Below are 71,716 nucleotides of genomic sequence, written 5' to 3'. Positions count from 1 at the left end.
CTATGCAGTCGCTCCCTTGTTCGGCTGTGCTAGCCTCAGTGTTAACGCGTTGGCAAGAAAGGAACACTACGACTTTGCATGTTCCCTGCATCAGTGAACAAACCGGGCCCTCCGTGACACGAGAAATCTGATTCGTTCTTGCGAGACGCGAAGTTTTCGTGAAATACGTGGCAACTCGCGCTTTCAATGCTAGCCCACAGTGTACACATACTATCAGCTTCGCGAGGGCTTTCTGTAGCCACGTAGATAAGTTAAATGTTATCGTCTGACATATTCAGTTGAAGCTCACCTGTTTTACTTGCATATATAATTGGTCAGTGTTTCTTATAGTGCATGAGTCCCATAAACACTGTACGCGGGAGGGAGGTCGCGCGGCTCGCGATGTGCTCATGTATAACTGAGCGATCTTAAGTTGGCGATACATTAAAATAGGGCCTCTGCCTTTGTCAGCAAAGCGCTGTTACGAATCGTGCGAGCGACGTTTCAATCATTCGAGGACGCGTCTGCTCGACGCCTTTCGTGGAGCGAACGCTTTCCATGCACGCCGTCCTTCGCCAGTGTGTTGGGTTCATAGCCACCGCTGCGCCGCTTGTTTTTGTACGTTTGTTGATAGGTGGCAGCACACTGCAAGCGATTTGCTTGTTGACCGGTTGACCGGTCTGAGAGCAAAACGTTCTCCGCGCCCAGACGTCTCTCTAATTGTAAACGTGGTGACGCGGAGTGGCCGTAGTCGTTCGGCGGAGGAAATTCGTCAGATTGCTTTCAGCAGTGGCGTTGAAGAAACCATCTTGACGACGAGGATTTTTCACTGGCGTAGAAGACTGTGAAAGCACCGAGAGTGACAGCGACGATGAACCACCAGCTGCTAACTCAGGAGGAGCGAGTTGCACTTCACGTCCCCTCATGCGTTAATGTTCTTTCACGCTCGTAAGTCACTTTGATTGTATTTAATGTATAATATCCTTGAGCGAGATCAAAATAAAAGCATAGTTCCTCTTGTGCACTGCATGTATCACAATATTGTTGATATATGGAGCGCCGCATGCCGCCAACACGCTCGAGCTCGACCAGCGAAGCGAAATGGTTAGAGCGATGGAACGTGCAGCCACGGCTACAATCCACCTCTCGGCGAACTTCTTCGATGTTGCGAAAGCATACGTGTGCATTCTTTTCGATATTCATGTTTCGATCGTGCTGATCGAACCTGCAACATGCGAGTGAAGTACACACGACGCTAGAGTCTCAGCATGGCTGTGACACAAGCGCTACTGAACGGCATGTTGAATGCTTGTGTTCCGTTGAAGACGTAACTCCGCGTTTCCGACTGCGCAAGTAATGACGACGGGGTATTATCACAGAACACTTTTATGTTTGCAAGCCATCATCAAGCGCAGCAGCGGTGACGCTACTCGCTGGCGGCCTACTACTGCGGCAAATCCGTCAGGCAGGCTCGGTACGTACTACCTCGGAGTGCCGCCCAGCTGATACGTCAATTCTAGTTCATACAGGTTTATGTTGCACGCACAGGATTTCGCAAAGCATCGTTATGCACGGTAACGGAGCTGAAATATTACCTTTCACTTCGCAGCAAATAATTAGGTGGCGAGTACTAAGCACTTTCCATGGTTTGGGAAAGTATTTTAGTCTCATATTCATTTCAGCGCAGCTCATGACTTCATCCGGTGAAAGTGGCACGGTCCGTACGTCCGCACGTCCTATCTGTTCCTATATGCTAACAAACGGGTTGACCCTCCTCCTGGCGCCATCTTGAAAAGCACGGCGCGCCACCTATAGTTCGTGGGCACTGCGAATACGAGCCGCCCACTTTGATGGCTTTCGAGATAGCGCGCGCGCCAGCGATCGCCACCGCGCCCTTAGATTCAAAGTTCAAAGTAGTGGCTGATCGCGTGTAAACCTACTCCCGCCCCCCCCCCCCGCTCCCCACATCGCGTCTTTTTTCATGGTCGTTAAAGACGGGCGCCGCGTTTCCTGTCTGCCTCGAAGGCAGGCCTCCCGAGCGGGGTGATGTTATCGCATGCACCCTCCGAGCGACGAAAATGGGCCGGCTCGTTTATTTCTGCTTCGGCCGCGTTCTTCGCCCCCGCTCGCACGCTTTTACCCGCGGTAGAAGAATGCGCGGCGGGGTCTTATCAATTTGGGCTCCATACCGCAAGGACATGACGGCGACGGCAAAAACCCTTCGAGACTGTCCATATAATTGGTATCGCAATAAAAGGAAATATCATTCATATCTGAGGCGCAATATCCCTAAGTAAGTATTGATGTTGCTGGTGATGGTGGTGCGTTCCCTTACTAGAAAATACATGGATACGTAATTCTAAAGACCCTAGTGTTTCTTAGGCTGCGCTTAAATGTGGCGCTATGCACAAAAAAGCCCTCTGCCGACGATATGATGCTGCCACCTGGCAGTGGCCCTGGGTTCTGCACAAGCTAATGTTTCCCGACACCACTGCCAGATGGCGTCCATATCTCACGCAGCGCCTCCTCTATTTTATCAATGCCAGGCAGATGCGGCCGATTCAAATTAGGGGATGCGCTGTCTGAGGCAAGGCAAAACATCAATGGCCGCTTGATCAAATGCAACCCACTGTACGAGACATGCCCAGAAACGCAGGAAAAAGACCGACGACCAAATTGCAGCGGAGAAGCGCCTGCGTGCCGACGCCCGTCGCCTCAAGCGTGCCCAGGAAACGTGCGAGCAACGAGCCCAGCGGCTAGCGAAAGATCGTGAGTCGAGGCGCACCCGGAGGCAACAAGAGACAGACTAGGTACGCGACGCGCGAACCGTCAGCGACCGAGAAGCTAAGCTAGCGTACAGGGTGGCAGAAGAGACGCCCGAAGCTCGTGCAGAACGGGTAACCAAGGACCGCCAGGCACAACGGAAACGCCGGGAAACAGAAACTCAAGAGGCGCCCAAATGCGTGCAAAAGACTGTGAAGCCAAGCGAGCCCAGCGTGAGACGCCAGAAGCGCATGCCGCGAGAACAACCAAAGACCGCGAAGCCAAGCAAGCCTACCGGGCTACACGAGAGGGCCGCGTGCATCACCAGCAAACCTCCCTCCTTGCGTACTAGCGAAAACAGAGGATCCACACGCTTAATGTTGACTTCGCTACGCGCCAGTTTGACCGCCAGTTCCCAAACGACCCGTTCGGTGCTGCGTGCGGCGTTTGCGATCGCCTCTGGTTTCGGAGCAACTTGTCAGCCGTTCGCGATTCCTTCAAGCCGCTCCTAAGCAACGTCTCCCCTGGACAAGACGTGGACTCCTTTCTACTGTGTTCTACGTGCCGTGCTAGCCTTAACAGCAATCGCGTGCCCCGTCTCTCCCGTAGCCATGGATTCCGCTACCATGACTGACTGGGGATCAGTCACCTGCAGCCGTTGAACCAAATTAGTGAGCGCATGGTGCCGCCACGACTGCCGTTCATGGGAGTGAGGCATCTTCAGTATGCCGGGTGACAGTTTGGAATCTTGGGCCATGGTAAACATGCCCGTCAGCGTGCCGGATATGGTTTATGCTCTGCCACGTACGGTTCACGATGACCACGCGATCACGGTACCCTCAAGCGGCGCCTCGCCAGCGCTGGACATGCACGGCACAGCACCCCGCTCCCAAATCCGTGGGTGGCTGCGGGGTGCTGTGTGACAGTACCCTGTACCGCCACTACGGCATAACAGTGGACGAGTAGCTCTTAGAACAGTGCACTCTGAAGTAGAGGTGGCGCCGCCCGCGCCGCGCCGCCGCCGCCGCCGAAAGTCCCCAGAGGGGCACGCCGCCGCCCGCCGGCGCGCCGAAATCCGTCTATTTGTTTTCACGATGCCACGGCGTATGCGCCTTTTCTCCTGACGGAGAAAGTCGCGAAGCGCCGTACGACCTTGGAGGCTCTGGACCTGTGGAAGAACCATACCATAGGCATTAGCTAGCTGAACGCAATCCATCCGTAGCCGGGCTTCCCATCATTCCCCTAGGCACTGTACCATATGATGATATGTGGAGTTTAATGGCGCAAGGACCATGCTTGGCCAAAGAGCGCCATGAACAGTGATGAAAGTAGTACCATTGATTCTTGAGTTCCGATTTCTAAAGGACGTGAACAATGATTTTGTTGAATGGCTATATAGGGGCCTTAAATTCCTCGCGCTAAAGGCGGGTAAACATAGAGGTATTAAATATCATGACAGTGACATGGAATATGTGCAGTCCAGATCAATGTCAAGAGGTCGTGACAATAAACTATGTACAGATGGCATCAGCACGAATACCTCGGTCGCGGCGCTTGTGTCCAAGGGCCGCGAGGTAGGTGCTTTCCTAGTGTAGCTGCCGCAAGCACTACCTCTATTCAGAGTTGTGCTACGGGTGCCTGGATAGATCACGTGAATACTATGTATATCTTTTAAAAACGCGAATAATGAGTCATGTTTAAAAACAGGTTTCCCTACCGATGAACATAGTTGGGTGCAATGGTAATTGTTGTCGGTAGGGTAATGTAAAATGTTTTCTTCGTAGTGTGTCTAATTCTGTACATTGAATTAAAATGTGAAGTACGGTGAGTGGTTCACCACATTTTTCGCACATGGGTGGTTCACCACCGGATAGAAGGTGTGAGTGTTTACTGTGTGTGTGTCCTGTTCTTAGCCTTGTAAGTATTACTTCTGTGTGGCGTAATTCCGATACTGGCGGCCAATTACCCAGATGTGGCTTGATAGCATGTAGTTTGTTTTGTGTGTGTGTGTCCCATGTGTTCTGCCAATAAGCCCTCAGCTTGCTTTTAATGAAAGGTTTTAAGTCCAGTGGAGGAACGGAAATGAGTGTATTGGCGGCAGCATTTTCATGGGCGGAGCTGGTCCGCCAACACGTTGCCTTGGATCTCGCGGTGCCCTGGTACCCAGCACACTACGACGCGCTAGTTGAGTGCGCAGACTGTGCATAGCAGTGAGTATAGGGAGACGAGGACAGGGTTTTTATGTTTTTTCGGAGTTTTGAGGGCTGTTACCACGCTTAGGGAATCGGTGAATATACTGCGCTTTGACGTTTTAATTGTTTTATGTGTTGACGGCCGCCAGTATGGCATATGCTTCTGCTGTGAAGAGCTCGTATTCGGTGCAGAACGCCGGCATCGAAAAGATGGACAACAGCTGCGTAAGAGAGAGAAGTATTGGACTTGGGGCATCGGTAAGAATTCTGGGCCACTGTATTGTGCTGTAGTTCGAGAAGTATGTACGGATATGTGCTATAGGGGCGTGTTCGTAAACTTCCACGAAGGATACATCACATTCTATGAGCTGCCACTGCCACGGCGGGAGATGAGCGGCAGGAGCCATCAGTGTTCAAGAGCGGCACACACGTTTTCCTCAGCTAGGCTCCTCACGAGAAGTGAGTAGGGCTGTCTCACCGAAGGACGGTTGTAAAACAGGGCAGAACTGGACAAATCATTTATTGGGAGTGTGACGGGTGTTCTTTGTCTGCGTTCACTTTGAGGAATATGCAAAGGATAGGTAAGATCTCTTGGAGGTTTAGCGACCACTCGTTCGACACGACGTACAGGCTTTCTACGGGGCTGGTGAGAAAAGCACCCGTAGAAAGACGAATGCCCAAGTGGTGGGACCGGTCGAGCATTTTCAAGCGCTTGGTGTCGCAGTGATAGATTATCGCCCCATAATCTAGGCGCGAACGTATTAGGCTTGTATACGATTCATCAGACATTTTGTTCACTGCCCCATGATGTTCGCGACAAACCCTTGAGCATATTCATAGCTTTCAGACACTTCTATTTCAGGTTTTTGATGTGAGGTACAAAGGTTAATTTCACGTCTAAAATGTATGCCTAGAAATTTGTGTTCAGTTTTTACAGGTAGCCGCTGGCCGTGCAGGTGAATGACCGGATCGGGATGGAGGCCTCTCCTTCTTGAAAATAGGACACAAGTGCTTTTTTGCGGGTTAAGGCTGAAGCCGTTATCGTCTGCCCATTGGGTTCACTTTTTCAAACCAAGTTGAAACCTGCCGCTCGCACGTTATAAGATTGCAAGATTTAAAAGCGATTTGAACGTCATCGACATATATGCAATAAAACATGTTACGCGGGATGCACAAACGCAAAAATTCATTTTGATAATAAAAAGTGTACAACTCAGCACGCCAACCTTGCGGCACTCCTGTTCTTGGGCAAATGTTCGGGACAGGACATTGCCTACTCGAACACGAATGTTCGATTGGACAAGTAGCTTTCTATTATATTTAGCATTCCCCGCGTATACCTAGGTGGGGACAGGTCTCTTAATATTCCAAAGGCGCCATGTAGTGTCGTAAGCCTTTCCATATCGAGGAACACCGGAAAGAAAGAATTTGCTTGTGGACAAAAGCGTCGCGAATTTGTGCCTCGGTACGGATAACGTGGTCAGCGGTAGATCTACCCTCTCGAAAACCGCACTGGTATGGGTCAAGTGATTTGTTCGTTTCGAGGAAATGTATAAATCGGCGGTTTATCATCTTTTCAACGAGTTTACAGAGGCAGCTTGTTAGAGCAATGGGCCTGTAGCTCGCGACGGAGGATGGGTCCTTGCCCTGTTTTAGAATAGGAATAATGATGGCTTCTTTCCAGGCAGAGGGGATCTTGCCGGAAAACCAGACAGCATTATACAGCGAAAGGAGGGCTTTTTGGGTTTCGGATGACAAGTGTTTCAACATTTCATATACAACACGGTCGGAGCCTGGGGCGGAATTATTGCAGCAGTTAAGCGATGCTTGTAGCTCAGCCAGAAAGGTTTATTGTATGCTTCGTGTTTTGTGGCTTTGCGCTCCAGTTTCTGTTTTTCGATTCGTGTTTTGTATCGTTGGAAAGCTTCACTATAGTGCGACGAGCTCGAATACCTGTTCAAAGTGTGCGCCTAGGAAGTTCGCCTGATCTTCCAAGCTGTCGCCTTGTGTGTTTACTAGAGGAAGTGAATGTGCTTGTCTGCCTGCTACCCTGCTAACCATGTTCCAGACTTTGGCCTCCTGTGTATATGAATTAATGCCCGATAAAAACTTCTGCCAACTTTCCCTTCTGGCTTGTCGGCGCGTTGCTCCTACCTTGGGACTTTATGTTCTTGAAACTGTCAAGATTCTCGGCTGTCGGAGAGTCCCTAAGCAAGCTCCATGCTTTGTTTTGTTTTTTTCCGTGCATTTCGACATTCAGTGTTCCCCCACCGGGACACGTCGTTTCTCGTGGTGGAACAGTCCAGTTGTTGTGGGATGCACTTAGTTGCAGCATCCGTGAGAAAAGCTGTAAAGTACTCTACGGCTGCATCTATGCTTAAACCACACATATCAGTCCAACTTAAGCGAGTAACTTTACGAAACTCTTCCCAATCTGCCAGTCACTGTACCATAGTGGTTGCACGATCGCAGCACCAGATTCCCCTCTAGTTTATAGTACGAAATTCTAGGAGTTTTAGCATGCGACACGAGCTGCTGCTCCTAGAAAACGTCGCAGTGGCGCCCTCTCTTGGAGGCAATGAAAAAATAGCGTGCCGACGCCTCGCCCTTCGCGGCACTAGAGACTACTCTACTCAACTATAGCCACAGAGAAAGGCAGCAAGCAACTACACGCGGCGCACAAGTCGCGGAGAAAAAATAACGGCACTAGAGCAGGAACGAAGCGAACAAACGGGGCGACCTTTTCGTCTGCAATCGCAGCGTGTGGAGTCCTAATGGATTCGTCTGATATTCTTATGGAGCCAGTGAGCTTGTTTAAGATATCATGTAATCGGAAAGAACCAGCGATGTGTGGAATTACTTTGGCGACCTCGTCCGCGTGAAAGACGGTAAACAAAGAACTATAGGAGACCAGCACTTTTGCGCCCTTTGTCTGGAGGATGCGAGGCACAAGGATGAGAAGACACCATTCTTGGAGTGAGTAGCCTTTTTCCACAGTTTTCGCATTTCAATGCTTCTCAACCTGTGGATTGGTGGCGTTTGATTGTGAATGCTAGATTCCAGAAGATCCCATTTATTCTAGATTTTTGCATCCGTACCAGACACTGCCATTAGAGTATCGCGCATAAGCCATTTCCATTACGATACAGTGATTCTGGTAAAAACATTTTACGTGTGAGGAAAAAAATGCCCATTTGACCTTTAGGCTGCGTTGCGCTTTGATGTGAATTTAATTCCATATTCAATTCAATTTTCGCTCGGAAGTTGCGGCGTAAAACATTACGCTGCTGGGGTGAGCACCACCAATCTCCAGAGACATCTAACCGATGCCCACAAGGTTCAAACCCAGAAGAAGAAGCCGACGGGAACAGACTTGAAGAAGTTTTTCACAGCGGTACCAAGACCCCGTGGCTCAAGCAACAGGAAAAATCTACTAGCCAGAGACTTCGTTCTTTGGCTTGCGAGAGACCTATTGCCATTCAGTCTTGTGGACGGAGCTGGATTACAGGTGATGGGAACAATTACAATGAAGCTAATGTTTAAACTCTTGTGTCTCACGTATCGGGTGCATGTTCCAACTCAGAAACTCCCGCACGTAGGAAAAATTGCATTGCGCAGGATAATTCAAACAGACTTATCATTCTGTAATGGCTTGCACTTTTGCATGACATTCACTTAATTGTGTGCTGTATTTTCATTTTCACCATGGCCACATGTATCTCCTCTCTCGCTCATTTATTTTGTCTTGCTAACATTTCCCTTTGAATTGTTGATATTGTGACATAAATTACATACGAGAAGTTGTAACTTGACGTTATGGCTTTATGTGTAATCGACGTGGTAGTAAATCAGTGGCGTATGTTTCCATGGTTCAATTGCGCCGTATAACTAGGTAGGAAAAATGACAAAGGAAGGGAAAGAAAGCGAGAAAAATTTGTTAAATAAATTTTCCTGTACTGAACAACCTGTACTCTTTAAGGCCAGGAAAAACTCATAAATTAGCTAGTTATATCTAAGCGACACGTGGTCCGCTTAAATTAGGTATACTAACACATTTCGGACATTCTGAATTTATATAGACGCTAAGGTTACCTGTAAGCTAAACAATTTTTAACCTTTTTTTAATTAACTGTCAGGATTTTCTGGTGAAGCACAACGTAGTCAACTCGAAAGAAGACCTGCCCAGTCGGACGAACCCTTGCCCGAGGGGCGCTCTCTGACATTTATGAGTGCATGAAGGCAACAATCAAGGACGTAATCAAGAAAGGACCACGCTTCTGCACGCTGACGTATGACCTCTGGACAGACAGCTACAAGCGAAGGAGCTACATCACATTCACATGTCACTTCATGACAGGTATGTAAGTTTTCCCAAATCCTTCCGCGTGATAGTTGGAGATACATGCCGGGATCTTTAAAGGTGTAGCTACGTTATAGAAATGAACGGGAAAACATTGTTCGCCAGTCATACCATCGCAATAAAGAAGAGCACTGAAGTACTTTTTGAAGATGATGTTTACGTGTAATATTATAGCGTTTTGTGCGGCGAGCTAGAAAACCACGTCGAAATATTGCATAACATAGCACGAGTAATTGTATTTAGGCGAGAACGCGCAGCACGTGCCTAGGGCGCGGCACCACGAATTTCTCCATTGCATGATTGGTCGAAGCTTCGTGACGTCATCGCGGGTGTCACCAAGGTTGCTGACTGTGCATAGCAGCGGGCGATAGCGTGTAGTCAGTGTTGTTGTTTTTTTATTGAAATACGTGCATAGTTGTTATGGCGATCTGTGACTGTCACATATTGTACCGTTGGGTTTTTACGTTCCAAAACCACGATATGATTATGAGGGACGGCGCAGTGGATAGCTGCGGAAAGTTCAACTACGTGGGGTTCTTAAAGGGCTCCTGAATTTATATACGCGGGCCTCTAGAATTTTGCCTCCATCTTAGTGCGCCCGCTGCGGACTGGATTCGATCCCGCAAACTTCGAGTCAGCAGTCGACCACCGTAAACACTAGACCACCCTGGTGGGTCTGTGGCTATCAAAGTGAGCTCGTTGTACATGCTTACGACTACGCGTATCCTTCATTGCATGATAGAGTCATTTCAGGTGTGGGGTGGTGGAGCTGAACTGGAAGCCGTGGAGCTAACCCCAATGTTAAAGTGAAGCCTGCCCAAACGCAACTTTCGAATACACCGCGCAAGCCCCACTGCTGCGCCTGCGTCCACTACGTTGTGGACCTCTCTTTGCTGCACCCGCGTCCACTCATTGTGGACCTCTCTTCCCCGCCATCCGCGCAACCTTGTGTCAAAAGGCTCATATTTGTATGTAGCTGCCGGCGGCGTGCACGAGCTATATCTGTCTTGAAGAGACCATCGAACAAGCCCTTAAAGTCCACGCAACGCGGAAGACACTCCCAGGAAAGGGGGGCAAAACTACACAGTCGGCAAGCGCGCGAACAGAAACGGCGAAGCGTATACGCTGCACGCGGCTAGCCGCTACCCAGCCAAGAGTCCACCCAAACTGTAACCTAGGTTGCCATCGTTACGTTGAGGCCTATAAAGAAGCCCATTCATGCCTAACGATAGGCCATCGCGCGAAGTTTCGGTGTTTCACTCGCTTTCTGCCTTTGCGAGGGTTGTGCGCCAGATTCGATCTCCTATGTCTGGCGTTCGAAGACTTCGCGGAACCACGCGCAGGCTCCTCGGCTCCTGTAGTGCGGGTCGGCCACCCCTAACCCCTTTTTCCAATCTCGACAAGGTCATTCTGGTTAACCTCCCTGTCTTTCCTTTCTCCCTCCTCTCTCTCTCTCTCTCGACAAGGTCACGAGGACAAGCTGCAGAAACACCCAAATATGCAGTAAGAAAGGAAAGAAAAAAAGAAACAAACTGCCCAGATGGCCGAGCAAAAGATGTCAGCTGGTAAAATAAAAGGCGAGCTCTTTCCTATAGCGGCGGCCTTAAAACGGGGTTCGATGATTCTCAATACTCAGGTTAATGATCCTCGACATGGTAGTCCCATTTGATACAAAAATATTTAGACCGAGCTTTTGTGTTCGGCGATCTGAGATGTACTAATTACCCATAATTTGGCGTTACCATTCCTTGCGCTCCTTTCTTTCTTTTTGCTCACAGAAAGGTTCTCGATGTGCAACCTGACTCTGTGTACCCAGAACATGACGGAGCGCCATAGGGGGAGAGCTATATTTGAAGAATACTGCAAGTGCCTCGAAGAGTTCGGGATGACAGACAAAAATGTGCAGTCAGTAACGGACGCAGCCTCAAACATGCGCGTGGCGGTTGCGTCGGCGGGCAGCGAACGCCACCTGTGTATGGGGCACGCCGTTCACAATTTGGTGACGGTTGATGGATTCCGCGGAGACGCATGCCTCCACAAGCTTTTAGTGCAGTGTAGGGCGCTAGTCAGAGCAGTCCATTACAGAGCTCAGCAACTAGAAATCATCATTGATCAGGAATGCAGAGCATCATTTCTCTCGATGATTCAAGTTGGTGAAGCGCTCGATATCGACGAGGACGACCCGATTGAGATAACACAGACTGAAGACCACGAGTGTGCCATGACCTCAACGCTGCGGCGGCCTTCAACAGTAAAGGGCGACGTCCCAACACGCTGCCATAGTATATTGGCCATGCTTGAAAGCCTGCTGCAGAACCGTAGAGCTCTTGGCAAGTTAGCTTCGCACTTCACCGGCACGATGTTGGTTGCGGCCCGGTGGGATCAGGTGCAAGAGTTTGCAGATTTTCTGAAGGGCTTCCGCGTCACTGTAGAGATCCTTTCTAAAGAAAAAGACGTGACGGCGTCGTTGCTCCTAGTTCTTCGCAGTGAGATAAAAGAGTGTCTCACTCCTAGCAACCAGGACAGCCGAATGGTGAGATGCATGAAGGAAAGGATGCTCAACAATTTGAGCACCGGTTTCCCAGTGACTGAACACAGTGTAGCTGCCGCCCTCCTCGACCCACGGTTCCAGAACCTGACCGTGGTTGAAGACTCCCTCAAAACGAACAATATGACAAGTGTTCAGGTCTTCACCAGCCAAGTGAAAAAGCACGTCAAGAGTCAAGACGTTCACTGTCAACGCGCTTCGCGTAACTAGCACAGCGGAAACATGCTCGCGATTCTAGCAAGGCGTCATTCTTCGTCAAATTCAGAAAGAGATAACCAGCTGGCGTCGGAGTGTCACGTCCTATTTGCACCGAAGAGCTCACAGTTCGCAGATATCTCAGTTTATTGGTGAACCATGCAGACGCAAATGCCGCACCTAGCGTGGCTCGCAAAAAAGGTGCTTTGTGTGCCTGCAACGAGCACACCGAGTGAGAGGGTATTTTCAATTGCTGGACTAATCTTGCGGGCGAAAAGGGCTAGCTACATCCAGGAACCGTCGACAAGCTCGTTTTTATTCACGACAACTGCGGTGTCTGCAAGGGTTTGGTTAACAGCCTCACCACCAACCAACGCATTCAAACTCAACCCTTGCAGAGGTCGTAGTGTTCTGAAAACCCGAACCTTCTGGTCAGGAGTTAGCATGGTGTATGTATGCCACACTCGTGGTACTAAAACGTTACGCTTGTTTTAAAGGGCCCGTGAACACCCAGGAATCGGAATTTAGTTGTCATGTTACAGTTGTGCACGAATGTTCACAAACACATAGCCGTGAGAATTTTTTAAACGGGGTGTTACAGGCATGTGATGATTCAAAAGCGGCCCTCCCCCGCTTCGCTCTTTCGTTCGCTGTGCTCCGGTCGTCGGCTGGTATCTCCTCCTGGCCGAGTCGCCCCCTCGCCGTGCGAGGAGGAAGACTGGGTGCGCGCGCACCTGCGAGCAAACAGTAATTTTTGTCGCTGACTCGGCCAGACACGAATGGTGACATCACGTCAATGCTGGGGATACCTTAAGGCTTAGAGGACAAGAGATCTTTTTTTTTTTATATGGAGCGCCCGCGGCTCTAGCGCTGGCGCGTTTGGAATTTTCGGATGACGACGGAATTCTGACTCGATGCACGCTTTACTTGAATGCTAAAAAAATAGCGGATTGATATATGGTCCTTTGAGGTGTAGACACTTTATAATTGTTATGGTAGTAATCTCAATCTTAACGTATATCTCATTATCCTGTAAACAGCGTTTTTCCCCTCTGCTTCTGTACCACTTGCACTGCATTATGCATAGTTAGATAATGTGTCGGTGGTTTTGTACGCTTTATTTATTTCCCATTTACTCTTGTAAATAAGTAAGTGCAGAAGTAACGAGAATAACAAAGCACCAGAGGTACTCTTCCATCTAAGAACCCTTCACATGGTGCGATGCAGCTCTAAAAAAAAAAAAAAGGTCAGAGAGCTCCACTATGTGGAGATGAAAGACCAGTGAAGCTGTACTTCTTGATAACTATAGTGAGTAATGTATGCTGATTTTGCAATAGATGGTTGTTAATATATATATGTATATATCGATCGAATCAAGACACATACAAATGACTTCGTCGTTGGTATCATCTTTATTTACTTTGTCACCATGGTAGCCATTGCTTGGGCGTCACTACCCCTCTTTGGGGGTCAATACCCCCTTCCCCCCCCCCCCCCCCCCCCACTCCGCGCCGCGCCGCCGCCGATCTATTGACCCCCACGCGCTTTTACAATCCCGACCAACTCCAGCCGGCGACTGCAACGCCGCGGCGCGTCACGGCACAAACTATTATGAGCAGCGCAGAGTTAGGGGCTTTTTTGACGACCGCGCGTGGCCTAGGCACTAAAATGCGCGAACGTCCCTAGCCATTTTAGTCCCTAGCAGTGGCTGGAGCGGGGAGCGATTGTAAACGCCATGGTTGCGCTGTGTGTGTTGTGCGCCAGCGCGCCAGTTTGTATTTTTGTAATATTGGCGCCTCCTGCGAATGTGATGATACGTGAGTGTTGGCTGTTTCGTGCAAGTGGTAGTGAATGCGCACTGACGACGGGTACTTGCTGCTGTGTGGTCGCTTTTAAGTGCGATCAGGACTGATTGCAGTATGGTTGCAATTTGAGTGGCGGTATTTGTTACGGATTACTTTGGACCGTGCAGCAGGGACAGGTGTCACACAAGCACTTTTGAATCGCTGGCGGCGTGAGGAGCGCTCGGGTACAGCAGTGTTGTGTGTGTACGCCGGTGAGCTTTGCACTAGGAGTGGAAGCTTGCGCCGTTCATGAAATAGCAAAACGTGAGGATATCCTGCGCTCATGGTTGCATGCGCGCACAGTACATCTTGTCAGGTGTGAAATATCAGCTAAGGCTTCTTGCGTTGTCGCAGTTAACCATTGCAGTTTTTTTTTTTCTCAAAGGTTGCATTAGTAAAAGGGAGTGTCTAGCGTTACGTCTAGACGTAATGGTACGAGCCGTTGCAGTTACGTCTGGACGTAAGAATAAAGAGTCTTAAAAGTTACGTCCAGCGTGGCAATACAAATACAGCCCGTTAGACCCACCGAACCGATTGGCCTCAGTGGCGCAGCGGTTAGCGTGTCGTGCTCGGAACTGCGAGGACGTTGGTTCGATCCTCGCTGCTGCTGCAATTTTTTTTTTTTTTTTGTCTCAGGTGTTGCTGAAGTCTGTTGCCAGAGAAGCGCGACGCGGCTCTTGCGTTACGTACGCCTCCGCCTGCCCCGAAGGGGCAGGCTGCGCGGGCTAAACAGCGCGTGGCCGCGACAGCGGCCGGTAGCGCGTGACCGTGACCCTGCCAACCGGCCATTGAGCGTTAGCGAAATGGCCGCACTCGCGAAGCGAGGGCGAAGCCACGATTAGGTTGCCGCGCCCGAAGGGCGCAGAGGGCCTTCACTGAGCAACAGGAAAATAATTTACTCACGTTTGTGGAAAGCCCATGACTAGAGTCCCTAGATTTCCCTGCTCTTCAACAGGGAAAAATCTAGGGACTTTGGTCTGGACGTAACGATAGCGGTGACTACAGTTACGTCTGGACGTAACCCTAGCAACAGCCTTAGTAAAAGGACCGAGGCAGTTGCGCGGCCTTGGCACTTCTGTCTTCTTGCTCTGGAATATTGCAACTTTGACCAGCAACATTAATGCTTGCCTAAAAGCCCTATCTAAATTATTGCGGCGCAGTACTAGTACTTCGTTTACGGTGCTTCAAAGCAAGTTATGTACAAATAGATAATTTTATTGAAATGTGCTGGTGTTCTCTTTACCGTGTGCTGGAGCCTTCCGTAGTGGTTATAACTTATCTAAGTGCAATATTTACAATATTTAGCATCGATGTTCTACTTCGTTACACATACACCCAGACTAACCATATCTATCCATTTTTGTATGTCTGGGCATTCTGTTGGTTTAACCACTGTGGAGCATGTTGGTTTAACCACTGTGGAGGTCTGAATAAGGAGGTGCCATTGCAGCATCTAGTGCAGGATGCAATACAAACACTGAGCAAGACTGTGGCAATCGTGTTATTTTAGTCTGCCTTTGTGTTGTGTCCTGTGCTAGATTCTGAAGCATTAATAGGTCATGCTCCCAAATGCAATGTTTGTGAACTGTTGTTGAAGACAGAATGACCCGCATTAGGATTGACCAGTCCAACATTTTTGCATTTTTTACTTGATAATGGGATACAATGCCAATGGTCACATTTGCACATTTTTCTCCAGGGTCTTTAAGGGCTATTGGATGAGAGATTAGCTGCTTTTTAAGCACTCCTCTCGCAGACGCACAGGAAAGTGCATGTCAGGTGGCCATGTAATATAATACACAGGGAAAGCTTTTGGGAATGCCATAGTGCACCATATTTCATCTAATGTCACTTCCTGCATCAAATATGTTTGCAACAGCCATTATTCAGACTGACTGCATTTTCTTTATCAAGTAGCCATATTCTGAGATGAGTACTTCAGTATGCCAGCTATACTGCATTGAATTTGCTTTCAGAGGGTGAGAAAATCATTTCCTAGGTGGCTTAATTGTCATATTTCACTGGACTCCCCCTTTTTCCCTAACCATTAAATAAGCTAAGCCACGACAGTTTTGTATTGTGGCACTGCCTGATGCTGTATGCGGGCGTATTGTTGATGCACTTTTATATTGCAACTGCATGACTCGTGCCGTGCTCAAGTGACAGGGTAAATTTGCATGTAGTGGGTGAGGTGCCAAATTTCAATGAATGCTACGTTCTGGTGCGGTAATAATTCGCTCTGTGAGACTTGATAACTTTCCACAAGGCATGTGGCAAAATAGTCTGCAATGCACTTACTTTGCGGGCAACTGAACTTGTCCATTTATTGATATACTAGTTGTAGGAACACTGAATCTATGCATAGACATGTAACCATTGAAACACACAATGGTGTCCAAGTGTGTGCAAACATTCACTTCTCAATGCTAGTACTGAACACAGGCTTGAATAAATGGCACTCAGTGCAGCAGCTCCTGGAAGTACACACAGGTATACGCAGAAAGCATATTTATTTACCAAAGTAATTCATGAAGCAAGAGTGCATATAGGACTGCTATTATGTTTGTATAACTTTATCTGCCTCCAAGAGATCCCTGTGACAATGGACAACATTCTGTTAGAATCACTATACTAACACATGGTTTAAAATTTCAGGCACACTGCATTTAGATAAAAAAAAATCAAACAAATCTTATTTATTTATCGCTCATTTAACACAATTGTTTCTTTACAACACCTGTCATACAGAGTGGTGCTACATGGAAACTGTACGTGCAATTACGTAGTGGGTGCCAACTGCATAGCAACTCTCTCAGATGAGTTGGTGCTCTGTACTCGTGTAGCAACTACCAACTTCACCTACCCCTGTACAGTAGGTGAAGTTTCATCTGTTTTTAGCTCACAAGTACTTGGGTTGCATTTAATCCATGAACTTCGAGAACGTTCGGTTTTACGGTTTTTAGACCTTAAGACATGCTTGCTGTGGCTACTACCCGAGGGCCATGAAGTGATTGCTTCCCTTTGATTCAGCACGTTTTAAGACAAATAAGAGAGCTACAGCTTTGATGTGCCTGGAATCTGCTCTAAAAAAATTGTGCCCACATCAAATGGTGCCCAATTTTGAGAACCCCATATGCAGTCTTTCGGCTGCAGGGTTCCCCAACTCAGTCTTGACTGCTCTTCCTGAAACCCTCCGCTAAAAATTGAAACGTGGAACAGGATGCGCAACTGCGAAGGATCACCAGAAGACCCTTAGGCCACAGGTTGTACAATATGTTCATATAGTTGCCCACTATCTTAAGAAGATGGGAAGTAGGCACTTTTGTTTTTCTACTCCCAATAAGGTGGGAAAGCTGTGGCCATGCATTTGCAACACCAGTAAATGTGGATGCTGGAAGAACCACAAAACGCTTTTGGTCAAGTGTTCCACAGGAGTGGCATATTGCATTCCCATGTCATGTGGGATGTTCTACGTTGGCGGAACTGGGTGGGCGCTTTGTCAATCACCATTTGGGGGAACACGTATAAAAATTGCAAAAGGTAGATTACAAGTACGCACATTTAGTTGCTCATGTCAGCAAAATGTGTGGCCCGGTTTAAAGGGACGACGGTTTGCGATAGGAGTGAAGGCAGTACTCCACGTATCAGTTTAGAAGCCTATCATATTAAGACATTTGATAAGTGCACTAGCACCATCTCTTGCCCTCTTTAATGCTGAGTTTCATCTTCTGGATGCAGCTGCTACATCTTCGATGTCAAAGGAAAATAAAAATGTTTTTGTGTGTTAAACCTTGTATTGCATCCCTCTTTTTTTCCCCATGCTTCACTCTGGCATATATAAGGTGTGTCATTCTGCCATCAAAGGGGCCCTGCGACACAAATTAAGCGTGTAGTTTTCATTGCTTCTTCTCGAACTATGGAATGCACTGATTTCGATCATTCTTTTTGCATTCACCTTAGTATTCAGCATTACACGCACTACAGCGCTGCAGTTTGCAGATGAAAAGGCGTTCCAGGACCCCTTTAATCGAGTTGTAGGTCAGCGCTAGTGTGTCCGTGTCGTCTCTAGTGCAGTGGTTTTCAGCCATGGATGATCTGGGAACCCCTTGCAGTGAGAGACAAAGGGTCAGAGTAATAAATTAACACAACATGCAGCTGAAATAGGTGGCTTTTATTTCTCCCTGGCAAAGCATGGTCAGAGTAATGTGCCATGCCGATTCGATGTTAACAGCTTGTTAACAAGCTGTGCTGTCTGCAGCCACCTTCAACCTCTTTTTTAACAATGTTTGTTCTTCAAATATTGAAAGCTAGAGAAAGTGTGCTCGCGCACATATGCCGAAGACAACTGCAACAGAAGCTTTGAAGCCATCTGATAGAGAAGTGGAATTATAGGTTAGCTTTGCCGCAGTGCACAAGTTTTACGCGGCGAAGCATACCACAAATGAAAAGGGGCCGCTGTCGCAGTGAATAGCCAGCCTCCAAAAAGTTTTTTTTTTTTTTTTGATGAGTGTCGCGGACCCGTCAGGGTCCGTGGACATCCAGTTCAGAACCACTGCCCTAGTGGGTGTGTTCGCGCGATTACTCGTCAACAATGAACCAACCTGCCCAAAAGGAAGTATTGACGATGTCTCGTTCTGTCTTGGCGATTTGAACATTGCGCGCGTTTTTGCTGTTAAATGGGAAAGAGGAAAACGATGAAAACAAGAATCTACACGGTGATTAAGGCACAGACCAGTTTGCTTTTAATGACGGGAGTTCAACAAAACGGCGCACAATGCATTCGCACTGGCTTTCCAGGCGAAATTAACCGACCAAGCACAAATGATTGGAAGCAGTGACGCAATAACCCGTCTGCGGCTACAGCCTGTTGCCACACTACAGCCTGCTGAACGGCAAGGAAACGATTGCGGATCGTGTTCGCCGCAGAACACTCTAACATAATTTACTTACATAATTGGCATGTATGTACAGTACGTACTCGTCCGTAAACAACTGGAAGCTGCCGATGCAGTCGCTTGCCGTTTGCAGTCGTTTACACGTTGCGAAAAGAAGCCCCAATACAGGGCATAGCGACACCGGCTGGTTATCTCATAGCAATGAGAGTTCACAAAACAAGAAGCACACATCGCGTTCATACCGGCTTTGCCATCGAAATGACCGCATGCTCGTGTGCATGGCAGATGGACGCGTAACAAATGGCAAACACCTCCTCACACGCAACAACATCGAATGATGACGGGCCCGACAGCGACCGAGCTCTTTTCCGACGTTCGTATGTTCCATGGAGAAAGGAATGTTGATATCCGAGGCTTTCTCTTCCACACAACATGGGACAACACCTACCTATGATCTACCGCGTGCTTTCGGTTTTCGCCCTGACTTGTCTCGCCTTCAAACGGGCTTCAGATGGAAAAACAAAAACAGAAAAAAAGCTGCCGTGACGTGTATAGTGGCGTCAATGCAAAAGTCACGTGACCAGGAGAGGCACTTTAGGGACTAAAACGGCTAGGGACGTTCGCGCATTTTGGTGCCTAGGACGCGCGCGGTTGTCAGGAAAAGCACCTAGCTTCTCGCGCTCGTGATAGTTCACGCCGTGACCGCGCCGCGGCGCTGCAGTCGCCGGCTGGAGTTGGTCGGGATTGTAAAAGCGCAGTCTGGAGTGGCGGTACTAAACACTTGATCGAGCCACTGCTAGTTTCCGTAAAAGCACCGCACTAGCCTTCCGCTGAAGCTCTTTCGCCGGCGTTGACCATATGGCTGAGCTTGAAGGTCAAAATTCGCGGAACCAGGCGTTTTCTCAGTTTGTAGCTGGAGCAGTAGAACCATCGCTGCAGCAGTCATACCACCGTTTGTGCGAAAGCACTAGTCATTTGTTGACAAATTATGATCTACGGGTCAATGGCGCCGGCCACGTATACACGAATCACCGTAGATTTCGACATAATCACTGGTGCTCGCGTGCGTACTAACACCGTCGTACGTGTTGCTCATGCGATCAGATGACAGGCTACATTCTTTCACTATAAACCTCGTGACGACATTCAGGAACGTTCCGATACATGAGGACGCATCTTGTGCTGAGCGATAACATAGCGACAGCTTTTAAACAGGAGAAAATGGTCACCGGAAAAGGAGAAACAAGAAAATGTTGCAGTACAGCCAGAGAATATCTACCACTTTAGAGAACGGAAACTGTACCTTTGACTGTAGTACGGAAATAAGGGTAGCGGCGGCGTACTGAACTGCAATAGAGCGAGGCGAGATGGCGCTGCAAGTACTATCATCATCATTACACAAACGCGTTTTTGCGGCTGGTTCGCCCTGGTCGCGCTACTGCGGTTTTTACTCCCTATGGTATTTTGTTCTTTGTCGTTGCTAAATCGCGGCTCGCGTGTGTAATAGTTATCGCCAGGTGACCAAACTGGCCTCGGCTGGCAAAAACAGCGTCAATCAAGTAAGGTTTGCATCGTTTATTGTGAGTCCCCAAGGTGGTACAAGCAATATATATACAGTCAGGTCCAAGCAAAACAAGTCACTCATACACGTCGAAAGCTTTCAACCTGTACGTGTGTAATCAGTCTGAAAGCTGACAAATATGTGCATATAACTGAACACCGAGATCGCCGAAAGAACGTTGCTCTCATTGTGTAGCGGCGTCCGAGTTTAACAGCGTAGCTTTAGGACAAGGGTCTTATCCTTCCGTTAGTTATGCGGCGCTTGCCAGGTTGTGTTTATCTTTGAGTGCATGGTGTGGAGTCGGAAACGAAACGTGCGCTCCGCATGCGTACAGTTCTGCATCTTTCTCGCTCTGCGATGTCACCTTGAATGCGTTACAAATAAGGAATATTGCGTTGTGTCTACAGGGCAGGCACGAATTTCTCGGCTAAATTCTCGGCCGTGAAGCCATACCATAGGTATTACGTATTTAGGTAATAGGTGGAAGAAAATATTTCAGGCTCGTTTTGTTCCTCGTTATAGTTCAGTTACACAGTTTCTGCAGCTAGATTAAAAAGTACTTGTGGGCTAGTTGGTTGGTCATATTCACGATAAACGGCAGCGCACACCGGGTTAAGACAGATACACAAAACACGAAAAAAGGACGACACAAGCGCTGATTTTTGGCGCTAGTAGTAATCGGACTACTGAGTATGCAGCGTAGATGAATGCTAAAGAAACAGAGATATAAGGCGAGTGCTTACGGATTCTAGAAGCACAATTCTAAGAAAATAACCTTTAGGCATGCAGTGTACATCTTTGTTGGTGTTCGCACAGAACACTAAACAACTGCTCAGCCGTAAGCACAATCTCTGTATCACATAGACATGTCGATAGAACTACCACTCTATTGCAAGCAAACACTCACGAAATCAAACTGTGGGGCATGATGTGAACCTGTGCCAATGCTGGATAAATAAAGGTCATATATATGTATATTGCATACTTGTTATTGTGTTATTTACTTTTTCAATATATTTGTCCTTGGAAGCTCAAGTATCTATTCTCCCTGCTGCTTTTAGAAGCTCCGGCTTGAAATACTGCCACACGCGCTCCTTTCTTTCTATGTTTTATGTTATTGGTCCATTGCACAGGTAGTTACTGCGTTGCGCAAACCGCGCCAGGATGTCTGGGAACATTCCAGATTATTTTAGGATCTTCTTTTAGGCTGGAGCATGCAATCGCGATCAGCTCAGTTTATTCTCGAACTAACGCAGCCACCAGCGATAAGGCTCGAATGTTCGATGCCACAGGTATAAATGCCGACGCATCTTGCCACGGATCAGTTTATTGACGGCCAACGCTCTGTTCGCCGCTGTCAGTGTGTATTGCTGTAGTTTGACTTTTCGTTTCCCGGCCACAAGTTCGGCCAAATGAAAAGTTTCATCTTGGACACACCGACCGCTGCCTTCGTCGACGTCACGACCCCGTGACAATATCTAAAATCTTGTAGTGTGGCTGTGGATAAGTCAAGTTCATGTATGTTTTAAATTACGTCTTCGATTTCCTACATTTTTTTCGTGACTTTAGTTCACAGACTTCATAGTGGTAGGTGCTATATTCGTGACATGTTAATTTAATCAAACAGCAGAAGTAGGTGAGCTCAAACAAATTTAAAAGGTTTCTCTGCTATAAAAAAACACTACAATATTCCATAAACACAATCTCACTCATCACGACAACGTAAATGTGTTCGGTGAAGCTGTGCTGGAAGAAGTGCTCATCACATTTCTGTAAATCATTTGAAGGAGCGCATTGAACATATGTGCAAAGGCTAATGTAATTGAGCACAGCCTTGTAAAGCTTCGTCGTATCTTATTGTAAACTTCTATGATCTAAACACAGTTAATTAAGGCAAAACAGTTTTGAGCGTAGTTTGTAAACTGTCTCATAAGGCACAACTAAACGTTGCATTTATGTTGTGCGGTGGCTGCATTTTCGATAAAGGCTAGAATGTTTGAGGCCCGTGTACTTAGATCCCAGGTGGTCGAAATTTCCTGAGCCCTCCACTACGGCATCCCTCATAATCATATCGTGGTTTTGGGACGTTAAGCCCCAGATATTATTAGATGTTGGAAAGACTGTTAATTCCCCTCACTGCCGTGATGTTCGTTTTGTAACGTGATTTATAATTTAAAATAACTGACCCTACGTTTCGAGGCCTTTCCGGCTGTTAGTTTTTTTAAATTAAGAAGATTATAATAATAATATCTGGGGTTTAACGTCCCAAAACCACGATATGATTGTGAGAGACGCCGTAGTGGAGGGCTCCGGAATTTTCGACCACCTGGGGTTCTTTAACGTGCACCTAAATCTAAGTACACGGGCCTCAAACATTTTCGCCTCCATCGAAAATGCAGCCGCCGCGGCCGGGATTCGATCCCGCGACCTTCGGGTCAGCAGTCGAGCGCCATAACCACTAGACCACCGTGGCGGGGCTAAATTAAGAAGATTAATGACTAAACGTGGCTGGAGAGTCTTTTTATTCTTATAATCTTGCCCAGCCAGACAGTCTTCTGTCGAATATGTTTACCTTTAAATTTATAATTTTTGATGATTCACATGCAAACCATGATATGATTATGAGTCATACAGTAGTGGGCAACTCTAGATTGATTCTAACTGCCTGGAGTTACAACAAACGCAGTTGTAGCCTTGAAGGAGACAAGACCTCTTGTCGAAACATTTGCTCCAGCGACACCTCTTGTTCACAAATTTTTCGTCTCTTCAAGCTTTTGTTTTTCCCTGAACTTCATACGCAAATCTGAGCACACGAGGGTCCTTGCATTTCGCCCTCAATGAAATGGGACCACCGTGGCTGGGTATAAAACCTGCGTCGTTGAGCTCAGCAGTGCCACGTAATGTAACTAATGCACGGAGATAGTGTTCAATTTCAACGCTATTGCGGTGTAGATTGCATGACACAGTAAACAGCTAATGCTTGTGGACGATTGTAAGCAGCCCTCCATGAGATGCCTGGTAAACCATTCACAAATACAACTTTGCAGGCATGACGTTCAAGATGACCTGTTGTAGCAGACATTCACATGTTTCACTGCACTTGCAGAGTGGACATTCGGGGGTAGTCATCCTCTCGTTGCCTGGCAATCCTGGAAAAACAATGACATCATCAGATATCGATAAGCATAATCAATGAATATTAAACTTTGCAAATGTAAACATATAAACATAGTGAACAAAAACAGCGGTTTGTTATACATATATGTAAACGTACCTTATAATGCATGTTGTTTCACTCGGGCTAGCTTCTTTACAGGCGTGTCATGTGACAGGTGTCTTGCTCACTGCACACAGCTGTTTCCTACTCAGGCCAGGAGGCTATGGCAGAAAAAAAAAATATTTCTGATTATAGTGCCGGTTTCTTCATCACAATAAAGTGAAAGTGCACTCATAATTATGTGAAGCTTTCGTTGCACTAAATGTGTAGTAAAAATAACCTAAACTGACAACAGGAGAAATGATAACTCTAAACCTGGCTTCTCAAATGCGACTGCGGCAAAATATAACTCGTATCTTTTTTGCACTGATATGCGGGCTAGTTACGAAGATACATGCGAGGCGTTGGTGATGCAGTTGCCTTTCTTTATTGCAGCGGCCTGGTTAATGTGAACCGAACGATAAACTCGGCAACTTGCTCCCACTTGAAGCCACGCCGCAAGGATGGCACGTTTTCTCATCGACAGAGTTTGACACGTTGAAAATTTTAATATTGCAGTGCTTCGCCTCCGTGTGACACCCACACAGTCATTGGTAAAAAGCTGAAGCAGTGGGTTTTTGTACTCACCGGTTCGTATATTCTCGGGCTTGAAACGAGTGTTCATCCGGTGAACGCTTCAACGGTCCCTTCGTTCTCCAGAAGTCTGCTGAATGCGCTTCGCGAAAGCATTTCAACGAGTCAAAACAAACAGAACGAAAGCGAGCGTCTCGGCCGGCAGTGGCTGGAAACTTTTACAGCGAAACGAAAGAGCGCGAGACCCATCCGAATGCACCGTGAACCGTTACCTACCGTTACGCCGCCTCTGCCGCCGTATATTTTGAAATGAAGATAATGATGTCGATAGGCTGCTGACAATTACGAGTCAGCTGGAGCAAAAACTATTACAAAAGATTGATGCCGCGGTACCTGTCAAGGCAAGGCCACTTGGTATAAATAGCAATTTGTTTTATTGAAGTGTAGCATTATACAAAGATGTAGCCTTCGGTTATTTGAAGAATATTTTGAATTCATAATTGGCTCCGACGAGGGCGCCCCTACAAGAAAGTGCAATAGAGCGAATGGCGGCGCCCATGCGACCCTAACACAGAAGTTAGTAGATCCACTCCCGGTGTTCGAAGCCGGAACGCGCCGCGGTTGATTTTTTCGCCCTCTACGGCGATCGCTGGAACTTGAGACTTTCCGGGGCCTGGTACAGCGAAGTTTAAATCAACCGCGCTTTTACCTGTTCATTTGTGCAAACTGGTTCGTTCATTGATAGTTAAGGCGCACATAAAAACACACATTAAATAAATACATTTTTAGAAAGCGACTTAAATTTATAAAAATGAGCGTGTAAAGCGCACAAAGCACGATAATAAACGAAACTTTCGTCTAGCAACGTTCAGCCGTGGCCTTCATTTCCGGTTCCGGAACCAATCGCTCGCTCTGCAAACGTGTAATATTTGGGGCTGGCTGCTAATGCAGGTGATGTTTCTTTGCCAACATGCTTGTAGTGAGAACCTCACGGCTCGTGAAATGAAGCAGGTCGTGTCATAGCGGTTCTGTACATTGTTTGTTCGCTTTCATCTACGCAGCGTATCGCCAGACAGAAGCTTTGAAGTAGACATCCTTCGAAGCTCGCAGGAAAGGGGCCGGTGTCAGTGATTCTCTACGAAGCACCGACAGAAAAATCGCTCAAAATGGTAAGTTATTGTTCGTGTGTACTTACTATAGTGGCCTAGTGTCGTGAATATCAGAGTTCGGTAGTTGATGTCAGATGTACTGATCGGTACCAAGGGTGCGTGCCGAGTTTCGAGTTGCGTGCAGTTGCGGGTACATCACTTTCTGATCGAGTGCGCGTTTAATTTATAGGCTTTAAACTGAAATCGCTACTGGTTCTTGCCTTATTCGAATAGTATCCATCCATACTGACACTTTAAGACATGCTTTGCGACCGAAGCCGCAAGCCAGCACCAACTGTCACCAATACAAGCTGTACTGAATAAGGGAAAGTAAGTGCAGAAGCCGGATGATGATTTCAGGGTCTGAATGTTGCGATGTGCTCACACGAAAAGTTTAAAATGCGCCCACTTGACGCTTCCAAAGATGTAGCGCCGCACTTTCAATTGGCATACTTGACAGCAGTACACGAAAATGAGCGTACAGGCAGCGCCCTTTTAGACTATATTTTAATGAGCGTATTTCTTAGTTGTCATTTGCATTTTCAGGTACTCCTGGCGGCCGCCGTAATGACTAAATCCGGGAAGGGTAAGGTTTCCTTGTTATTATATTTATTGATCTACACGTTGCAGTGTATGTCAGCTAACATCTCTGCTTGTTCCGAACAGTGAGCTTAAACTCGAAACTTGCGATGTGTTCAAGTGCGTTAAACCTGACCGTTTTGTGTTGCCCACGCTGTAGGGATACTAAAGTTAAGTCGTGTTTAGTATATGTCGTGCCTCATTTGCACGTATAACATTAAGCACCTGCTCCGATAAAGATGTTTCATGACACAGGGTTCCCGTGTTTCTTAAGAGGTTTCGAATCTCTTCATACTCTTGGTCCCACATTGTCTGTGGACATCAGAAACTTGCGAATGCGTCGCACATTAGTAGGGTTTGATGTAATTGTTCTTCCTGTCTCCTCTCCTGCATACTGATTCGTGTTCCCTGGTGGAGAGCAACTCGCACTGTGATTCATAAATGTGCAGTGCAGTGTACACAATGCCAGTGTGCCTCCTTATAGCCCCTTTCTCCCACAGATCTTTTTTTACAGTGGTAACTGCTATGCATTCTTTAAGCCCGTGACGTTTGTGCAGGCCACATCATACAGATAGCTATCTTCGTTGCATGGGGTACCCGCTTCGAGATATTCAAGATGTTTTTTTTTTTCAACACTCGCAACGCTCATGTAAGACTGACAGCAGAGACAAAAGAATTCAGTGCAAGGGTACTTCTTTTAACACAGTGTCGCTGTTACCCCCTACTAATCTGGTTGTGCCGTCACTGTCCTTTCTTGCAGTCATTGTGTCCCGGCAGTTTGTGGAGATGAGTCGTGCCCGAGTGGAGGGCCTTCTTCTGGCATTCCCGAAGCTGCTTGGTGCTGGCCGGCAGCACACCTTTGTGGAGACCGAGAGCGTGCGATACGTGTACCAGCCGCACGACAAGCTCTATGTGCTGCTGTTGACCACGCGTGCCAGCAACATCCTTGAGGTGACAGTGCCGTGGAATTTTCATGGCTGACCTTTCTTTCTTTGCTACCCTCTCGAAACAGTTGTGCTCTTTGGGACATCATACTGTCAAACAACAGCAGTCATCATCTGGCTCGCTTGCGTTTCCTCGCACTAATGCTGCGTACCCAGACATTTCAAGTCATGACTGGAATGTGCGCTATCAGCGCAGCATAGCATTCTCGTTAGGGAAGTATCAAGTGCCAAGTTTTCAAGGAAGGGAATGCAAGCAAGCCACATGATTATTTTTATGTGTTATGAAGATCCCAGAGATGATGTTACTGTATTTTGAATGTATGTTATCCAGCAATTAGTGATCATTGATGGATGAGACAGTACAAATGCTTGAACGTGGAAATATTTCATGTGTAAATATTTGTGTGGGTTACTGCTTTGCTAGATTACTTTTGGTGAACGAGCAAAATCCTTGTTGTGCACTGTTTTGCACTGATTTAGCCTACCCTTTCTATACACATGCAGAAAATGGCAGTGACCTTGTGGTTTTGCGTTGGTAAAGCATGGCACACTTAGTGCTTTGAGTAAAAAAAACTTGTTGCTATGGCAATATGTAATTATGGGTGATGACACAGATTTGTTAGTACACATTACAATGTTAATTTCTATGCAAGCTTTTGCCTGTAGACATTGGGATCCTTACTGCAATTTTTGGACAGAGATATGCACTTTCGTTGTCTGGAGACATCGATAGAGACTAAATATAAATGTTCATTAGATTAACTGCGCCGAGTAGCTTGCAAGGCCCAGATTTTATGCGTAATAAATACACAAACATGATCATTTCACTTTTTAAAATGAATAGCATTGTTTGCCTCTATCACCCATTTTAGTGGCTGGTGTACAGTGGTGTTGAGTTATGGTGTATAGAAACGAAAAGAACATTAGGAAAAATGGGGCCTATACACTTGCATTTAACACAGGTCAGACTGACAGTTATTATGCATTATAGTATTTTTGGTGACCATGTTGTGTTGTTGGACCACGATGGATACGCGACTGGCCCAGTCGAGAGCAGAAGCGGAACTGTTTATTCTCCAGATGCAGATTAAGGAAGTGTACCGTAGTGGCACTAGTTGCTGTCCTTTAGTTCAAGGGTAACGCATAGATGGCAGCATTAGAGCAAGAGCTGGAATATTGCACGCATATGTGACAACCAGTTATCAGTCTAATTTATTGTTTCACTTTAGTGTCCCATTAAGTATGTCTTTAAAGTTGTCAAATGGTAAACGAAAGAAATGTGAGCACACATAAGACGAGTTCAAGCTTATAGTCTTAGCCTTCTTCCTATAAACCGTATTCCGGCTCGTTAAGAGTTTTCCTGGACATTTATCTCTGATCAGTAAAAGAAATAACTCCTGCTTGACGTTGTGACCATTGCTATTGCTATCTCGTTGTGGTGATAGGACCTGGAGACCCTTCGACTGTTCTCGCGTGTGCTGCCTGAGTACTGCCGCGGCCTGGATGAGCAAGAGGTGGCGGATCAGGCATTCAACCTCATCTTTGCGTTTGACGAGATTGTGGCCCTGGGCTACCGGGAGAGCGTCAACCTGGCTCAGATCCGAACCTTTGTTGAAATGGACTCTCACGAGGAGAAGGTCTACCAGGCTGTCCGACAGGTGGGTGAAGTGTTCCACTCATCAGGAGATATGAGGTTTAAAGGCGTCATGAGCCACTTCTCCAAGTAATCATCGAATTACCTCAGTATCGCAGTTTATTGCCTTGCGAATCGATTGCCACAAAAATTTCTTGAATCTGTCAAGAACGAGCGGAGTTACAAAAGGTTTGTCGCGCACTTAAAGGGGCCCTGCAACGTTTTTGCATCTGTCTTCTATGGCTCTGAAGTGTGTGTAGTGTTGAATACTGAGGTGAGCGCAAGAAGAATGATCAAAATTGGTGCATGGGAACTGATGTTATTAGTCTTCAAAGTCCAAAATCCGAGCAGACGACGAGAAAAGCTTTTCCTTTCACATTTCACTCTGCCGCTGACGTCAGCGGCTGGTTCCAATCTCCGCACGCCTCTTATAGAGACATACCGGAAGTCTCGCCTCACTGTGGCCATCGCGCAGCACACCTAGCGGCGTTTTGCTATTGTTTTCAGGGTTTGATATTTAAAAACACGAATCCTTTGCTATCTGATGAAGTATAAAGAGTGTTTTTATAAGCTTTAGCACACAATTGTGTGGCTTAGCTGGGACCATATGAAGATTACATGCAACTTGTCGTGTTAATCCAGTCAAAACGCCCGGCCATTATCGTCACTGCCACGTGATCAAACGAGACTTCCAACCACAAAAATGCCCGTTTTGTGTTGCTGTAGTCCGAAACGAAACGGGTTTCTCCATCGAAATAAACTTATAACGACCTTGCTTTCGGCTTTGCCACTTAGGTAGCGGGATCGGTGCATTCCACAATACCAGAAGAAGCGAAGAAAATGACACGCTTAATTTGCATCGCAGGGTCCCTTTAAGCGTTTTTTTTCTCTTCTCTCATCACGATGAGCACCCTAGAAGCTACACTGGGAGGTGTGGCATGGGGGAAAGAAATTACATCAGCACGCATTATGGTCTTGAGTGTACGTGATGAAACGTGATCGATCTCCACCATTGTGATTCCTATGCGGGAGCATGACTCACTGTGTAATGTTTGCAGTCTGTAGAGCGCAGCGCCGCCACGTGCAAGAAGCGCATCTGATCCAAACACCGCGCTTGATTTTACACCAGATATTGGCCAATAGCATGCTGCCCGCTGTTCGATGTCAAACAGCGGGCACTGGCAGCTTTGAAGCAAGTGAGGATGGGCCTCTGTATGAAAAGAGGACGCCTGAAAATGGCAACCTTGCACTCTGCTTGTAAGCTCTCCTTGCTGCGCAAGACTGCGAGGTTTGGCTGAGATGTTCATAGCAGTGTCTGCTATCTGCAGGATGTGTTTTCTCAGCAAGCCTGAGAGGTGTTTCATGACCCCTTTAACATGAACCAACCAAAATTTTTACTCCTCTCTAATGCACCCGAAATCCAGGCATACCTGCCCACTCTTCTCATTAGCAGCATGTAATTTGTGCGAAGAGATATTTAATTGTATGTGGTGATAAAATGTATTAAAAAAGTGAGATAGAAATGTATTTTGAAGCTCAACTGGCCTCCAACAAATGGATGTACTCTCACATTCCTTGCAATGCATTCTTGGTATTGGTGTGTCTGGTATTTGAATGAACAGACGATGGGGCAACTTTTTACATTGCTAAGGCTATATAGATGCGACATACAGATCTAAAGTGCTTTATTACTGCATGCAGCATGAGCAGGCAAGTTGTAACGAGGGAGCGTTATATTTGTGCTTGCACCAGTAGGGAAAAGCTCTGTAGCAAAGTTTCTATGGGAAACAAACGAAAGTCATGTTTGTTGTAATATAACCAACTTGCTGCTTTGCAAAAGCAGTAGTGCTAATCGAATTCCTGCTCTCAGAGCTGTACATGTCACGCGTCATTTTGTGCAGACACAAGAGCGTGAGGCCAAGTTGAAGATGAAAGAGAAGGCCAAGGAACTGCAGCGGGCGCGGCAGGAGGCACGCAAGGGAGGTGGCGCGCGGCCCGGTGGCTTTGGGACTGGCTTTGGTTCGGGCTCAGGCTTCACGCCCACAGCCGTGTCTCCGGACTCGCTCAGCGAGCCGGCATCGCCCAAACCATCCACCTACCTGCCACCCAGTCGCCCTTCGGGTGGCAGTGGGCCCAATAAAGCACTCAAACTGGGAAGCAAGCATCGTGAATGGGACACTTTTGCAGATCAGCTCAAGCAGGAGGGTGAAAGTGAGTGGACATTAGAATACCTCGACGGCCCCCATCATGAAACGTTACATGAGGGGCAGGCATGTGAAGCGCGAAATTGAGCACAGTGCTACAAGGATGACTGAGCGTGCTTGATCTGTAACATTGGGCTGCTGAGTTCGAGGTCACTTGTTTCACTTTGCCCCGGCAGCCCATTTCAGTCGGGGTGAAATGCCAAAACACTTGTGTACTTATATTGGTGCACGTTGAAATTAAGTGGTTGAAGTTTATCCAGAGCCCCCAGTACAGCTTGCCTCATAATCGGATTGTTGTTTGGCACATACGTTAATACCATGAACGATTATCTTAATTTTACCCATTCATTCAATGGCACACCTGTAGTGCGTACTGAATCGCTAATCAGTCTGGTTGGCTGTTTTGAAAGCTGTGTTGGTCTTGTGCAGTTTGGAGAAAATAATTATTATAGAAAGAGCACTTCAGGGCTGTGGCTAGCTTGTCAAATTTTGCATGTTGAGTAAGCTTTTTGTCACATGTTGGCGCAAAGTTCAACAATAGGCAACAGTGTGTGCCGAGTTCCCCACTAAACATTTTGGTTCAGTAATTTTTGTGCTCCACGTAAACTCGGAGACAATGTGGCCTCTTGTGAGTAAAGTTTGATCTTTCCTATCAATTGCTTATGTTGGTTCGTGTGCAAGGTACTTGTAGCTTTTGCAAAGTTGAATGAATGTTATAAGATTGCGCAGCCTCTTGTGTCAAAAGATTTAATACATGTGGCTGTAGGTATGGTGTCCTGGTCCATTTCTGGCAGGCACAGCACAACTGCTTGTTACCATAGTCATTCATGACTAGGCTGCACATTTAGAAGCCACAATTATTTTGTCAGTACATATTAAATTGTAACCTGATATCTGTGCACTCTGCCTAGCCCCTGACTTCATCTCGGTGTTCTGTGGGCAACAGCTGTGTGAGTTCCTGTGTCTTGGTGCTTGTTTTTCCTGAATCCTTGACGTTTTCTTGTGACAGCTATCTCAAGCCAAACGTCTGCAAAATCCCAGTCCTCTTCGGCAGCCGCCCGAAACATTCCACAGCCGGCTAATGTTGAAGCGTAAGCACTCAACAATTTCTTGTGCATAGAAACATTCCTTACTGTCCCATTTTTCAAGAGTGACATCTTGCACTATGTATCTGCATGGCCTTCCTTCACATTGAAATCAGCTGGTCCAGAACTTGTCTGATGTTGTGGAAATAACTTGCGTGAAATCCTTAGGAAACCTCAGCATATTCTCTCTAGGCATATGTTTGTGTTGCATTGCCCATCGAGTACATCTCTGTTCACTACTGAAACACAGGAGTCATGGATATCCCATTGTTCTTTTCACTGATCTGTCAAATTAACAAAACATCTGACATGCTTTGTTTTCCTTATAGTATCGCTTTCAAAGAAGTCGCCAAGGCATACTTAGCTTAGCGTACCGAAAGGAAGCTTGAAAAAGATTATTTGTGTGCTGACTCTTATCTTAATCAGGAAAATGTTCAAAAGGGCATAAATTCCACAGTCCATCTTGGTTCAGTTAAATCACTGGCAAGACGAACCCTGATGACTGCCACGATTATCTTTTTTCAGAGCACGATGCAAGAGCTTTGCCGTTCTTTTTGCTCTGCTTACAGCAGTGCAAATGCAGTTTCACAGGTGTTGCCGAGTCAGGCAACAAGTGCATATCGTTGCCTTGCTCATGCAGGGTCAGCCTCAACATAGAAGAAAAGGTGACGCTGACGGCGCTGCGTGATGGTGGCCTACAAAATCTGGAAGTGCATGGGTTGGTAACACTTCGCATCACAGATGAGCAGTTTGGACGCATCAAACTCATCTTTGAGAACCATGATGACAAGGGCGTCCAGATACAGGTAACGATGGGCCCTCTGTAAAAGAGCACTAGATTCATGGTGTTCGAAATTAGTATGCTACATACTGTAGACTCTCAGTTAAATGGATCCTTAACCCCTTCAGGGTTTTCGCCGTACATGTACGGCAGAAGCTTCCTGGTACCAAAGGGTTTTCGTCGTACATGTACGGCATAGCGTTTATTTTTAAAACGCGCGCCTTTTTCGATCATTTCTCTTGTTTGGCCTGTGCTTCAACACTTCGGGAATATGTGGAATTTTTTTCATGCGCCGATGTCTCTCCGTTGTATTTTTTTTTCGCTTCCCAAAACGGCGCGCCGCCTATCGCTTGCCCATCCGAGCGCGTTCGCGGTGCAGCTGGTTTAAAGTGCGCGCCTTTTTCGATGATTTCTCTTGCTTGGCATGTGCTGCCACGCTTCGGGAATACGTGGAATTTTTTTCATGCGCCGATGTCTCTCCGTTGTTGCTTTTTTATGCTTCGCAAAATGGCGCGCCGCGCGCCGGCTATCGCTTGCGCAACCGAGAGCGCCCGCGGCGCGGTTTGGTTTCAAACGCGCGCCTTCTCCCTTTTCTCTTGCTTGGAATGTGCTGCCACGCTTCGGGAATTCGTGTAATTTTTTTAATGCGCCAATGTCTCTCCGTCTTTTTTTGTTTCTTTCCAAAGAGGCGCGGCGGCTTGTAGTCTCGCATCAGAACGCGCGCACGCGGTCCGGCTCGTTTCGGTTTCGTCCTTCGGGTGGTTTTCGCTTCTTGCGCCCGCAGAGCGGATGGCTGTTTGGTTTCTAATCTCTCAAAGGGTGACCGCTTGTTACTCTCTCATTTATTGCACCCCGGCGCGCGATTACATCTGTTTCCGCGCGGCGCTAAATTACACAAACGACGCCGCCGTGATTGCGTTTCCTGTTTTGGGTTCTCGGAAAAACTAACTACGTCTTGTTGGCGATAAGACGAAGTATTACTGCAGCTTTTTCACTCGTTTTGCTTTCCGGACGGGCGCAGAACCATAGAGTTTTCTTCCGTGCGCTCACTAACGCAGTTCGCTCACGCTATGGAAGCGCGCGTCGGTTGCGCTGCTGCCGGTGAGTCGAGCAGCGATTCTTCCGATGCGGACTATTCCCCAATTGCCGATCAGAATCTGATTCATTGGATTTCAGTTCGTCAGACGAGGAGTTTTGACGAGTTCAGACTCCGATGACGATCAAGGAGCGACATCTGAAACGCGTGCGCGGGGAGCCATGCTTCAAAGACTATCACACGCTGAAAAGTTTTTAGTGTTTGAGCACGAGCGTTTTTAACCGGAAACGTAGTCTGGTACGCTTATTTTTGTATATTTGTGAGCTATGTTTAATACAATGCATAATTTTTATTCATAAAAAACTGTGAAGCTTCTTTTTTTTTAGGATTCTGCTTGATTTTACTACGAATAAACCATATGTATGTAGCAATAAAACTGATTTTTTTGTCACTTTACGGTCACGAAAAAAAATTTTAGACAATTTTTTTCTTAAATAGAATCGTCTGAAGAATTCATTTCAGCAGTTAAAAAATTACACATTTTTGGACTGGATTTCGCGAAAAAATTCGACCCTCAAAGGGTTAAATGATCAGGACAATATGTTGCCTTTAAGAGGGATTTCGTTTGCAGAGAGATGAACAGGGGTGCAGAGTACAAGTGTAAAGCAGGCAGTTGTTCTGTTTTAGCAGCAATTTTGTTTGATTTCTATTTACTGAGAGTCTACTATAGCACTCAGACTAAGAAAATACGTGTCTGAGGAGTGGAGAGGATTTTCCGGGCATTACTTATTGTCTGTCTCCAAGGTCTTATCACTATCAACTACCAAGAGCACGTGATTATCAGGTTTGTATATGTCATTCAAGATCTTATATTAATTGTCGAGCGGACCATGGCTTGTATTCCAACTCTGGGGGCTGGGATATAGACACCACTTAGTCTCAGTTTTTGTTTCGTACATGATTCCGGCATGCATTTTTTTATTGTACTAATTATTTTTCTTTCAGAAAGAGTGGGTATTAGAATCAAGTTGATACTTACTGTTTTAGACCATAGGGTTATAGAGGGCAGCTGCAGCAGTGAACATAGCTTTGCTGCTACAGCAAGATTGTATAACGTAGTAGTTGTGGTGCTTTCCATCAACCGACACTGTCAGCTAGAGTGCTTAACTGCCAACTTGTCTCTTTTCCTCAGACACACCCAAACATTGACAAGGAATTGTTCAAGAGCTCGCAGCAAGTGGGCCTCAAGAACCCGGCCAAGCCGTTTCCCGTCAACTCTGACGTGGGCGTGCTCAAGTGGCGCTTCCAGACCCAGGATGAGAAGATGGTGCCACTATCCAGTGCGTGCCGTTTGTGTTTTTCAATGTGAATCTTTCTTCACCACTTTCCTCCTCTTGGCGGGTGCTAGCTGACATGCTGTCATGATGCTGTCAGAGTTTACAGTGCACGCCTGGCTTGTGCGTGGACTAGGAGCATAGCCAGAAATTTTTTTCGGGGGTTCAACCACCCTTTACATATGTTTATGCATGCGTTTGTATGTGTCCGTGTATGTATATCCACACACTAAAATGCCAATGCTATGAACGTAGACTGAATGTACCGTGGTCGCTGCATTGCACCTTGCATGTCAATATAACACCATTCAGTAATCAAGCACACCGCTACCCAATGCTGTTGCTTTCATTGTAAAACAGCCAATCTACTTTCTTTTTCCAAGTGTTCTAGGTTTCATTAACATGTTCAGCACTGTTAACGAATTGAGATTTCAGTCCACTGGTTACTTTGCTGTTACCAAACACAGTCTTGATTTGTATTTCACTTCCAAGTTTATCTTTCGAACAATTCATTTGTGCAGTCAACTGCTGGGTGTCCGAAGCTGGTGGCAACAACTGCGATGTGAACATCGAGTACGAGCTGGAGCAGGAGCAATTGGAGTTGAACAACGTGGTCATCAGCATTCCACTCAGGTAAGCAGCCTGTTTAAAAAAGCATTGTCAATTCCACTTAGGTAAGTAGCCTCTTTAAAAATGCATTGTTAATAGGTGTGACGTAGTCTTTTACCCAGAACCTTCAAAATCTTCAAGCCACTTTCATCTTGATTCAGTGTACCATGACTTTCAAGAATTTATTCAGTAGAGTGGCATCAAAAAACCACCAGTTTAGTATAATACGTAGTCTAAGTTCTTGTCATCACTGATAACGACGTTGGTAATGCGACTTGTAGTTTGCATGCGTCGATTCACATAACGATTCACGCAGTGCATTGGATTTGCCTGTTTTTTTTTTTTTTTTTTTTTGCTTTTGTTCCCTTCATGAATGAGTAAAGCCTACAGCACTCGAGTAGATCCAAACACTACCCAACAAGCACTACCGTTAACTCGTCATCTCCCAAATTATCTTTGAGAAAAGCTTTCTTAGATTACTGATTTTTCATTGGTTCTCTGTGGAATCAGCAAAGTAAACACAACAAATGCGTTCAAAATAGTGTTGTTTATTGGAGAACATGAAACGATACTCAAGTGCAAAAGAAAGTTGGCTTCCCTGCATGGCTTGCAGTCATTCTTCCTTGTAGTATGCAGTGGGAACTTGTATTACGGTATTGCAGCATCATCTGTGCATGAAAAATGGAACTACGATCGGATACAGCTTAAGAAGTCCGGAGGTGCGCCGCCCAGATGACCGAAGCGCGGCAGCCGATCGCCTCCGCGACCAAAGAAATGGTCCCGCTCATTCACACGGCAACGTTCTCCGAAGGCGGTGTCACCGGCCGTCTGACTCGTGACGTCAGTCTGGAGCGCATTGATGCTGGCTTGTGTGCAGCCACCATTGAGGAGAAAATGCCGTCGACTTTTAAAGTTGCATTCACTATAGACGCATGTACTTACTTGCCAAGATCATCTTTGGTAAGAGAAATTGAAATGTGTAGATGTACAGTCACAGTCAAAATTTTGGAGACCACGGGAGCGTGTGATAAACAACACCGAGGCGCCTTTTTATGGCTGCTTGTGAAGCTCGAGAGCGCGCTTTGTGCACGTGTGTCCTTTTGTACCATGCCAGCCTGCTCGGTACGCGCTGCACTCTGCTGCTTGTTCCCCAACGCTTCGCAGCATGGAATACGCGCTTTGTGTCAGTTTTTCTCCAGCCGACATATGTGATAAGATTCTCCTGCAGCTTTCACTCGCTGAGCTAATGCATGCTGCAATTTCTTGTGTTGCGTGGCGCAAGTATCCTGCGCCCATTCATGTGTGCTATGAAAGGAGAAACTTGGCGTCAACCGGCTTGTGGCACGAAGCTTTAAGAAAATGCACATGTATTTCAAGAAAAGAAAAGCTTGCAAGCTGCCGAAAAATAACTCCTCGGCCCCGCACCATGACGAAGTTTTCCTTCAGGCAAATCGCTCGGTGCTTCCGCAGCGACTGCAGAAGTGACACCTTGCACTTTCTGTGGTTTTCCGGTGTGCGCGCACTTGAACCAAGCAAACGAGCGGGCTGGCATGGTAAAAAAGTGTGCGCATGCGTTCTTGAGCTTTGCAAGCATCCGTGAGAAGGCGCCACGGTGTTGTATGCCACGCGTTCCCGTGGTCTCCAAAATTTTGACCGCGACTGTACCGAGCTCGTCTATAGGATGAAAGGGTTAAAAGGGACAGTAAAGAGAACAAAATGATTTCCAAGTCTAAACTGATCTATCGCTTCGCTGTAATGTCCATTTAAAGGGTGGGTTTTTCTTTCAAACAGCGATGTTGTCAGAAGCTCGCATGGTAGGTCATGAGGTCTAAAGATGTGCTTCGTTTCGGCAACCCTTGCAGCAGCCACGGGAGTGGATCAGTAGTGGTGAACGAGTGCGACGGCGACTACCACCACGACAGCAGACGAGGCGTGCTGGAGTGGCAGCTGCCGTTGATCGATGCCTCCAACAAGTCGGGCAGCATGGAGTTCTCTGCACCTGGCCGCCCCAATGACTTCTACCCAGTTCAAGTCCAGTTTGTTTCCAAGACGCTCTACTGTGACATGCGGGTGCGTAGTTTTAACAGCAGAGCTGGTAAAGGCTGAGGTAAATGCCTGGGGATCCATTGACTGCATTTTCTAGCCCTGCTGCGAGAGCAAAGCCTGACGAGAGGCATGGGTAAAGCTAAGTGGGTGACAGGGAAGCCTTGTGTAGCGAGTTGAACCTCGAAGAGAAAGGGTAGCGATCTGGAGAGGGTGAAGCTGGGTAAAGAAGAGGAGAGCAAGGGCAGAGTTATGGCGGGAGCAAAGCAGGTGGTGTGAAAAAGAGGACCGCCTGATAACTATCCTGGAAAAGCCGAGGGTCTCGCATTCGTTCTAGAGTGTTCACCTTTCATCGCCTCACAGTCATTCTGGAATGTTCGGCAATGGCGAAGTTAAAACAGATGCCACCAGCTGCGCTGTTTAATCGACCTTCGTGATGCTAAGTGCTTCTTTTCTCGCATAACCTGCCATGGTAGGCGTTGTAATCACTCAATTATAAGTTTTGGGGTATGCGAATGTTTAAAATTTTCAACCAAAGCATCTAATAATGTCCGGTTTTTTTCGGTCCTCAATTAACATGGTGCTTAGTTACTGTTAATATTACTTTTCAAATACTTTTTGAGTGTTTCAGAATGTCATCTGTGTGCAGTTAAACATAAAATTGGAGCAGAAATGCAGTAATATTGAGTCTATGACCATTTCTGATTACCCTGGCAAAAGAGACAGCGTTGCGAATTCAGTGTCAAATTAAAAAAACAATGCAGGCTACATTTCTGCCTGTACATCTTAGCATCAGAGCAGAAGGGTCGGAAATTCAATGGGAAGGTCATTTGATTGCGAAAAAATGTAGTCGTGCTTTCTTATGCATTTATAATGTAAGCGTATGAGTTTTTCATAGGTTTGCATGCTTCAATGTTTAAACATGGCAATATGTACTTTTCTCAGCTTTTGTGTGTCAATGCAAGGCAATGTCGCATTGCAAGGATGTTTTTCAGACATTTCTGTTACATGGGCTTTGAGCAGTTTTAGCTGTCGACGTAGACTGTTTACAATGATGGCCACAGTTGAAACACACCCTCAGTTATGACATCATAGTACTATAGCAAAGATGGGGATTCGTGGTTTGAAAAGGCAGGCCTACTAAACAGACATTATTTTGCTCTGCGAGAAGCAAGAGACACTTTAGCCTGGAAAATAAGGTAATTGTTTTTCACTTCCACTGGCATCCATGTTTTGTATGCCTGCCTTTTCAAACGGTGATTTCCTGCAACGAAACATTCACTGTACGAGACAAGAGCATAGCTTGCACTTGACCTGCACTTGTATGCTTTTCTCTCTGCGCAGGTCGTGAACGTGGTGTCTGTGGACGACGAATCGCCTGTGAAGCACTCGCTCAACACGTACCTCATAGTGGACAAGTACGAAGTCATATAAGGGACCTACAAATCACCATGAGGCAATGTTTGAGGAGAAACAAAGGAGCAGGACGTTTGCTGCAGGTTGAAGAGTATCAGCAACATTTACAAGAGGGCCACTGCATTTTTTTTTGCCTGGGTTATTTTGTTTGCTTCATCTACCCAACATGTTAGTTAATGTGGCAAAAGGAATTAAAGAAAACTTTATTTTGAGCCTTCAGAGAGAGTGCCTTTTCTATGTGTGTGACACTTCGATGTGGACACTGCTGATTCTATGAATGTAGTGATCTCTTAAATTTAACAGAAACTGGTTTTCTTTTTGATACTTTCAGTGCCCAAAGGCATTATGGAAAGCAGCTGTGATAGTATGCACGCAGTTGCTACACACTAGGCAGTTCGTCAAGGCAGTTGCTGCCTTGACGAAGACAAATCCACTTGTTGAAATGCTGGCACCAGTGACATTCCCTGTACAATGATATTCATCACTGCTATACACAGTAAGTCACAATACAATTCAAATGCAGAAATATTGAGAATTGTAACGAAAGAGGTGGGAGAGTGGTTATATCATTTTGCACTCTTCGAAGTGAACGACCTAAGAAATTGGTACCTCGAAATTGGGTGCAACTTTTTGATGGCAATTGTTACATCATGACTCAGCTTCACTCACAAGGGAAATAAGTTTTGAAGTGTTGTTTGGCTATGAAGACAAGCAACGCATAGGATAGTTGGCTAGCTATGCTCCGAAAGACAGTTGCTTTGCAAACGCATGCTTGTATTGTGGAGTGAGTGTAACTGCAAGAGTGAGGATTAAAGTTCTAAGACGTGGCAATTTCTCAAACGATAAGCATCCTCGGGTAAATGACGTGGCTCGCGACGTCGGATAAACGTTCAAGAGTACAATCTCTTGGCAAAGACACTGCGCTTCATGTAATTTATAGTCAAACATCTAAGCCCTCTGCAAAAATAGTGCCTAGAATAGCATAGCCTACTAGCAGATGCTGCTATCTTGATTTGGCCAATGGTGGATTTTATGACTGGGCTCTGCGTCATGTGTAGGGCATTTCAATCGGTGACTTCCTGAATCAGCCCAGCTAGGCCAAACGTAACAAAAGGCAGATAAGATGTACCAAGCCATATGAATAGTCAATTTCATAGTGTGACATGTACCAGAACTGCAGTCAAACATTGCACCACGGTTCGGTTAAGAGAGAGTGCATTTTCTATGTGCGTGACACTTAGATGTGAACACGACTTTTACACTGATTCTAGAAATTCGTGTTCTCTTCAATTTCTGAGAAATTGATTTTATTTTTAATACCTACGGTGCCTAAAGGCATTATGGAAAGCAGCTGTGAGTATGCAGGTGCTACACACAAGGCAGTTAGTCCTTGTGCCTTGACGGAGAAAAGTTCACCTGTCAAAACGTTGGCACTAGCGACATTCCCTGTTCAACGATTTTTCATCATAGCCGCGCACATTAACTGTCAATACAATGTAAATGCACAAGTGTTGAAAACTGTAGCGAAAGCGGTAGGAGAGTAGTTGCATTAATTTGTTACCTTCAAAGTAAACATATGATAATCGCTACAAGATGACTCAGCTTCACTCACTAGGCAGTTTATGTTTCAAGTGTCGCGTGGCCATGAAAATACTATCGGCTCCGAAGCAAGAGCGTAGCCATAGCCCCCCTGGGCTATGCCCCTGCTCCGAAGGGCAGTTTCCTTGCTAACGCACACTTGTATTGTGAAGTGAGCGCACAAATGCACGGGCGAGGATTAAAGCTCTAAAACGTGGCGATTTTTCACACGAGAAGTATTTTCAGGAACAAGACGCGACTCGCGAAATGTCGGAGAAAAGTTGCTGAGTACAATCTTTCAGCAACGGCATTACCTTCGTGCTTCAAGCCCGTTCAACGTTCAAGCCCTGCGCGAACATAACGAACATGCCACAGCTGCCACAGCACACTCGGCGAGTGCTTTCTTGACTTGGCTCCTGGTCGATCTTGTGGCCTGGCTTTGTGTCGTGTCGTGCGTAGGACATTCCAATCCATGACAAGCCGATTGCCGTGCTGTTTTGAGCGTTGCGAAGATGGCAGTTGCCGGCAGCCTCGAAGTTGACTTTGGTGAATGTGATTACACTAACAAAGATCTGTTTTCTGTTATAGCTCCACCAGGTGAAGGTAAGGAAACGCTAGTATCTTTCACAAATGCCGGTTGTGTGTCACTGCGCGTAGAAGTGTTGCTCGTGCGGTCGTCGTTCGCTGCTCTACTCCCTACTTTCGTTTCCGAGTGTAAACAAGCACGAAATTGTCAACCTAACCATCTCTATAAGCGTCATTGTTGTTGAACAATAGATGGGAGTTGTCAGTTAACTGTAAAAAAAAACGTTGTGTCCGAAATATTCGTTTTGGTATTGTGGCTATGTTGTGCGTTGAATGTCAAAGTGAATGACCGAAAGTGTCACGTAGGCGACCCGAATACCATGTATGCGGAGTGTCCGGACAAACAGAGTAAATAAGTGAAATAAAAGTCGGAGAACACAACAGCGTGCTTTATCCTTTCACTGTTGTAACATGCCATTGTAACTGCAGACGGGTAACATTTTTTTTTTTTTTTGGGGGGGGGGGGGGGTCAAGCTTTTCTGATAAACCGAAACCGAGCTATCTTGTGAATACTACCTTCTGTGCATTATGTTTTCAGCTGACTCATGGAGGGAAAACGCGGACATCACCTCGTATGTGCAAGAACTGAGCTCGTACGACGTCCAGAGGCTAAGTATGAACACCGTCATACTTCACCGCCTTTAGAGCCGACTTTAAAAAAAAAACGAAATTTGAACACAAAAAAGTGTTAGATGCAAGATGCAAGTCTTCCATCTGCTCTCCATTATTCACTTTGTGTCGTTCGCTACAGTTACCATAAAACCATGTCCCTTATGAAATCGATGTACTCTATTTAATTATGTCTTCGATGTTTATTTAGACTGATTCACAGCTTCATATATCTTTTGATTATTTGACTGACATGGTTATTCTGCCAACTGTCATTAGTGTCATGCTGAATCTCTATGTAGGAAACACACATGGTGTACATCAACAGAGTTCTGTGGCATGGCAGGTCCTGCTAAGAATTTATTAGCTTCTGTTGGCACCTACCCTAATTAATGCATGCATACTTAGTACCTTAAACGCGAGTGATTTGCACTTTATAAAACACAACCGTCGAAGAAAACACATTTAGAAAGAGCTAGAACTTCATAAAGACTCTCGTGCAACTTTCTGTTTTTTTTTTTTTGCCTTTTTCTCAATGGCAGGATTGCTGCTGACATTGTAATGCTTGTATAATGGTATCATTGTTTCAGTTAGACACTTGCAGGTGGCAATTGACACTTGCAGTAGCCAACAGGATGAGAAATATAAATATTTCTGTCAATTGCCTGCATTTATGCATGATAGCTGGAGGACGCACTCATGAAAGGCAAATTTGGCATTCACCTAAAAGTTGCAGAAAGCTCTGTAGTTCTTTTTCTCACTGACTTATTATCATTGCGATCTCATCGGTCGTTACGCAACCATCTTGGGAGGCATGGGAACAAAGAAGCGCTTTTGCATGCATTCTTTCGAGCTGGACTTTGTTGTGGCAACACACTGGCTGGCATATTCCAACAGCTGAAGTCATTGCCGTTACTACTTTGCTCATCGCAAATTTCTGTCTTGCACACTTTGCCTCCTGAACAGCTCGTGAACCAGAGCGACTGGCTGAGGAGAAAGCCCAAGTCTTGGAGCAGACGCAGAAGTTGGCCTTTGAGAATTACAAGACCTTCATTAAGACAGCACAGTGCTCCAAAGACATCTTTAAAGAGGTGAGCGGAAGTGGGGAGCAGCTTTTGCCATTCTAAAAACAAGATACCTGAAACCTCTAGCGAGTTAATTCAAACAATTGTACAGTAATAGCTTTCACATGCTCGAGCAGTAGCTTCTCATACTAGAAATGAAAAGTTCACACATAGAGTGATGAGAACTAACAGACAATAATGTCAAGGAAAGTATAGGGGATGTTTTTGTAATAAATGTAAGGTAATTGTGAAGAAAGAAAAGTGGACGAAAAGATAGCTTGCCGCGGGCAGACCGAACCTGCGACCTTCGAATAACGCGTCCAAGCATCGGATGCGTTACAGACGGACGGCTTCTGCAGAATCGATTTTCCATACTTGTTGTCCATGTAGTATGTAGCTCCATGTTTGTAGTCCATGTAGTCCAAGTATTTCAAATGGTTGACTGATTCACCGTTGCGCTGCAATGTACTAACCACCTAATTAGCTCACACACCAGAGTGACAGCCCTGGAGAAGTGTTGGTCTCCGGTTTGAGTCCCGGACTAGGATGACATTTTATTGCGATAGCAATTATATGGACAGTCTCGGCTGGATTTTGCCGTCGCCGTCGCCACCGTCATGCACCGTATATGTATAAGCATGTATATATATATATATATATATAAAAGCCCCAAAGAAAAATAATTCAGAAAATTGCTTCCGAAGCGCGGAATCGAACCAGGGACCTCTTGCTCCGCAGCGAGTGGCGCTATCCACTACGCCACGAAACGCAGATCCTCCACGTAGCTAACGGCGAGCGTTATATACACACCCTTTACCGCTGGACGTACTCAGAGACGGCAGGCGATAATAAGCGTTTCTTTATTACCAGCGAGATGGCGCTAGGAGCCCGACGGGCGCATTTAAAAGTCGTCGGCGAGCTCGCTCGCTTCTTCTTATATTTGCGCATGGGAGAACCTTGCCCTTCCGCTGTCTGCTCGCGCGGTTTTCTTGTGGTGAGGGGAAGAGGTATGTTTCAAGCTTTCACCGTGATGTCCGCACTCATGTTACAGCGCGTACGAATGTCACTCGAGCTCAAGGGACGCCGCTAAACGAACAAACAGAAGATGAGCGCGAACTATCAAGTGTCACAGCTCTACACTTGAAGCACGCTAGTTTCCTTCGCTGCTTCGGCCGCCTTTGCAACAGGCGCACTGTTCAAACTGAGAGTATCCATTGGCGAGCCTCACTACGTATAGCATTAATTTCTTGCTATCACATTCATTGCTTCGCCCTTGCGGCGAAACTGTGACTTTTTTTGTCAGCTAGAAAGCTTTCTGACAAATCCATATAGATTTCACTGTCACTTCATACTACAAATGGTTGGATGACAATTGGACGACAGTTCCTCTTTCATGGATACAGGATATTTCATGTCTAAAACTTTTTGTAGCGCACACAAAAGACGGGGACGCACAGAAAGAAGGTACAAGCGTTTGTACCTTCTTTCTGTGTGTCCCCGTCTTTTGTGCACGCCACAAAATGTTTTAGACATGAATTTATACCAGCTCGCCCAGCTATCAGTTTTACAGGACTATTTGATCTCTACAATGGAAGCAAGTGAACTATTGTCCTCACGCTATTGTCACTCCATTGCTATCGTATCACTTGTGATGGGTGCAGTATAGCCTCAGCTGCTTTTGCACAGTAAAACCTCAATTTAACTAACTAACTAACTAGCTAGCTAGCTAACTAACTAACTAACTAACTAACTAAACTAAACTAAACTAGTGTGTCACTGTTTCAAATTTGCTTTGCCAGCAGAAGTCGGGAAAAAACACTGCCCCACATGAAGAAACCTTGAAAGACATAAATGCTGCTCTCAATTTTGCTTTTGTTGTTTATTTCCCAATACCTTCATAGTTTAACGTGGTTGAAGGCAAATTGGATGCCCTGCAAGAGAAGCTGCCAGAATTTGCCAAGAAATGCCAGCAGTTTAGCCAGCAATCGCAGCAAATCACCACAAGGTGAGCATTCAGAATTTCTCCTGCTGCCTTCCTTCTGTATTGTTTTATTTGTTTTTTCCCCTTTTTTTTAGCCATATTAATGAAGTTCTCGCAAGATCTTGGTTACAGCTGTGCAGATGCAAGAACAGGGGAGTGTGGTTAGGCAGGACGTATCAGAAATTTAGGTTAGTATAGTGGCTATGGTGCTTTTTTGCTGACCCGAAAGACGTGGGTTCAATCCCAGCCGGGGCGGTCATATTGCTATGGAGGCAGAGTAATAGAGGTCCGTGTAGTTAGATTTAAGTGCGTGTTATAGAGCTCCAGGCGGTCAAAATATGTGGAGCCCTCCACTGTGGCATGCATCATAATTATGTTGTGGTTTTGGCACGTAGAACCACAGTAATTAATATTATTATTATGGGGCCCCAACTTAGAAGGCCAAGCTCCTATTCTTTGAAAAATCTGGAGCGCCTAAACTACCTTGCAGTTGAGGTTCGTTCGGTTAACAAAAACTAAGGGGTTGCCTCCGCAATGAACTATACTAGTGTTTTCTATGTATATAGACACATGTTCTCATCTAGCTCTCAACTGTAGCCTGAAGAAATTTTGTGACTAAATAACACCCACAACCTAGTGCAAATTTCTGATTTGTGAGTGAAAACTTTGGCCTACCAACAAATAAGCCCAGAATGGAGGCAAAAATTCAGTAACTTCAAAGAACCTTCAGTTGATACACACTGCTTTGTAGTGAATGCCACATTCTTGTGATAAAAAATACATCCTTTGGCATTCTGTAACAGGACATCCTGTTTAATTGTACTACCACTCAGTGTATGCTCCATTCAAGTGGGCCTTCATTTATCAAGCATTTCATGGCTGATGCCAAGTGTTTTAGGGAAAGGGAGTAATGTATTTGCAAAGTCTCCTTATATCATTGAAGGTAATCTGAGTATACTGTTCTTTTTTTCAGAACATCACATTGAAGAACTGTTGGGTATAAATGTTTTTTATAGAAAAAACGAACCTAAAAAATCCAACATGCAGCCATTCCCTTTCACCTAATTTACCAATTTTTAAAATGATGTTTTCATGAGTATTTAAAAATATTCGAGGCCATCATGAGTTCAATTCTGTCTGTGGGTGGCAGCCAGATATTGATGGAAAGGAAAGGCAGAAATCACTCGTTTATCTAAATTTAAGTGCACATTAATAAAACCCTAGGACATCAAAATTTACCGGAGTCAAATATTTATCTTTATATTCCGAAACCACAATAATCATACTGTGGTTTTGGAATATAAAGACCAGAATTTTAATTACCCTACAAATCTATGACCGAAGCCCTCACCTTAGTTCGCATCCGACACACTTGTCAAAAGTATGTACAGTGCATTTGTCACTCATAACATTGTTACCCTGCCGTTTGGTCAGAAGCAGGGGGAAAAGAGCGCTGTAGCGTTAGAAATTACTTCTTCAACTCTGTCCCATTCTGTGCTGTCCTGCTTGCATAGATGGCGCCAGATGTCCCAGATGCTCGCCAAGCACCCGCAGCTGCTGGAGGTACTGGAACTGTCACAGCTCATGGAGACGTGCGTGCGCAACGGCTGCTACGACGAGGCCTTGGAGCTGGCTGCCTACGTGCGGCGGCTCGAGAAGAAGCATGCCGCCACCATTCCTCTCATGGCGGTCTGTCTCATTCCGCAATTTTATGATGTCTTTACACCGAGGAGGTTTCTCGCTACCGTATCTTGTTATATAAGAGTTATGCCACATCTTAGAGCATCTTCAAACATAGCAGAATCTCAGTAAATGGAAATCCCTTGATTGAAACAACTGCCATTAAACTGGTTGATTTTGTATTTTGGTGCGGTACCCCTGTACATCTTTCTCGGCAAGTGAAACTGTCGTTAAAAGGAACACATTTACCCAGCACCTTCAGGTTCCACTTAAAGAGATATGCTGTACTTGGCACTGACACCTGTTTTACCATCTTTGACAGATGGGAGGCGTGTCAACTCTTCGAATGGTAACATAGCTAACCACTATTTCGTAACAGTTTTTTCTTTATTTTGGCTGGATGATGAGTATGTGTAACATTTGGGGGAAGAGTAAGTAAGCTTGATTGAGTTTGATAGTGGCAACAGCTATGTGAAGCTTTCAGTACAGTTTGCTATAAATTGGCAGTTTGTGTTGTTGCCATTGTGTTGCCTTTCAGTGCTGGTTGATGTGCAAGCATCTGCTGCAGTGCATGCAGTTAGTTCTGAGAATTTTATTGTGACAGCAATTACATCAACAATTAAGCACTTTGAAGCTACTGAGAGATGTTGTGGACATTGCTACAGTCAGTTACATCTAAAAAAAAATGTAAGCTCCGCCCACAAAATCGGCGCCTGCCCTTCATCCGTGAAAGACAGTCGTGCTATACCTGGTTTCCGCTTGAATTCTAAGTACTTTTTCTCGGCTAATGTAAGTACTGCACACATTAAAAGTTAAGGGTTTTTTGTTACTACCTAAAACATCAACGTTTGGCTGAGCAGTGCTGTCAGAATCCCTTACGAAATTTACCAGGATGTTCAAGTTTCCCAACTAAGCCAGAGATGCAAATGTGTGTCTGTATGGAAAAGTCAGCTATCTGAATCACTGGACAAGTACAGACAATGGACGGAGCTGACATTTTTTCGTAGGTTGTAACTGACTATAGCACCTCCACGTGTCATCTCAAGCATGACAGGTTCCAGCAGCCAGACGGGAAACTAAAGAAAACGTGAAGCATTTTATCGAGTGAATGCGTGCGCGCTAATGAGAAGTTCGAAATGAATACACATGGAAATATGAAACGAATGAGTTAATTGACGGAATGGAGAGATGGATTAGTGAGGGAGTGCATCAGTCAATCTTTAACTCATTACAGAGCATTGGTGCAGAAGTCCGTGAGTCCCAACAGCTGATGCTAAGCCAGCTGGTCGGGCAGCTGCGGTCCAACATTCAACTGCCAGCGTGCCTCAAGGTCATCGGCTACCTGCGCCGCATGGACGTCTACTCAGAGGCAGAACTACGGGTCCGCTTTCTGCAGGTAATGCGCATCTTTCGGTGAAAACGCTAGGCACCGTTATTCTTCTCTTATATCGTTGGAAAGACTTCACTCAATCTGGATATCGGCCAAATACTATACTAAAAGCGCTTACTTGGCATTTCACCTTAAATTTCATGAGCCTTTTGAATGGACATCCATTGTGGTGTTCATGATACATGGGATCAGGTCATATGTACCTATATGTTTGCTGGGCAAACATCTAATGAATATAAAAAATGCAAAGATTTAATGGCCAAGGCATAGCTCATGAAATGCGTGCCTGAGCATTTTCCACAAGGAGCTTGAATGAACTGTATAAGGTAATCGTCATCTGTGGTATTTATTGCTATTCTATCCCATTAGATTTGTCAAGGCACACGCCACTATTTGATATAATTCCTGAATTGAAGACTAATGTTAGCTACCTGACATCGCTCATCAGCTTCGTAATATATCAATTTGTAAAGGACCAATTTGCAGAACTTGAGTTCAGCTGAAGTAAAGCCATCTCGTTACAATGATGTGACATCCAACACAAAAATTTTGTTGTTATATCAGATATTCATTATAAGCATACAATATTTGTCGCACACTGCTATTCACAAGGATTTAAAAACAATTTTTCTGGTATATATATGACAATTTGCTATAGTACATGTGTTTGGTGCATCGAGATTTGACGGCAGCATTCGCTTTGCAGAAGTCGTGCACACCATACCAGTTTTGAAGAAATGCTTTTTTTCCGAAATACTGTGATGGAATGGACTGATATTCCTGTTATCAATTACAGCACTCCATTTTTCTCAATTATATATGTATGTGTAACAAAAACCATCCAGCTTTTTCTCTGCCTATTCCTTAATTCTTTTTCATTGCTTTCAGGCCAGAGGCTCTTGGTTTGACGGCGTCCTAAACAACATTCCAACAAAAGATGGTAACTCGTCCTATAGTCTATTTCACTCACTTACTGTCCATTATGTCTTCATCTGGCAAGATACAGTAAAGTGATCTGAGGCCGTTGCCGCAACTGTCAGGAGCGGAACCGTTATATAGAAGTGATAAAACGCAGTAATCATGTGATGCCATGTTACAGATTTAAATATACCGAAAAACATTTGGTGATGCTGCCACACTTTGATGGGCTTACTAGTGAGATGCAGTACTAATCTAGAAGCGTTTGACATTATTTTTACTTTTGAAACGTACAAACCTTGACTTAGTGAAATTCGTAGTATGGCAAAGTTTTGTGCTGCAAGCATGACTTCGTTATGTTGAGCTTTGATGGTAGTATGTGCAGAACTACAGGTAGCACATTAAGGATCCAGTGATATCTACACTTAGTTACAACCTGAAAAGAAATGTGAACTCTGCTCACAGCCACCACTGTCCCTCTCACGAAGAATTCGCATAAGTGCTCTGTCCAAAAGCGTTCTTTCATTTTCGTGACATCAGGCACTTCTCTAGTGTTTCAGGTAGCTGACTTTCCCACGCAGACCCATGTTTGTGTGATTGATTTTAGGTCAGAAGCTTGAACGTTCTGGCAAGTTTCATCAGCGATTCTAACATCGCTGCGCAGCCAAAGGTAACGTTTTAAGTAGCAACTACGAACGTTTAGCTCTTAATATGCATACTATTTACACTAGCCGAGAAAAAGTGCTTACGATTCGAGCTGAAACCAGCTAGCACGACTGTCTTTCACAGGTGAGGGGCAGGCATGCCGTGGTTCCGTGGGCAGAGTTACCATTCTTTCACAGGTTGTAACCAAGTGCAGTTAGCACAGGGAGAGCTGCGACAGAAACAGATGTTGAGAATGGCCGAATGTCAAACTCCCGTTTCTCTCTCCCTTCCTTGCTTCGATCGCAGCTTACACGCATCTCACGCGAGTTGTGGAGGCCTGCCGAGTGCACCTTTTCGACATTGTGACTCAGTATCGGGCCATCTTCTCTGACGATGACCCCTTGGCTGGCCTGGGAAAAGATCGCAACGAACCTGGAGCCACCATCTTCTACAGCTGGATAACCAGCCAGGTACGCACGGCTTCTATTTTATGGCTGGGAAACAAACTTAAAGGGGCAATACCAAACTTCAAGAATGCAAGGTCACCTTGACTTCTGTCAAAAGCGAACTATAAGCGCGATAAGGATTGTTTCCAAAAAGCACAGACACTTGCGGACATCCTTTCCCATTCAACTAACTCTGCAAAGAAAAAGTAGCTTGCTTTTACTTGCTTCTCATTACGAAGGTATTCTGCAGACCATTACAAGAACTGTTCATTCGTATACAGTCGAACTTACTTATAACGATACCGGTTTTAACAATGTATTGGTTATAACCATGAAAAGCTGCTGCACCGGTCAACTTTTGTATGTTTTCAATGGTGAAATAACCCGCTTACAACAATGCCCACATGCCACATTATCGGTTATAACAAGGCTTGTGCGAATAGAAAATTTTAGGCATGAAGCGAATTCGAAGCGAATAGTGATTTAGTCGAATAATTTCGAATCAAATTTGAATAGTATATAACACATATTATAAAGAAAAATGAGCATAGTTGTCATGACCAAACTAACCTGCACAATATTTTCTTTTAATTGAAACAAGGCATGTGCAAATGTCATTCTTTTTGGTTCGAAGGAAGTGGAAGCAACGTTGTATAGTAGTAGGATTTGACTTTCGGTAGAATGCAAGTGATAACCTGTAAAATATGTTGCGTTTTAAAATTTACTATGCTTAGAGCATATAAGCCGGTATAATAAACTTTAATATAATAATAATATCTGGGGTTTAACGTCCCAAAACCACGATATTATTATGAGAGATGCTGTAGTGGAGGGCTCCGGAAATTTCGACCACTTGGGGTTCTTTAACATGCACCTAAATCTAGTACACGGGCCTCAAACATTTTCGCCTCCATCGAAAATGCAGCCGTCGCGGCCGGGATTCGATCCCGCGACCTTCAGGCCAGCACTCGAGCGCCATAACCACTAAACCACCGTGGTGGGGCAGGTATAATAAGCTTTGAAACTTAACAAAAATGATGAATAGATGTGAGGGTAATATGTTCATTTAACCTTGAAGTGTGGCTTCACAGCAGTGCGGATTTTTTTCTTAAAGGTGTATTCACGGTATAGCACCTCTCCACTGCAGCGAAACCATCTTTACAGGGGTTTACATGCGGACTAATATACACCTAGTTTTTCATTGCGAATTCCTCGAAATTTCCAATAATTTAAATTCGAATCGAAGCGAATTCTAATATTGTACTATTTGTTCGAATATTCAAAGTGCTGGAATATTCGCACAAGCCTAGTTATAACAATGAATTCTTGCTCCTGGGTGTGCGTGCTGAAAGTAATGAAACGCGAAATCATTGCAAAGAAAGAAGAAAACATGAAATTCAAGCTGTGGAACCCCCGCCTACAACCCCATCGTCTACGGTGTGCTCTTACAGTACGACCTGTTTTGTAGCCTTCGCGGTAATAATATCAGGCATGGGCGTCCTTTCGGATTCACGCTATGCTTCGTCGCATAGCGTTATGGCATTGCGGCAAAGCTGACTTTTGAAATCCGCTATGGCGCGGGAGCGGCGGTGGCTTCTGTTAGTGCGCTTTCAGACATGCAATTTGAGTAAAAAGTTGAGACTTCAAAGAGTTTCAGCGTCCGAAACTTCAGACATTGTTATAGATTGGCTCTGTGGTGCTTGTCGTGGTCCCGTGAAAGCATCTGAATTTTCATGTTTGTCCGAAAAATCGGCAACTTTGTCATCCTTATCCCTGACGGCTGTTTATTTATTTATTTATTTATTTATTTATTTATTTATTTATTTATTTATAGATACAGCGGTCTTCTACAAGACCTTGGCAGTGTGGCATATTATCCCATATTATCCCATCTGTTGGCATATCCCGTCTCTCTATTTTGCGTTTTTCGTGCAACCCGTTTATAGCCATTATTGGCTATAACAATGGAATTTTCGGGACACTTGAGTACTGTGTAAACCCAAGCAAGTGCCCCCCTCCGGTGAAAGACAATTCAACAAGATTTGGAGGGGGGGCCCTTGCTTGGTCACGGATCAAAATTAAAGGTGGCAGCGGAAAAGCCGCACATGCTTCCAATGAAATGCATTATTGAATAAGCATGCATTTGCTGTTATTATCGTAAAATAAATAAAAACACTGAATGAAGCAGTGAAAATGGTGGGAGAGCAGGGATGTGCTTGCTCGGTCATTGGTGGATATTTGAAATCTCCAGAAAATGTGGGGGCGAGGGGACGCTTGCTCAGGACTTTAAGGCATTGTTATAAGCAAGTTCGACTGTCTCTGTATTACGTAACAAAAAATACAAAAATGGCGCACTACTTATTTTCAGTTTTAATAAAATTGTACGGTGATAGAAGCAAACAGCTCAAGATTGAGTCAGTTTGCATCGATCATCTTTCTATTCCATTAGACTGACTTGTAGTCATTGTTGTCACTGATGTTGTGTTGTCTTCAGGCCACCTCATTCACCGTTGCTGCAGGAAAGCAAAACAGGCTACACCCACCGCTGCCGCTACTTGGCTTGTGACATGTGAACCCCAGCCCCAGTACTGCATAAAAACAGCATTTTGACTCGTGGATGGGTGCCAGTGAACGCATGCCTGTTCTGCATAATCAATCAATCACTACGTAGCAGGGTTTGAGTACGGGCTAGTTGGTATTCCGCTGTAAACTTACGTACACCAGAGGCAAAGACGAAAGAACAGAAATTTCTTGATTATTTCTTGTAACTAGTTTTTGCATGTTTCTTCCAAATAAATTGTCACTTGTAAGTCAGCGCTTGTCTCTGTCGTGCTTTCTGTCCTTTCGTCTTTGTCTGTGCTGTATGCAAGTTTACAGTACATAGCCCCTGTATAGTGTATGTACATAGTCATCTCTTTAAAGCTCACAGATATGCCAATGTAGCAGCGCATGTTATTCGATGGTTTCATAAAATATGGAAAACACCTAAGTTGTTTCAACGCATGATGTAGCCAAATGCCGTATACCACTCTTACTCCAAGTGTTGCTTTGGGATTTTAAACGTCATTGATAATTTACGCATACTGGTCAACATATCAATCAGCCAAGTTACTTTTTGACAATCACTTTCAGGTGAGCCGGTTCCTGAACATTGTGGAGCACGACCTGTCTTCAGAGCTGTCAGGCCGGTTGGACTCGGTACTGTCGCAGTGCATGTACTTTGGGCTCTCCTTCAGTCGTGTGGGTGCCGACTTCCGGCCACTGCTGGCACGGAAGTTCCAGCAGGCTGCTTCCACCCGCTTCTGCTCTTCCATTGATCGAGCAACTGAAAGGTGTGTATGCGGTTACTGCAGCACTTCTCAATAAAACAGTAGGCTCACGGACTGCATCGTACTTGCTCCATTCTCGCGTGCCCCTTTTTTTCCAGATATATAAAGGATAGGCTTCTGCAAATAGTAAATTTTAGGTTCGAAGCGAATTAGAAGCGAATAGTGATTTGGTCGAATAAATCCGAATCGAATTTGAATAATATATATCACATATTATAAAGAAAAATTAACATATTTGTCATGACTCAACTAACCTGCTCTATATCTTTTTAAAATTGGAACAAGGCATGTGCAAAATGTCATTCTTTTTTGGTTCAAAGGAAGTGGAAGCAGCTTTGAATAGTAGCAGGATTTGACTTTCGGTAGAATGCAAGTGATAACCTGTAAAATACGTTACTACATTTTAAAATTTACAATACTTAGAGCATATAAGGCGGTATAACAAGCTTTTTTAACGTAAAAAAATGATGAATCGATTGGAGGGTAATATGTTCATTTAACCTTGAAGTGGGGTTTCGCGGCAGTGTGGATTTTTTCTGGAAAGGTGTATTCATGGTATAGCACCGCTTCACCGCAGTGAAACCACCTTTACAGGGAGGTTACATGCGGACTAAAGTACACCTATTCGTTCATTTCGAATACGTCGAAATTTCGAATAATTTAAATTCGAATCGAAGCGAAATCGAATGCTGTAATATTCGTTCAAATATTCTAAGTGCTCGAATATTTGCACAGGCCTAATAAGGGAGAATATAAAAGCAAACATACTTATACCGATACTCCCACCTTCCAATCATGGAGGCTGTGTATTGCTGTAAGGAGAGTGTTGACAGTTCTGTCATTGTCGGGCACACCTTTAGCAGTTGTCCAAGTCGTACTACCAGTTACCTCAGAGTTACAAACATTCTCTTTCCAAGTGGGAGCGAATCACAATTTCTTCCTCATGCCACAAAAATCCGGTGAGCAAACAATAAAGAGCAGTACATGAAGTTGGAAAACCAAGTGGGAGAGGGTTTTTGTTTATTGTAATTTTTGTTTATTTGTAAAAAAAAATAAGGATAAGCATTAAATAATGGCTAATGCTGAAAGTTAACATTGCATATTTAGTGAGAAATGGCCACAGCAGTCCAAGAACAATGTATAATTTTTTAAATATAGATGACCTTTATCCACAGAACTGAGTTTAGAAGTAGATTTCACTAGTCTTTTCGTACTTCTTACAGCACAGCAAAGAATACAAAAAAAAAAAACAGCCAAGTGGCCAGAAACGAAACAATACCGTGTCCGTCTCTTCCTGTCCTTTGTCACAATAACTTATTTGAAACAACTTGCTCAGTCATAAACACCGGTTTGTCAGGTGAAGTACTTTAACAGGTTACAACATTCTTTAAAGTTTGATATGTCAAAACTGTAAGTTGTGTGCCTGTCTTTATTTTTAAGCGAAAGTAGCCAATACTCGTTGACAACATTTCTTGACAGCACTATGGAAGCTACATAACCGAAGCGCGTGCCTGCTACCACGTCAAAAAATAGTATGTACTTATGTTTACTGATAATTTTCTCATTTGCCTTGCTGAAATAAACGCTGCTTTATTTATTATGAGACTCAAACAGTTGCAGGAAGTCGTAGGTAAAATACAGTTAGCGTTCACTTTGTGAGAATGCCTTCCTTTTCTTTCCATTTCTTAGACAGCACCACCTTTTCAGCACGCCCGTTTTCCAAAGGAAACATGGCGTCCGTGACGTAGTGGGTCAGTGTGTGGTCGCAAACGCGCTGTTCAGTTCTCCAAGGAAGATATACTCGTAATAGGACACTAAAATGTACACTGAACAATCGAAATGTCTCTCGCATTCACATTTTTCGTGTATATAATTTTCTAAACGTGTTAACGCTGCAAGCAAGCAAAAGCGAAATCAGCCGCAAGCTGCCGTACTAATGGCAGAGCAACACGAATGTGTGGAAACCCCACCTCTGTAGCCTTCGTTCCACTGTCAAGATAAGTTGTCGTATAAGTTGGCGTATAGAATGGGCGATGACTGCGGTTGAAAATCCAGGCACTTTTGATGGAAACAAGTCCTGAGTTGTGTGTCTGGTTTTTCCACACCAGGTTCGGGGAGATGATGCACTCCTTCACTCTGACAACTTTGCCATCTATCGCACCAGTGGCCATGCTCATGTCCACCCTCATGACGCAGGTTAGTTCACAAAGTCTCAGTTTCGTCGCGTTTGTCCCTTGGAATCATAGAGTTTCATACAATAACCTAGAGAGGAAACTGGCGCTGCGATCGTTCAACCACCATGGGAATGATGGGAAGTACAGACCTCGGATTGGATTTCGTTAACTAGCGAACTGTCTGCGGATCTTTTTCTACAGTTTCAGTTTCATTCTTTGTGAGACGTGGGCAGTGGGGTGCGTTGCAAAGCACTCAAGCACTGCCTTTGTTGCTCAAAGAGGCTGAAGACCGCTAGGTTTCTTGGTTTGCTGCCCCGTTGCAGCTTTACAGGTTGTATTTGACAGTTTTAACAACGCATTGTGCACTCACCGCTGCGCATAGATGTAGCGTCCCATGCCAGTGCAGGAAGCTGCATAGAGTTCACGTTTTGTGGTGAGTGCTACTTGTCAAAACTCTTTCAAATCGACCGCAAAACAACGGTGAAGCTAAGTAGACGCACCGTCACTCTCCTGTGACTCGACTTCACAACAAAACGAAAGATGCGTTGGAGGCAGGCCACTTGGACAGACGCACCTGGCATCGCAGCAGACGATAAGTTAAGTGTTTCTTATTCATTACAGTGCTGTTATTTCCATAAATAGATAATGCATACTTTCGAGGGAAAAACAAGCATGTTTGTTTTCAAGTGTTGTAAAAAAATAATTCGTTATTTTGTGATGCCAAATCTGGAACACGATTGCAGAGCAATGCATACCCTGGTGGTTGAATTTGTCCAGGTTTCAGTTCCATCTCATGGTCACGTAAACTTTTTGCAATAAGTTTTACGTACAAAAGAATGAAGCAAGTTCTGATTGTAAATAACTTCAGATCGCTTTGTTTTACACTCGGCAAACAAGCGTCGCGAATCTCAAGAACCTAATCCATCCAAATCAAATCCGAAGCCTGTACTTCCCATCATTCCCATGGTGGTTGAAGCGCCGCTCAAGGAGCCCGCGTAGACACTAGCGCCAGATTCCCCTCTAGGTATTATTGTAAGAAACTCTATGCTTGGAATAGAGCTCAGGTACTCTGCTTTTTGTCTACACATTGTTCTAGAATCTAGTGCATGCTGTGATGCCTTTATGTTGAAACGCGTGCCATATTTTAACCTAGAAGACAGAGTCACTGCTACTTTTTGTGCCGTTCTTTTCACAGCTGTGGTTCACGGAACATGATAAGCATCTCGCGGGAACAGTTCATTCTGCAGCATGAAGAGAAAACTTTGTCTTATTGGGACGAGATGAGAATTGGGACAACATGCCATGCTGTGTGCTATTATATTGTTTTCCAATAACCTTATAATTAATGTCATATATAGTGAATAAGCAGACATTCAACCCCAGGGGTCAAAATTAATTTAAAGTCCCACACCACAGCATACCTCGTAATTGGGCCACAGTTAGGGCATGATAAAGGGGTCCTGAATCACTTTTCCAAGTAATCTTCATTTGTCCTTAGTGGTGGAGTTTACTGCCTCACAAATCAATCGCCTTAAGAACTTTTTGAATCCATCAAAAACGAGCAGTGTTACAGAGCGTAGTCGCACGCTTTAAGCGCTTTCTCTCTTAATTTGGACTGCAAATTGGGCTAGTTGGATTTGGTTCATGGTGGAAAGGAAACCAGTGCAGACAGAGGGAAAGAAGAAGAAATGCGCTCGTGCTATTTGTTTTTTCTTCTGTCCCTATATTTGCATTGGTTTCCTTTCCACCATGAGCTTTCTGTCTTGTTTTGTCTCAATAAGCATGCTGGAAGCTGAATAGGAGGGGATAACAAAGGGGAAAGAAGCTACGTCATGTGAGAGTCATGACCTTGAGTGTGCATCATTAAATACTGCCGCTTTCTCCCGGTGTGATTCCAGTGTGCACTAGTGTCGCTACTGTGTAATTTTAGCACACTATAGAGCGCAGCGCCCGTCACTTGGTGGCACCCCATGGCAAGAAGCGCATCTGTTCCAAACGCCGTTCTGGGTTTATGTCAGCTATCAGCCAATAGCAGAAATCTGTTGTGCAATGAAAAATCTACTGTATGACAGCCCTCCGAAGAGCGTGAGTACAGGCCTCAGTATGAAGAGAGTGCGTTTAAGAAAGTGGCAACTTTGCGCTCCACTTGTGAACACTTGTGTGCTTGTCGTGCACAACTGCAAGATTTGGCTGAGCTGTTCACAGCCGCGTCTGCTTTCCGCTGTATATGATTTTTTCACAAAGCACGAGGGGTGGTTGGTGAAATCCTCAAAATCCTTAAAATTAAATTAATAGTTCTTTTTTATATGTTGTTGGAAGAGGCCTTTGTTCTCTATTATGTATAAATAGGATGATCGAAATAATGAGGGCCTCTAAAATAGCTTGCACTGATTGCCTTATGTGGCGAAACGAACTTGCTACTGTCATAGTTCTTTGCATATTTTATTGTCCTTCTTTGTTTCCTCTCCCATTCACAGGAAAACGTGCAGCCGCCTTTCTCGCTGCTCGAGTTTGAACCACTGTCTCAGTACTGCAATGCAGTCCTTGGAGCCTTCAACGAGCTTCGGCTCTGCGCCTGCCTGTCGCTGGCACGAGAGACAACAGTGGCATTGGACACCTCGTTGAGGACCGTCGTCAGAATTATTGTTGACTACCACACGTGAGAAGAGGATGCCTTTTTGTATGCTCCATTGCAATAACGTCCCATCTTTCAGCTGTTCGCAACGTGGCACAAAACAAGTCTGCTACTAAACAACATTTACTTGTCCCACTTGAGTTGGAACCCAGAATGGCTTAAGCGTGGAGGCATCTCGTGAAGCACTTTTATGTGCAGCGAACATATTGTGTTGTTTAATGCAAATTCTGGTGCTCCTTATACAGTAGACTCTCAGTAAATGGAAATCTCTTAAATGGAATTAATGCTTAAATGGAACAACTGCCTCTAATTGGTTTTGTACTTGAATTCTTCAACCTTGTTCATCTCTCTGTAAACAGAACTCTTAAATGGAACATATTTTCATGGTTCCTTCAGGTTCCATTTAACGAGTTTACTGTAGTATTTATCATGGCCTAATAAATCTAAAAGAAGCCTTACTCCACTGTCATAAACTAATTGAACTGCTTACTTAACGCTACCATGGTATGTTACTATGGAACTTCATTCAAATTGCATAGTGCAAGCAGATAAGGGTAGGTGCTTATCGCTACAGATCACGCAGGCATCCTCATCAGTGGCTATGATCTTTTCTGAGGCTGCCACCACAGCTGCTGTGCATTTCTCGTGCTTATCAGTGTAGGCATTGTTGCATCCGTGCCGAAGTCGCAATCCCTGGTGGACCTATGTCCACACTTCACAAAAGAAAAGGCAGAAGATGTTTTTCTTCCCAGCATGGTGTCAGCCACACCATGAAACAGCAAAAGCACTAATTGATGTAAGCACTGACCGGAAGGCACGTGGCTAACCACTATGGCGTAACCGGTCAGCCAAAGCATTAGGCTCTAATGAGCTGCTGCAGAGGCATGGAGTGGTGTTACCACTTGTTGGCAACTGAGGTTCACATGAAGTTCACAAACATCAATTCCGAGTGAAGAAAAAAGCGGTGGTAAGGCTAGATTGTTTGGAGTTATTAGAATTTGACGTACCCATGCACCACACTTGATGTTATCTAGCTCACCCTGTGGAACCAGCTGGGTTTCGGCATGTCAAACAGGTTAACATTTCTGGATAAATACTCTACAGAAAAAAAAAAAGGATGTTTTCTTGTATGCTAAGGATGAGCTGTGCAGCAGCCTTTCCACAAAAATTTATGCAAGAAGCGCAGCTATTTCCTCAACTGAACAGCACGCTTCACGCTCTGCCACCCATGATATCACATGTAAACAGCATTGTAATAATGATTCAGCTCTTTTGTTCTATTTTGTTGCATATTTTTCTTCAATTCAGGGCAGAGGAACCCACATTGACAGAGAAGGAGACTGAGACGCTGTCTCGCTTCTGTGGTTCCTTCGCCAACGAGTTGGTGCCATTTCTGAACACCTGTCTGTCATTGCTGTTCCCTGCCGCCGAAATTGGCAAGTTATTGGGAGTGCCAGCTACCTATGTTGCCAAACTGGTCAGTTGCATTCTTTGATTCTGTTTCATGTTTCAGCATTTTGTGTAGAGCTCAAACCTTTTAAACATCAACACATGAATTCGAAGCTTTCAGTATTGTTGCTGGCGTGCCTTGATAATCTTTTGTTGTTTATCGTATTGTAGTATGTACAGTCGAACCCGTTTATAACGAACTCGAAAGTGTCGCGAAAAGTGGTCGTTATATCAGTAGTTCGTTGTATATGGACTCGCCCTTAAAAACGTGCGCTTAGCGGCTAAGCCGTTTTTTTTTCTTTGTGCACTTTTATTAAAGTGCTAACAACCCCTTAGGTGACAAGCTAAGCCTTTTCGCGTCGTGAAGCGACGCCCGCTGCGTGCTCACGAGTGAATTAACCGCCTTTACAATGAGCTGACACCGTTTCACCGAAGCGCGGTACCGCGACGTGGAGCCGATCATCCCTGGCTAGTTGCGTGCAGCGCATCGCCTACTCGGGTCGCGGAGTCACTGCCGGGCCGCTTGCTGTAGGCCGTATGCGCGTTTGTACCTTCTTCGTGCTTGCTTCACTCCGGCCCGTGCACGGGTGCGGCGACAACAAGCATTTTCCAAGCAACGCGCACTGTACGTCTCCGCGATGCTCTCGCGGCCCTGCACGACGATGCGCGGCGCACTTCTGTTGTCACCTAGTCAAACACGCAGTATACGCTCGCTGTCAATGCATCGACGTTTCTCGGTGCCCGCGCCGCTCAACAACAGAGTGACGCGCACTTTAAAGCGGTCTCGCACGACGCGGTGGTGGCGAACTTGCGAATGGCAGCATGGCTAAGCATGTCGCGCTCGTACCGCCGTCCATCCGCAGTGTACGGCTTAGTACGCCACACGCGCAGCTGAGCAGATATCTACAGATGACTGTGATAAGGTTGTCGGCTGTAAGGCATAATGGCACGTTCATCGACGGCCGCCACCTCGCCTTCGCTCTTTTCTGATGCTTATCCGCGAAGGCATCGCCGAAATCGCGCAGAAGTCGTAATCACTGATCGATCGGTCTCTGCCGTTACCGAAAAGACGGACGACTTTTCGCGGCACATTGTGGCGTCGACAAGTTTAGGGACGCAGTGAACCTTTTTGCGATGGAAAGTTATCGCGGTTATCACTTCTTGCATTTATGCCTTCTTGCGTTCCAGGCATTGTTTGGTTCATCGCAGGCGGTCGTAGCTGCAGAGAACGGCGTCAGGAAAGGTTACTGTGCGAAAGCTGACCGCAAGGCTTCATGCTGCCTACTATTTTTTCCCCCCACTGCCATTCTACCACTGAAGAAACGCCTGAAGAGTGAGCGACCGCACTCGCAGAGTCTGAAATCTGCGTGCGGTGCTCGCCGATCTTAGTCGCGAGTAAACTGGGGCTGGGCACGCGCGAGCGCGCGCCCCTGTCACGCTTTAGAAGGCATGTTCTAACTTTTTTGCTTCGTATGCACCATATTTTTACCGCGTCCGTGTCTGAAGTGTTTGTTGTAAAAGTAGGAGGCTTTGAAAAATGTTCGCTATATCTGGACGCAGCGTCAATGGTTAGCATAGGAAAATCGTAAGTGCACCCAAATATGGTCGTTATAACCGATAGATCGTTATATGTGGGATCGTTATAAGTGGGTTCGACTGTATTTCAAGCATGGGTCAGCAAAAATATTGGAACTCACTCAGACTCACTCAAGAAATATATTTTGCTTTGAGAGCTCACTCGGACTCAGACTCTCCGAAATTTTCCTCAACTGGGCTCACTCGGATTCAGACTCACTCAATTTTTTCTCAGCTGGACTCACTCGGACTCAAGCTCACCAACATATTGCTCAGCCAGACTCACTCAGACTCATGGCTTGACCTGAGTCTGACCGAGTCTGAGTGAGTCGACTCATGAGTGAGTTTGCCAACCTATGATTTCAAGTATCGGATCAGATCTCTTGGTCATGTGAATATTGTAAAGAACTTGAGTTGTGGCTATCATGTCTGCTAGAATGATTCTTGTGTAACTGGCAGACACCGAGGACACAGCCAAGGACAAACCAGCCATGCACGCTGCTGTTAACAGCTATGCTGCTGTTAAAGGGTGCCTGAACCACCTAGAGGTCGAAATTTAGTTGTGGTGTTGCAGCTGTGCACGAGTCTTCAACAGACACGTAGGCGCGAGAATTTTTTTAAAAGGTGCCATAATAGAGAAGTTACACACGTTTGGTGATCCAAAAGCGGCCCTCGCTCGCTTCACTCTTTCCTTTGCTACGCTCCGTTCATCGGCTCGTCTCTCCTCCTGGCCGAGTGCTCCTTCTCGCCATGCGAGGTGGAAGAGCGGTGAGTGCGCTTACCTGCAGGCAGACAAACAGGTTCTTTTGTGGATGACATGACCAGATGCGAATGGTGATGCCACGGCCAATGCTGCGGATACTGAAAGGCCCGGAAAGGACAAGGGATTGTACCTTGGAATTTGTGGCATGCCCATGACTCGTGGCACTGCCGGGTTTGGCATTGTTGACTGTGACGGCATTCTGAACTCAGTGCTTACTTGAAATGTTAAAAATTATTGCAGGTGATGTAGGGGCCCTTAAATAGACATGAGCTTACATTTCTCACGAGAAACCACATAGTTAGAGACTCATCTGTAACTGGGATTAGCTGGGCTTAGCTGGCGTTTGCTGATCTAAGCAGTGTTTCTTTTTTTCGCTTGTTAAGCAGCGCCATAGAATTCAGTCTGTGCTTGCTCTACTGGCTCAGAAGATGTTCACAACAGATGAGCTTAGTATGTGGGGCATTGTGAAATGGCATTAGACTCTGCTATACATTCAGTTTGCTGTGATTCATGCCTGTGTGTGTGAGTTTTGTTCACTTGTATACCATTAAACGAACTTGGTAGGCTTAACCTTACTGCCGATTTGCGATGTGTGGGGCACCTTTGTTGTGGGAGTTAAGAGCACACTAAATCAGTCTTGTCTTGTTTCAAATTTAATGGTGAGACAAGTAGCTAACTTTTATATCCCAATGAAGGACTGGAATTTTCCACTGATGCATCTGATGCACCACCTTGAAAAACTAGAGTGAAGCATTTGTTGAGCACCAAGGCAGTTGCGAGCCTTTGACGTTACTGAGCTCAAATGAAAGTTGCGTGACCAGGCACTGTGTAATCCTCTAGGGTCAAACATACATAGTGTCTAATCCTAATAAGGGTACAGACACGAAAATTTTAAGTTGTAGTTTTTTTTTTTAATCAAATGAAAGAAAGGCCAAGCCCTCAAGAGCCTAGAAAATGTACTGGCAAGCGTGAGTGCACCCTTGAAAAAATCATTACAATATGTACTTAACAGCAAGTTTCGGTTCCTACAGTACCCTGACATCACCACACGGTATGAGCTTCTCATCACGTGCTTGTGGAAAATATCATAACGTTTCTGTGGCAGCTTCGCACCGTAGCTCCGTTGGTGATGCACAAGCAGCCATTTTTAATGTTTTCGGCGATGCGGAAGTGGCCATTTTGAATTTTTTGGTACTTGACGTCATCACAAGTATCCCTATTGGTGCACGAAGTCACCAGAATTGGTACTGTAGCCTGACATCACGACGGTGTCAATGTCAGTAGGTGCGCCATGCGAAAATCAACTTTAACATAAAAAAAATGTCAGCATTAACTGAGCTTCACACTTGCTCAGCGCTATCTCTGTATACAGGAGATTTGCATGGCAGAATACTAAACTCAGCTCTGAAAGTTGGTGTGAGTAGCCCGTTAAGAGAACTGCTTACACTCCTTCTTTCTCATCTTTAGAGTGCACAATAAGCATGGAAATTTAATCACGCTCACTCCACTTATTCACAGGAGAACATGGGCCACCTCAAGTGCGAAGATATCGTGCAGCCCATGAAACACCTGGTTTCGGACTTTGAGGAGGATTTCACTGTTCCCGCGAGCTCAGAAACGGACGAAGTGAACGTCACTGATGAAAGCCAGTTGGATGCTCCTGCGAAGGAGGAGCAGCAGCACTCGACAGAAGCTCCTAGTGAGGCAACAGCCTCAGTGGGGGACGGAAGGCTTGAGGTTAAGGATGAGTCGAAGGACGAGACAGTGTCTTCCCCCCCTGTTCTCGAGAGCGCCGTTGAGCCTCCCGCTGGCGTGCATGATCCTGTCGGCACAGAGATCAGTGCTGTTACTGACCCACCTGTGGATGATGCAGTGACTGACGATGGTCTCAGGAATCAGTGAAGGTCTGTGTAAATAAATTAAAATAAATGTCGCGCCTTGTAAATAAAGTGTTTATTACCTTTAGTGCTGTTCTCGAGCATTCTGTGACTTTCGCAGTTGACGGTGAGAGGTCTACCCATCACAGGGGTATAGTAGTTATGGTGCTCGTCTGCTGACCCGAAGGCCGCCGGATCGAATCCCGGCCGCGGCAATCTCATTTTCCATGCAGGCGAAAATGCTTGAGGCCCGTGTACTTAGATGTAGGTGTACGTTAAGGAACCCAGGGTGGTCGAAATTTCCGGATCCCTCCACTACGGCGTCTCTCATAATCGTATCGTGGTTTTGGACGTAAAACTCCAAAAATTGTTATGAAAGTGAGATGTCTTTATTTAGCGACATCTGATTCACAGTGCACCTTAAAGAAAATTGATGAGTGCCCTTCCTGAGCTGTGTGCAGTTGAACCTGGATATGCATAATCTGTAAGGATATACTGAGTGTTCGATGTAAGGGACATTGGCCCAGGCTGCACGCTTCACTGCACGGCTGTCATTTCCCCATATGAGTATGCTTCAGTAGGGTACACATTTGGGCTGGTAGATTTTTTTAGTACGAGTGGAAAAACAGCGCGAAAAAGGCGGGATGCAGAATTGAACCATCGTAGAATCAACATTATGTATTCAATATATTTTCCCATTTTGTAAAGATTCTGTGAATGAATAACTATTTTATGTCGTTTGTGTTGTCACTTAACCATGCATTGCTATCGTTATCAGCGCCTCATTTTTTGGACGAAGCTTGTCATCAGGACTTATTTATCACTTAAAAATTTACTTGGATGTTTACAAAGCCAGCCGGATATTTTATCATTAACTATAGGAATTACCGACGGCACAAATAACTTCCGAAAAGGAAATTATTTGTGCCTCTTCTTCAGTAAGTTAATTGATGCACGTGCAAGATGCATTTGGAGAGCAATATTTCAGTCGCGATCAGCGCCTGTGAAATGGCGATAGTTGCAGAAGGAGACTTCGCCGCCTTACATCTTTTGCAGTGGGAAAGCCAGTTTTAAAGGCTACAGTTATTAGATGCGATGATATGACGGAAAGCAGGGCGCTCTTTCGCTACAGCTGACACTGGCGCCATGAAGCACCACATAATATCGTTGTGAAAAGCAGTGCAAAGAACGTGGCACACCGGTTAAAAGTACAAGACGGCGCTAGAGTTCGAACAGTGTCAATATACAGTGTACCCCAGCTATCTTTAGCCACAGTTTTAAAATATGCCAACACGCTCAATGACGACGCGACCAAATGCATGTTGCTGACTGTTGTCTGGAGTACGTCAGACTATTTTTCGTGTTCGGATTAATTGCTTAATTAGGCCACTTTAATTAACTTTTGAAGCAACGAAGCTGGGCAAAACATTCCAATAAGAAAGTTTTAGATCAGTTTGCAAAACGCCCGATTAGCAAGTTTCTGACTTTCTATTAAGTATTAGTGTTTTTCTGCTTTCTACGGATGCCCGCGAAATACAAACGAAAAATACCACTTGACATGCGCGCTTGCGCGCCAGTGCGAGCGATGATTCTAGTGCTCCCTAACGTTCCTCACGCAAACGACCATAGCATTTGCCCGGTTGTGCTGCCTCGACAGTGCAGCACAACCGGGCAAATCAATTAGGAACAAAGAAGGCCGCCCAGCACCGCCGTTCCTTCAGGCTTGGCAGCACTAGCGCGAAGCTGTCGTAATTTTTCACAATATCCGTTACTTGCCGTCTCTTGATCAGACTGCCTGCTTGAGTGGTGCTCCAGATCAATTACACATCCCTCAAGGCTTCCAGCGAACTGCATACGCGTTGTGCACCAGTGTTGTTTTTAGATGCGAAGCATCTTTTGTTTGGGGCTGTGTCCGTCCTTCCCTCACGCGTCCGCTCCCCCACGCGCATGCGCCAACTCTCCCCCCTCTCCTCCGTGAGCGCGAAGAGGTGGGGTGGAGGAGGTGGCGTGAGCGCTGCCTCTGCTAGTTTCTCCTCTCCCGTTTCTCTCTCCCCGCCACAGCTGTGCGCTCGTATATACTAATGCGGCGCGCGCTCGCTCTTGTTGCACTCTCCTTCGCAACGGCGCTATGGACGCTCGCGAAGCTGAACGTAAACGGCAACGCCGGCAAGTGAATCTCGAAGCTGCGAGGCAACGCGAAGCCGAAGCGCAATGGAAACGAGCTTGGCGGGGGGGGGGGGGAGGGGGTAACATAAGCGGTACACAACATATACACAACTCCACACACAAATGAAACATACACAGAAACATACAAATGGAACAACAATGGAAATACAAGTGAACACCCAGCGTTTCTTCGCATCCCCACATGGTTCCCTTTAGTGGGAGATGGTGCAATTTTTTTGAAACTTCGCTAAGTGCGCCGGTACAAGTGCACTTAGCGAAACGTGTATGACACGTGTCATACACGTTTTCCAAGAATTGACTAACCACTTGAGGCGCAGTGTCCACATATGCGGACGCAACTTGTTTTTGCCAATTCTTTGGAGTAGTGGCCAAGAAAAGGGAAGATGCATTGCGTATACGATGAGTTGAACCTCCCACATAGTCAGTGCGTCTTGACTTAACCTCACTGTGCTGCAGGTGCCTTCACTCAAGCCGATCGCTTTTGTGAATGATCTACAATATTCGACGAAGTGTTCGGCATGCCGCGTTGTTGTTGTCCTCTGAGCCTGCCGCATACCCAATGCAGGGGCCGCGTTCCAGGACCAATACCAAAAGTATTTCTTTTTCTTTGCTCGAAATGAGTGACAACCCAAAAAAATATTGCGCATGCAGTTTGATCGTGCAATTCGATTCTTGTAAGAGCGGAGGCCTTTAAAGGGCCCCTCACGAGTTCTGACCATTTTGAGCTGACGAGCGCATTGCATACACTGGACGTTCACGATCACGTCTGCCAAAATTTGCAACGCTACGCGCCGCCGAAATAAGTCAAATGTCAAGTTGAACGCCGCTTGCCCTTCGTCTCGCGCGTGCGCGCCCCAGGATGGAGGGGATGAGAACAAGGAAGGGCCCTGCGTAGTTGTCAGTGCTTTGACGTCGCTCCTGTATACGTAGACATCTGTGCTCTGACGTCGCCCACAGTGGCACGTGACACTGCGATAATAATTTTACGCGACATGTGTAGCATGTGTAATTTGTTGCTTGAATAGATGAATGAAATTTGAGAGAAATAAGACACAAACAGAATGTGTGCTTGTTTTTCTTTTTTTCACTGCGAATCGCAGCGAGGTGCGGGACTAATCTGCCTCTGTTTCGCTTCTAGGCACTATAGTTTCGCATGCCTTCTTGTTCTCGCCGTTTGCGCGTCGAGCAGACGCCAGCCCTGACAACGAAGCAGCAATTTTCTACCCCGTTCCAGCGCTCATCAGGCTCATTTATCCTCCTGCGTCTACCTAAATGTTCATGGGTCTTGATACCGCTAGTCCCGTGCCCGTACAAATGTCGCAGCTTTTATTCCCGTTCCGCAGAAACAGGCAGTACACCAAAGAACGCCGACACAACGCCGCTCGCGTGCTCGGGCTGGCTCGGGCGCGTCATGCGCAGGTGACTTTGCATGCGCATGACGTGTTTATGCGTATGCGTCATGTGATCCTCCGGCTCAGATGACGAAGAGGGCAAGGAAGGGATTTAGCCTGCGAAGGCTACACGGGGCGAGTGGCAAGGGTTTCAAGCTCGCATCCTCGCATCGTGGTTTCGCGCCGCTACTAATTATTGTTTTTATCAGCTCGTAATGAACCGATTTGAAAAATTCTTGTGACATAATGCTCTTCATTCGGCTCGGCACACAACAGCTTCCAGCGTCTAGCTAAAATTTGCTATGTGGCCTGAGTGCGAACAGGAATTATCATCATCATGAACCGGTACGCGCTCGATTCGTCCTTTTCAGCTTGTGCTTCGCTTCCACAACACGGGCGCCGATTTGTCCGGCGTGAAATGCAATAACCTTGGTGGGCAAGTCTGTTACGCGACTAAAAATCACGTAACATCACAGCTAGTCGTGGGACTGAAACCGCGTAACATCGCATAACAACTAGCCACGCGACTAAAAATCACGTAACATCATGTAATAACTAGTCACGTGACTAAAAATCATGTGACATCACGTAACGTTTAGTCACGTGAGTAAACGTAACATCCCGTAACAACAAGTCACGTGACTAAAAACCACGTAACATCACCTAACTATAGTTACGTGGCTAGAGTCATGTAACATCACGTAACTGCTCGCGTGACTAAACATCACGTAACGTCACGCGACAACTGGTCACGTGACTGAAGTCACGCAACGTCGCGTAATAGCTAGTCACGTGACATGATCCCGCCAAATATCACGTAACAGTTAGTCACGTGACTAAAATCACAACACCACGTAACAGGTAGTCACGTGACACGTCCAGCCAAGTCTAGACATACGTAGTATTACTAGCAAAAACTTAGCATGTCTAGCAAAAGCTTAGCATTACTAGAAAAACTTAGCTTGGCAAGAACACTAGCTCCGCTGATGGTTCCAGCCTTTCGCCAATAGTGCAAGCTGCACACATTTATTTAAATGTAAAAATGCAACGTGACCGACTGCAGAACAATTAAACATTTAATTACAAGCCAATTACGATTACTTATTAAAAGTCGCACACAACATATTACTTCATTTTCTTTCTTGGAATGTAATATCGAGGGTTTGAGCAGCATGCATTTGCAAAATGCAGACGGTCCATCATTATTTGCGCTTCAAAGGGCTAAGTTTCTTGTAAGGTGAGAGTGAGTAACTGGGCATGTCGGTATTGCACGATTCGAAATATTAGGCGCAAAGTGTGAAATATATTTCACATTTTGTCGGCAGTGGCGCCCTGTGTGTGTGTCTCCCTTTCCGTCCGTGTCTTCTTTGAGCCTAATATTTCGAATCATGGAATTTCTTGTAATGCTGCAGAACTTTATCTCTTCGAAGTGCGTAAGGTTGCGGCAGTTGTATGCTTAGCGTGTCATGTTGACGACTGCCACACCCGCTGCGCATTGCCGGTTAAAACTATCCAGGCGCTGCTTAAGGCGTGGTCGCATGTACACTCCTGGCTGTGGTGGCCGTACTTAGATGGAGGCAAAATAGCAAAAAAGGAAGGGAGGAGGTGGTGCCCCCACAGTGGGGGCGCTGCAATCGTCAACGCCACTCAACACACAGGGCGCTTACGTTACAGTTGAGTCGCGTGCTGGGCCTTTCTCACAAAGCACGCAGGTACCCACTCATCAGTGCACCATGCGATAGATTTTTTGTAAAGCGTGCTTTGCCTCACACACATTCATCTTGTGGAGAATCCAGCCTTAGGACTTTTACACCGAAGTACTAATGCTGCAGATCTATTTAAAATTTACAGCTTTTTCTTGCAAATGATTTTTATACCTTTTTGATGTTCTTTCGAAAAGTGTCGATGTTTACAGCTATTCATTTTAATTTTCAATTATGTGGCCAGTTTATTCTCGTCAGAATGTACCCCATGATAGAAACAACCAACGTTACCAAACTCTCGTGAAGGCTTTTCTGTCAAGAACCTGCAAACATCGATCACTTTTTACTTGCCCTCGCTTCACTAGCCTCAGGAAAAAAAAACATTTCTAGATGTTATTCAAAAACTTTACTTAAGAATCGCTCTTAACTCTGAAAATATTCTTTCCCTTGGGGCATCTTCTCTGGGCCACTGCAACAGGAATGTCTGCTTAGCTGTGTGCGAATTTCTTAGGGACGCAAGAAGAATTCCTTGTTAATTATTCCCAATCAAAATTTGGCACATTGGACTTCCTCTCGCTAATTTATTGTATTCCATATGATTGGTCCATTTCTCTTTTTATTGGTACATAAACTAATCATTGTTCAATTTATTTATGCCCCGCCACGGTGGTCTAGTGGTTATGGCGCTCGACTGCTGACCCGAAGGTCGCGGGATCGAATCCCGGCCGCGGCGGCTGCATTTTCGATGGAGGCGAAAATGTATGAGGCCCGTGTACTTAGATTTAGGTGCACGTTAAAGAACCCCAGGTGGTCAAAATTTCCGGAGCCCTCCACTACGGCGTCTCTCATAATCATATCGTGGTTTTGGGACGTTAAACCCCAGATATAAAAAAAAAATTCAATTTATTTATATACCCTAGACGGCCGATTAGTTCCTTTTCCTTCGTGGGAGGCTGCCATGCGCAGCATGGAACTCAACAACCAACTGCTGGCAGTCCAGAGGGCCCGGGACATCGCCAAGAGGCTCCAGCTTCCGGCACCTTCCTGGTGGAGCCACCTGGCTGAGCTAGCGGGACCTCCAGTCGCGTTCAGCTTCTGCCACTTTTGGACCACAATAAAGTTCTCACTCACTCGCTCACTCACTCGCTCACTCAATCACTCACTCACTCACTCACTCACTCACTCACTCACTCACTCACTCACTCACTCTAAATTCTAAATTTCCCCACTTATATCAACCGCCGGCTTCATGGCCAATCCCCCGTAGTGGGTAAGAACCAAGAATTAAGGGTCAAGCAAGCAAGCAAGCAAACAAGGCACGCGTCGTGAGTTAGGAAGAAGAAACGCCTCGCGCAGCGAACGAGAAGAATCGCGACGAGGCCCCAGGATACGCCGTCCTGCTACAGGAAGCGTCCAGCGCATGAGTCGCGAAAGCCAGTCATTCTTGTTCAGTCGCCATTCTTGTTCCACTGAAAGCAGCTAAGCATCCGAGGCTGTCGTGGACCTTCGCAGCTACTAGCGAGAACATAGCCACTGTCAGCTAAATCGCAGAAGCCTCCCAGGCAGAGCGACCGAACCTACCGCTACGGTAAGCAAACAAGACGGCTTGCAGTTAGTCGTGCACGAACACGTCTCTGTTATGACCTCCTGAAGAAATTAAGAGGTCATTCAAGTACCCGGTTACCACTTCAGGTGTGTACTTATATAAGGCTTGATATGCAGTCACATGCAGTAGCGTGCGACTGCAAAGTAATCTGTATTCAAGAGCAGGGTGCTTCCACACTACGTTGCCCTAAATCGATTGCGATTGACTTGCGTGTACAGCAGCTGGCATTCGGGAACGGCAGCGAGCGCCGCGCAGCGGGCGTAGCAGTCGTTAGCGTGGTACGCTAAGCCTACAACTGCCGCAGCACTACGCACTTAGAGGAGATAAAAGTTTTGCAGCATTTCAAGAAAATTGCTAAAGTCTTAGAAAACGTGTAGAATACACGTGCACTTAGCGAAGTCGCAGGAAACATACCCGGTGCACAACAGGTGTGCACTCAGTAATACTATTGTGCCGTCTATATCTAGCTCCAGTACGCCGCGGTGGCACAGTCGTTAAAGTTCTAGGCTGCTGACCCGAAAGACGCGGGTTCGATCCCAGCCGCGGCGGCAGCATTTCGATGGAGGCGAAATACTAGAGGCCCGTGTACTGTGCTATATGTCATTGCACGTTAAATAAACCCAGGTGGTGGAAATTTCCGGAGCCCTCCACTACGACGTGTCTCATCATCATGTCGCATTTCTGGCACATAAAAGCGTAGAAATGATTATTCACTTTGGCTTTGCAATCCGCAGGCCCCGCCCGGCACCGCCCAGTCGCCACTCGCGTCTGTTGTGGTGGCGAACAGTGGCAACGTGGCTGCTCGCCCCAGGCTTCGATCGCGTTGCCCCAGTGGTCCTTTCGCTATTATGGCATCTCCCGTCAAGGAAGTGGCCACACAGCGCCAAAAGTCGAGCGAAGAACGGCCAAGACCAGCAGGTATCGAACCTCCTCGTCGGTTGCAGAAATGTAAAGATATACAGTGTTCCTACAAAGAAATTATAGCCTATGAAGCACAAAATAACGTGAACAGTAGAGAGTTACAGACTGTTCTTTTGTTCTTGTCGTGTCACATTTAGGGTATAGTCCGAATCACACTTGTCTAGAGCGGTCGAGCTCGTGGCTCTGGACGCTGCACCGTCCGCAGCTGCAACCTCGTGTTAACTACAAGCTTCTGTTCAAGCTTGCGTTTTACCAAAAGGACCTAGCATGC

At 45.7% G+C, this 71,716-nt stretch overlaps 2 protein-coding genes across 3 annotated transcripts; both read left to right on the top strand.

Moving 5' to 3' along the window:
- Positions 1-24,970: 24,970 nt before the first annotated feature.
- On the top strand, positions 24,971-39,135 carry LOC119393387 (coatomer subunit delta). Of its 2 annotated transcripts, none has more exons than XM_037660360.2 (12): positions 24,971-25,078; positions 25,189-25,296; positions 25,822-25,861; positions 26,615-26,805; positions 28,244-28,456; positions 30,333-30,642; positions 31,645-31,726; positions 32,361-32,526; positions 34,730-34,877; positions 35,393-35,504; positions 37,343-37,550; positions 38,868-39,135. In XM_037660360.2, exons 2-12 carry the CDS (start codon positions 25,294-25,296, stop codon positions 38,955-38,957), a joined length of 1,563 nt encoding a protein of 520 aa, XP_037516288.1. In that variant the 5' UTR covers positions 24,971-25,078; positions 25,189-25,293; the 3' UTR covers positions 38,958-39,135. The 2 variants fall into 2 exon arrangements, with proteins under 2 accessions (XP_037516288.1, XP_037516289.1); XM_037660361.2 differs by having other exon boundaries at positions 25,029-25,078; positions 37,346-37,550.
- A 1,849-nt stretch (positions 39,136-40,984) lies between these two features.
- Positions 40,985-63,725, top strand: LOC119393386 (conserved oligomeric Golgi complex subunit 8). The gene is made up of 13 exons (XM_037660359.2): positions 40,985-41,120; positions 41,641-41,715; positions 42,678-42,802; positions 44,677-44,780; positions 46,271-46,445; positions 47,671-47,832; positions 48,715-48,766; positions 49,696-49,859; positions 52,968-53,167; positions 55,273-55,360; positions 57,816-57,997; positions 59,282-59,450; positions 63,279-63,725. Exons 1-13 carry the CDS (start codon positions 41,030-41,032, stop codon positions 63,660-63,662), a joined length of 1,971 nt encoding a protein of 656 aa, XP_037516287.1. The 5' UTR covers positions 40,985-41,029; the 3' UTR covers positions 63,663-63,725.
- The last annotated feature ends 7,991 nt before the right edge of the window (positions 63,726-71,716 follow it).

This window comes from Rhipicephalus sanguineus, chromosome 5 (genome assembly GCF_013339695.2).
Source record: "Rhipicephalus sanguineus isolate Rsan-2018 chromosome 5, BIME_Rsan_1.4, whole genome shotgun sequence".
Classification (NCBI taxonomy): domain Eukaryota; kingdom Metazoa; phylum Arthropoda; class Arachnida; order Ixodida; family Ixodidae; genus Rhipicephalus; species Rhipicephalus sanguineus.
Note: the sequence above shows the minus strand (reverse complement) of the source record. Positions and strands in the feature narration are given on the sequence as shown.

Bases quoted from the DNA above. Each gene is read 5' to 3' on its own strand.
- LOC119393387 (XM_037660360.2), top strand. The intron at 31,727-32,360 runs GTAAGCACTCAA...TTGCTCATGCAG, and splicing joins CAGCCGGCTAATGTTGAAGC to GGTCAGCCTCAACATAGAAG. The intron at 32,527-34,729 runs GTAACGATGGGC...TCTTTTCCTCAG, and splicing joins ACAAGGGCGTCCAGATACAG to ACACACCCAAACATTGACAA.
- LOC119393386 (XM_037660359.2), top strand. From the start codon at position 41,030: ATGGCAGTTGCCGGCAGCCTCGAAGTTGACTTTGGTGAATGTGATTAC. The intron at 41,716-42,677 runs GTATGAACACCG...CCTCCTGAACAG, and splicing joins GTACGACGTCCAGAGGCTAA to CTCGTGAACCAGAGCGACTG. The intron at 55,361-57,815 runs GTTAGTTCACAA...TCCCATTCACAG, and splicing joins TGTCCACCCTCATGACGCAG to GAAAACGTGCAGCCGCCTTT.